The 71,915-nt window shown below is 46.1% G+C and overlaps 2 long non-coding RNA genes and 1 pseudogene across 2 annotated transcripts; all 3 read right to left on the bottom strand.

Moving 5' to 3' along the window:
* The window catches only part of LOC136303612 (forkhead box protein J1-like), a 4,041-nt pseudogene extending 2,408 nt beyond the window's left edge, over nucleotides 1-1,633 (bottom strand).
* A 1,705-nt stretch (nucleotides 1,634-3,338) lies between these two features.
* LOC136303614 (uncharacterized) lies at nucleotides 3,339-6,018 on the bottom strand. Its single transcript, XR_010724265.1, has 3 exons — nucleotides 5,933-6,018; nucleotides 5,591-5,810; nucleotides 3,339-4,890 (listed from the first exon to the last, which is right to left on the bottom strand). It is a non-coding gene; the product is annotated as an uncharacterized lncRNA (long non-coding RNA).
* Nucleotides 6,019-39,994: 33,976 nt separating this feature from the next.
* LOC136303622 (uncharacterized) lies at nucleotides 39,995-60,425 on the bottom strand. Its single transcript, XR_010724270.1, has 4 exons — nucleotides 60,233-60,425; nucleotides 41,275-41,599; nucleotides 40,863-41,051; nucleotides 39,995-40,086 (listed from the first exon to the last, which is right to left on the bottom strand). It is a non-coding gene; the product is annotated as an uncharacterized lncRNA (long non-coding RNA).
* Between the last annotated feature and the right edge of the window lie 11,490 nt (nucleotides 60,426-71,915).

Here is a 71,915-nt window from a genome sequence, read left to right as displayed (position 1 = left end):
CTTCACAACTCCATTTCCGGCCATGTGGGCATGGTTTATTGACGCCGTGGGGGGAGCTTGATGCTGATTGGGCCGTAGGGGTGGGGCTGCTCCACTTGCAGCCAATGAGCGACACCGAGGTCTGGGGGAAAGGGGGCGGGGCTTCAGTGGGCAGAATGTAAGTGGGAAGTGAAGTGGGAGGAGCTTAAAGGGGTGGGGTTATAGCAGGGATAATGAAAGTGGGCAGGGCTTGTGTGAGCGGGGCTTAAAGTGGAAATAGGCGAGGCTTAAAGGTAAAGGGGTGGGGCTTAAATGGGTGTGGCCAAACGGGAGTGGGCGTAAAATCGGGTTGAGGAAAGTTGGCGGGGCTTCAGTGGGGGGGGGTTGAATGACAAGTGGGCGTGGCGTAAAGTGGGTGGGGGATAATGTGGAGGGAAATCAGGAGGTGGGGCTTAAAGCATGGTTGAAGGGGAAGTGGGCGTGGTTTAGGAGAAAGGGGCGTGGCCAAAGCCCACTCAAGCTCGGCCACCGGGGGCGTGGCCATCCCGGCTGAGGATGGCGCCAAGCTCCGCCCCTTCCGGGGGCTGGGCGTGGTCAAGGAGCAGCCTGGGAGGGGGAGGAGGAGAAATTTGGGGAAAAATTCCCAAAATTCCCCGAAAAATTGCGAAAGTTCCCAAAAAATTCCCCCCAAAATTAAAACATTGTAATTAAAAGATCAGGAAAATCAGGCAAAGTTTGGAGAAATTTTGGCCAAAATTTGGGAAAAATTTAATTCAAATTTCATTAAATTTCAATAATTTGTTTTTTAAAATTTGTTAAAAATTGATCCAAAGTTCTGACTCAAAAAATCGCGAAAACTTTCTCCAAAAACACCAGAACTGAACTTGACCAAAATCATCCCGAAAAAGTTTAACAAAACATTCCCTAAAATATTCCAGGAAAATCAGGAAAAAATTCCCGAACTTTTCCCCGAGTTTTCCCAAAGTTTTGATGGTTTTGGGATGAATTTTTGAAGAATTTTGATTCAATTTTTTTACCAAATTTCTACAAATTTTTTTCTTCACAATTTTTCCCCCAAATTTTCCCGATTTTTTCCCAAAATTTTGATGAATTTTGGACAAATTTTAAAACAATTTTGACAAAATTCCAACAAATTTTCACCGACCCCCCCAAAGGATCTCCAAAAAATCCCAAAATTCTCCCCCAAATCCCAAGAAACTTGGAACAATCCCCAAAAATCCCACAAATTTCCCCAAATTCCCAAATTTCGCCCTCAAAATTTCAGGATTTCACCTCGAGATCGAGCGTCGGTGGCTCCGGAACTTCCGGGACGACCTCGGGGGGCGGGGCCGGAAGGGGCGGGATGGTAATGAGGGAGAGAAGTCGTGACATCATCAGGACACGCCCCCTTGACATTCTCACCCTGAGCTCATTTTGTGTTTAAACGCTGTCATGTCCTTTTTAAACCACGCCCACGTCCAGTTTTCACGCCGCCAACTTCCTGTTGAAGCTCCTCCCACTCATTAGGGACAATTAAAATTGCCAGAATCTCAATGTCCGGATTTCTCCGCCCACTTCCAGTTCAAAGCCCCACCCATTTCCTGTTTACACGCACACACTTCCGGTTTAAGCTCCACTCGCTGTTGGCCGCCATGTTGGTTTTTTCACCGTTTTATTTTATACATTCTCTCCAGAATTTCTCAATAATTTTACGATTCCTTTGGGAATTTCGCCCCATCTTTGGTCTTGGCCTCGCCCCCGAGTCTCGTTTGGGGCTCTGGCTCCTCCCACTTCCGTTTTAGGCCCCGCCTCTACGTGGGCTCCTCCTCCAGCGGCTCCAGCGAAAGCTCTGAGGAGGAGGAGAGGCAGAATTAGCGAAAAATTCCCAAAAAATCCCAAAATTTCCCCAAAATTTTCTCAAAATCCCTCAAATTTCCAGACATTTTCCTGATTTTCCTGAAATCCCCCAAAATTTTCCCCCAAAATCCGCAAAAAACCCCCAAATCACCAAATTGCACCAAATTCCCAAAAATCTCCCAAAATCCATAAAAATTCTCCAAAATTTCCCCCAAATCCTCCAAATTTCCCTGGAAATTCCCGATTTTCCTGAAAATTTCCCAAAATCCCTCAAAATTGTTCCAAAATTTCCCCAAAATTCCCGAAATTTTCCAAAAAATCTCCAAAATTTCCCCAAAATGTCCCAATTCCCAAAAATTCCTCAAATAATCTCCCCAAATCTATTAAAATTCCCCCAAATCTTCCAAATTTCCCCAAAAATCCCCAATTTTCCCTAAAATTTCCCCAAATTACATAAAACCACCAAAATTCCCCCAAATTATCCCAAAATTCCCCAAATTTTCCCCAAAATTCCTGATTTTTCCCCAAATTTTTCCCTAAATTTTCTCAATTTTGGACCCAAATTTTCCCAAATTTTCTGAAATTTTTCCCAAATTTCACCAGTTTTGACCCAAGTTTCCCAAATTTCCACCAAAACTTCCCAAAAGCTCCCAAAATCCTTTAAAATTTCCCATGTCCCCCCAAATTTCCCAAATTTCCACCAAAATTTCCAGAATTTTTCAGAAATTTCCTAGTTTTTGGCCCAAATTTTTCAAAATTTACAATTTTCCCCCAAAATTTTTCCAAATTTCTCCATTTTTACCCCAATTTTTCCCAAAATTACCCCAAATCCTCTAAAATTTCCCATGTCCCCCCGAAATTTCCCAAATTTCCACCCAAATTTCTCCAATTTCCCCATTTTTTACCCAAATCTGAGGGATTTCCCCCCATTTCCTCACGTGGGGGGAGGGGCAGCTCCAGCTCCGGCGCCTCCTCTGCGGCAGGAGGGGAGGGGAGAGAAAAAGTCACAGAAATCGTCAAAATTGACCCAAAATTGACCCAAAATGAACCAAAATGTACCAAAAATGATGAAAAGACACAAAGTCGTTCAAAATTGACCCAAAATTGACCCAAAATGGCCGAAAAATGACCCAAAAATATTCAAAAATGAGTCAAAATTGTCCAAAATTGACCCAAAAGGAGCCAAAACCACCCAAAATGATAAAAAAGATCAAAAATGTCAAAAATGTCCAAAATTTGGCCCAAAAGGAGCCAAAAATAAGCCCAAAAAAAAAAGATCAAAAAATTGACCAAAATTGACCCAAAAAAATGAGGAAAATAAAGGTGAAATGCAATAGGCGAGCAGGGGCCGGCGGCCAGCACGGAGGGGCAGAACCCCGCAGCACCGCTCGGAGCCCCTGCCTACAGCAAGAGGCACTCGAGGGCAACAAGAAGAGTCTTGGTGGGGGCCAGAACAGTCTGCAGACAGTCCAGCTGCTTCTAGCCGAGTGTTCACACCCCTAAGTCACCCAGATGTCTGATCAATTATCCTTCTCTGTGCTGCCAAATTCAGGTCCCTTGTTTTGTGTACAACGCAAACAGTACCTGCAGTAAGACGGATTCTCCCCACACTCCCCTTTTTGATTAAAGTAGCTAAAGCATTGCTATTGTAAATGTACATTGACTCTTTTTTACATGGCAATAGGAAGTTCAAGTATTTAATAAAAACCTGAAGTATGTATTTACACGGTGATCTGATCAATTGATTTTGGTCAAAAGGTGATAGATACAGAAACTACACATTTACTGCTGGAATAAAGATATTTCAGATCCTGTACATTACTTATCCTGGAATTCAAATGTGAACATGATGTTGTGACTAAACCAAACCTTGTCACTCTTCCCCCATCACCCTCTCAGCCACTGAAGGACTAAGCAACAGTTTTCAGTTACTTTGACCAATTAATTCTTCACGACAGTAAAATCAAGGAGTCGCACAGATTTCTGTGCCACTTTCACAACAATAGATTAGAATCCCATTTAGATCTATTTCTTATTTCTTACCAATATTGTCGCTAGTTAGTCTAGTCACAGCTAATGAGAAAGTTTCATTAGCTTCCAGCTGTCTTTGAAAACAGATGTAATCATCATGTGTGCATATACTTACATAGATTTACAATGGGCAGCTTAAATTCCTTCAATGCTGTTAGTGATGCAGAAGCCCAGAGAACTTTATTAACCAATTATCTGGTATCAAACTTCTTTTGATCCGCATGTCTAAGGATCAAGGGTTTACAAGATTTGCTGAACTGCCATTGGTTTCAACTAAATGAACTCAAGAACTGAATCAGAACACTTTCAAATTCTCCTTAGTTTTACTGTTGTTTCACTCCTCTGGAATAAAGAAATTGACCAGTTGAATGTTAATCTAAAGCAAAAAATATGCAATATTATGGCCACCACTTAAAACCCAAACTTTTGTAATAAAGCATTATTCCATGCACATGTCAAAAATGCTTAATCAACCCAAAGATCAGAAATAATATGCAAGAAAGGAAATAAACATCTGAAAGCCTTTAAAGCTCAGTAACACTGGATATGTTCAATAGCAACTAAGACATAATTGGCTTTATTTTTTTTTCAAGCTCCATCATTAAGAGACTGATTAATTACACAGTGCAGAAATTAAAATCTCATGGCAACTCACTCCAAACAGTCTGCACTGCAAAGCATCTGTAATTCAAATAGAAGTTTCAGATAAATGTAGTGTGCAGTGAATTCCAGCAGTACCTCAGGCTCTGGGGTACTGGGTAGACGGAACCACACAGATGCCAAACCCTGCTGATCTCTCACACAAGTGAGCCTGTGTGGCCAAAGGCTTCTTTTGCAAAAACCCAGATGCTTGTGCTGGCAGGCAGAATGCAAAACACAGTGGTCTGTAGCACCTGCCTCTTCTGCATCTTCACATTGGTTAGTCCCCAGAAGTTTTAGTTATGTCTGCTTTATTCTCTGTTCCAGTTCATGCTTGTGTTTAATAAGCCGTTCTATTTCTGTTCCTAAAGTTTGCAGGTTTTCCTTCGTGGGAGGGAAAAAAATGATAAGTTATACAGGGAAATTAATCCATCAGCACAAAATACACTAATAAGTCAAAATTAGTGTTTATGTCAGCAGGTTGATACTTTCAAGTATCCAGAACAAATGCAAATTATCAGAGTCAGAAAAAAACCAAACTCATTTCAATAAAAAACTCAAAGCTCTTGGCAAGTCCTTTTTTGCAGTTACCAGTACTCCACAGGATGCCCAGAAGGTAGAATGCTAGTTCCCCTAAGCATTTAAGGGAAATGATGATTACAGGAAGAGATCTCCAGCTTGTGCACAACCCTGCAGCCCAGCTGGCAGCCTGCACACCATTTTCCAGCCTGCCAGCTCTCCGTGGCAGCAGAGGTGCTGCCCCAGCAGCTCAGGAGGGCCAGGCAGGCAGAGCCCATGCTCCTGGTTCCACATGCCCAGGGGAGAGCATGGAGAGACCCTGCCCTGCTGAAGGCACAGGCACTCCAGGTCTTACCTCAAGCAGCAGCCCATTAGTGCAGCATACTCTGAGGGTACCAAACTGGAGGAACATGGCATCATGTCACGTAACTCCCCGGTTAACCTCAATGCTATCAGTGGCACCAAATCACAATGAGCTGACTTCTGAAAAGCCTTTCACAGCATGCAGTGAAGGAAGCATCTAAGAACCACAAGAATGTGCACAAGAACTGGCACAGCTACTCACTTTCAATGTAATATTCTTCAGGAATGTATCTTCTAACACAGCCTGAAGCTTCCTGTTTATCTCTAAGGAGAGCTCCAAGGTGAGCCCACTGTCTGCAGGGTGAGATGTATACAGAGATGCCATAATCCCACCACGCCTGCTCAAGTGAACTTTGTTGAAGTCAGAGGCCTCTGATGAGAGGGTTCCAGCCTCTTCCCTCAAAATATAGCTCTGAATAATTCTGGAGGATAAAAAAATAAAAAAACCAACATCATAGCATTGCAAGGCAGAGAAGAGTCTGATGCTGAAATAACTTTAGATTCCTGACATGAGTAATTTTACTTTCAAGCAGTACTGTATTACCAAAAAAAAGCAGTAAAAGTTTACTCCTGCAATTTCTATGCCAGAGGAAAACCTGGGATACCAGTAGTGATACAGGAAATGCTGGCAAATCAAGAGACTACAATGTGCAGCATTGACTTATTTAAAAGTATTCTGAAAAGATACTGGGACAAGAAAGATCTTTCTGGTAAAAAGTCTACTTTTCTTTGCTGAAGGACTCCAGACACGGAATCTTAAGCTTTCTACACATGAGAAAAAAATTACAAAGTCACTTCTCAAGAGTTTAGGAGGGGCTGGTTCAGCTCAGCCTTGCTGATAAAGCAATTTGGGTTTTCCCTCATCAATCTGTTTCATTAACTACAAATGCAGAATTGGAGAAGTTGTTGGATATTTTTGCGTTTTTCTGCAGCTGGCGGCAGGAGACTTTGCTCAGACTGCGGGTTGGGGCTGTCCAGCCTGGAGAAGAGAAAGACCTGGGGAGATTTCACTGGGGCCTTCCAAGACCACAAGGGAGCCTGAAAGAGCTGCAGAGGGACCTTGGACAAGGACCTGGAGTGCCAGGACAAGGGGCAATGGCTTTAAACTACAGGAGGAGAGATTTAGATGGGATCTTGGGAAGGAATTCCTCCCTGGGAGGGTGGGGAGGGCTGGGCTGGAATTCCCAGAGCAGCTGTGGCTGCCCCTGGATCCCTGGGAGTGTCCAAGGCCAGGTTGGAGCCCCTGGGACAGTGGGAGGTGTCCCTGCCCGTGGCAGGGTGGGGCTTGAAGGTCCTTCCACCCCAAATTCCATGATTCCAACCCAAAGATAACCTGGATTGGAGGCAGCAGTGCCTGGGGGCTAAAGCACCTTCCCAGCTGTTATCAGAACAGGAGTTGCAGACATTTTATCCCTGGGTTTTCTTCATTGTCCCTCAGCTGGGAGGTGATGGGAACGACCAGAAGGAGCTTCCCCAGGACTTGGGAGTGGGACACTGGGAAGGGGACACTGGGAGTGGGACACTTTGGGAACGGGATACTTTGGGAGTGAGACACTGGGAATGGAACACTGGGAGTAGGAGACTGGGAATGGGACTCTTTGGGATACTGTGGGAATGGGACACTTTGGGAATGAGACACTGGGAATGGGACATTTTGGGACAGTTTGGGAAGGGGACTCTTTGGGAGTGGGACGCTTTGGGAGTGGCACTTTTACAACCACTATTGGCTTTGTGGTTTATCCTGAGACAACAGACCCAACCATAAATTGTCACTTCAGGGCCAGCATTTAGTGCCAGCTCAGGGAAATGCAGGGTGGTTGTGGCAGGTATTAAACACCCCCAATAAATCCTGGAGGAGGATCCCAGGGTAACAATGCCTGCTTGCCAAATCTGTTTGCAGAGCGCACAAAAGCAACGAGGAAAACATTGCAACAGCACAAAGGTTTTCTCACAGCTCCACCCAGGCTTCTGCCTCAGCAAAGCTGATTGTTGGTGCTTTTCTTCCAGCCCCAAACTGGGATTGAGCCAGGCCCTGCATCCATTGGGACTGGGATGCTGTGGCTGTAGGATAAACCCCCAGCCAAGCCCCGCAGGGAGCCATTTATCCTGTTTGGAGCCCGTTTATTTTTCCTCCTTCCCCTGAAGATGTGTGTGAGGAGCAGAGATTCAGCCAGGCCCTCTTCCCAGGCCCATGGGATGTGTGTTTCTTTCCCATTTCCTGGAAGCGCTCGGTGTTTGGGGAAGGTTGCTGGGCCACGAGGAGCTGCTGGACACCATCCACAGCCCCTCTCAGGCATTTTCTGCTGGGTGGGACTCCCTGAAAATCCCTTCAGCTTTGTAGGGAAAGCACTTTTCCTACGGGGCACACAGGGTGTGAGGCTGGCTCTGGGAAAGAAATATTCCCAGGGAAGAAAGGCTGGGAACGTGCTGACGGCAGCACTGCTCTTTCAGGTGTCACTGTAAGAAGCTTCTAAAAAGCTCCATTTCTGCTTGGTGGGCAGAAAGTGCAGGAAAAAGTGCTGGGAATGTCCACATGGACTTCAATTAGCATCAAGCAGCATCACAAGTGGTTTCGTCCAGGCAGGAGTCACAGTCACTGTGAGGTGATGAAAACGGAGATGGGATCTGCTTGAGGCGGATGGTGCAGCGGCTGCGCACCTGCGACGTGTATCCCTCAGGGTACCTATTTCTTTAGAACACTATGAAGACTAGAGGGAATCGAAAGTCCACTGCAGTTTAGGTTGTTCTTCACGAGATTGTTCAAGTCGAGCACAGCCATTCTGTTCAGCAGACACACGGGCAGGGGCTTCTTGGAGCGCTGCTCTGGCACCCATTCTTTGGAGGAGGGGATTGCAGGAAAGAAGAAAAGAAGCTCATCAACTACTGAAGAAGAAGAGTCACTGACAGGAAGCAGTGGGTTAAGAAATGTGAGGGGGAAAAAGGCAGAAAACATGAGGTGACAAGTGTGAGAAATGGGAGAGGAAAAAGGAGGGAAGTGTGAGGGAAAAAAGGGAAGGAAACCTGAGTGGGAAAGGCTGAGAAAACTGAGGGGAAAATGGTGAAGACGTGAGTGAAAGTAGGAGAGGAAGGTGAGAGGAGGAAAAGGCAGGAAATATGATGGGAAAATTCTAAGAAACATGATCAGGGAAGGCTGAAAAACATAGAGGAAAAAATGGAGGGAAATGTGAGGGGAAGAGAGGGAGAAAATTACTGGCAGAGAGAGAGAAACAGGCAGCAAATGTGAGGGGAACATTGTGAGAATCCTGAGGGGAAAAGAGGGAGAAACCAGAGGGCAGAAAAAGGCAGAAAACATTAGGGGGAAAAAAGGGTGGGAAGTTGGATGGGAAAAGTGGCAGAAAACAGGAGTGAAAAAAGGGCACAAAATGCTAGAGGAAAAGTAGAAGCAACATGAATGGGAAAGAATGATAAACGTGAGGGGGAAAGTGGGAGAAATGTAAGAGGGAAAGCCTGGGAAACATGAGGGCAAAAGTGAGAAACATGAGGAGACAACTTGGAGAAAAATGACTGAGGAAAGGAGAAAAGCATGAGGGGAGAAAAGGGCAGGATAAGTGAGGGGAAAATTGTGAGAATCGTGAGAGAACAAAAAAGCAAGAAAAAGCGGGAAGTTGGGGAAATGTGAGAGGCAAAGTGTGAGGAAAGGGAGCTGAAAAGGGTGCAGAAAATAAGTAAAACTTGGGAGGCAAACATGAGAGGAAAACTGTGAGACTCGAGAGGGGGAAGGGGTGGAAATGTGAGAGGGAAAAGAACAGGAAACGTGAAGGGAGAAAAGGAGAGAAGGCAGGATTGGCATGACAGCTGAAATGATTCCTAACACATTCCCCCATGCATTTGCCCATTTATTGCACTAGCCCAGGGCTTCTCTGTATGTCCGTCTCCCCCTGTGCCTTGATTCCTGTTTGGAAGCAGTAGAAGTGCAGGATGTGCCCACCAGCAGGAGCTGCTCCAAGCTGGGAAGGGGCCAGGTGGTGCTGATTTCCAGAGGCTTCTGTGTCCCAGGTGAGGCCAGGGCAGGAGTGGGTTGAAAGGTGCTGCTGCTGCTCCTCTGTGCCAGAGAGCCCTGGCCGGGCAGGGCACGGCGCCCACTGCACTGCGGGCTCTTTCTCCTGCCACAGCTGGGCACACCTGGCAACAAATCATGACGACTTGTGGGGAAACCAAGGGCTTTGTGGAGGCTGCCTTGCTCTGCACACACCCGGGCCACCTGCAGCACAGAGCTTTGGCCCCCAGAAAGGCAAACCCGAGGGGAACAGCTGGAAAAGGTTTCATTTTCACCTGTCAAAAGATGACTTTATTTCAGTGCTGGGTGCGTGGGGAATCACTTTCCTAACACGTGCTCAGCCAGAAATCCCACCTACTCATTAATAACCATGGAAATAAGACCGACTCATTACTGTGCTGAAACTCACAGGCTAAACATTCCCTCAAATTAGTTGACATATTTAAATCACTTCTCAGAAGTTACTGGCAGGAGAGTAGGGCTCTCTTGAGAGTCTCGGCTGGTCATTTGGGGAACATCCCATTCCTGCAATTCTCCTCTGATGCTCAAGAGCCTCCTACAACCACTCTTTTCCCCTTGAATGCATTCCAGCTACATTCTTAGGAAGACTACTCTATTCTCAAGGCTAAGGTAGTCACTTGCACACATCAATCACTGCTCTGGAGGAATAGAGGGCTCAACAGTCTGTTAATGCAAAGGGAATTCACAATTTGTTACAGTTCAATATTTTCTCAAAACCTGCCTTCTCTGGGCATTGCTCACAAGCATTTCTTTAATTCACCTTGAAAATGTTTTTGCTGACTGAAGCCACATTGTGTCTTTCCTTCAGCAATTCAGAAGAAAAACACAAACTGCCTGCTGAAACCCTTCTGCTCCCTTCCAAATCAGTTCACTGCTCAAGCACGAGCCACAGGCTCCTGCCCGATTCCCTCTGTGAGATAGGAGGTAATATTTTGCTGCAGCTGCAGGGTTATGAGAAGAAAGAACGAAAGCTGTTGGTTCTTGGGGTTGTTATTTAGGGTTTGGGTTTGTTCTAGTTGATTTGTTGGGTGTTGCTGTGAGCTGGGAGAGGGGCCAGCGTGAAGACCAAACCAAAAGGGAAGTAGGAGAAGAGGGGAGGGGACAGAAAAGGAGGCGGTGGGGACAGAATACAAGTTTCCTATTTCCCGGCCAAAGGGAAAGGGGACACGGTTCGCCCTGGGCTGGGAAAGGCAATAAAAAGCAGCATTTTCTGTGTGTGTGTTGTGTGTGTGTTTGGCTCTTGGGAGAGGGAGATACACACCCAGCTCAGGTGAATCCATCCTAAAAAACAGTTCTCTTTGGCTTTGATGACGTTGTCACCCCATTAAATTTCATCTCAGAGTTGGTTCCTCTCTAACACCTCTCTATCTCCCAGCAGCTCAGGGCTGCATTGCACAGTGCTTGCTGTGTGCCAGAGAGCTCAAAGCAGGCTGGCCTGGCGCCCCGGAATATTTCTGCAGAACACTCTGCATTTCACTCTTTTGCTCTGGCTCAGTGCACAACTCCAGCACTGCAGGCGCTTCCTCCCAGAGCCGTGTGAGGCCCCGGCTCCTGCAGATGTGAGCTGACAAGCTGTCCCTGCCTGCCGCTGGCCTCGCTTCCCCCGGCAGAAGTGCCGTGCCTGAAGGAGGCTGCCCTGTGCCGGAGCCTGCGGAGCAGCCCGGCTCCCTCCCCTGTGCCCAGAGCGCTGCACACACTGCTCACCTTGGCCAGGAGTTAGAGGGCAGCCGGCACAAGGGTGGCAATCCTCAGCCAGGCCTGCAGCCCTCGCCTGTGGTTTGCCTTTCTCTGCTCCTGTGCACGCTCCGGACGGCCGATGCCACCGGTCTGTGCTGCGCCCAGCACGGCCACGCTTCCCCTCGGGAGAGCCTTCCCCACTTTCCAACTGTACCAAAGAAGCCATCAATGTCACTCTCCACCTCTAAGAAAAAACTGACACTTCAGAAGAAAATGTTGAGCTTTGTCAGAGGCTCAGAAGGAGGGGAATCTTTGAAAGGAGTTGAGGTTTCACAAACTTTATTTCCAATCCTATGCTACTATCCTACTCCACTGTCCTAGCTGCAATCCTACTCTACAGTCCTATTCTACAATCCTTCTCTATACTGGTGTTGGAGAAAACAGTTGTCTGATTCCTGTCTCCTCCTTCCACTCTTTCACTGAAGTGATCAGTGGCACCAGGCTGGACACAGGCTTGGCTGATGTTACAAATGGATGCTGCAGAAAGAAAAAAAAAAAAAACAAGAATGAACCATTACTTTGCAAGCTAAGAGCCTCAAAGGCAGGGCAATATTTTTCAAAGGAAAAGGAGATTGAATCAGAGTACGTCTAAGGAGCAACAGTGGGGCCACATTGGCACAGCTTGCTGCAAGAGCTGCTATGTGCCCCAGGCCTGGAAATATCTCCGGTCTGAGCATCCTGATCTCTTGAAAGAGGTCCCTGGTCATATTGCAGGGCACTTGGAGCAGATGACCCTTACAGGCCCTTGCCAGCCCAGCCCAGTCTAGGATTCCTGACTGTTCTCATTTGAACAGCACCAAGAGTGGAGGTGAGGAGGAGGAGGCTCCCCTGATGCCTGGCACTTCAGTGCAGGAGGAGCCCGTCCCTGGGACACTGTTTCCCCTGCAGCCCCTTGGCATTTTACCTGCAGCAGCTCCTTGGCAGACCAGCGCCGCGCCTCGTCTCTCTGCAGGCAGCAGCTCAGGAAGTCACACAGCAAAGGGGAGAGGAGCTTGGGCTGCTGCAGCTTTGGGATCCCTTTGGTGGCTTTCAGGAGTTGAGCCTGGAGAAAAAGGAAACACGAGTTTCTCACCCGCTTCTTTCACGTCTGGAACTGCTCTCCCAGATCCCATTGTTTCAGGTGCACTCTGCAGTGGCACTTTCTGCCGTGGCACAGAGGCAGAGATGACTTTCCTGACCAACAAAACACCCAAAGCCCGATGCAGCCACAGCTTTCCCAGCATCCAGCAGCTCTTGCCTTGGCAGTTGATTTCATTGACTGGCCTTGTTAGTGGAAACAATAGCAGCAAAAGCAGGTTTCCTTCTCTGAGGATTCACCTGAGCAGCTTGACAGGCTATTTGGAAGAGGGACTTTGCTCTACTAACTCACTCTACTATTTCCAAAGATAATTACATGAAAAGCATCTCTGCAGCTCTTGTTGGTCCCTTAAGCACAGCTGCCATCAAACCAAAGCCATCAAGCTTTTTCCTTGGTTCTTGAAAACAATGGGAATTGCAAGCAAAGAAAGGAAATCCCTCAGTTATTCCTCAGGTAAGGAAACAAACATTTGGAATCTCATCTTCCACACAGACACATGAAGATGCATGCACAAATGTCTTGGGACGAAAATGCCTCTTTGGGCACACAGGAAACACCTGCACCTCCGTCTCTCATCAGACTGCAAATTTCAGCTTCCCTTAGGCAGCAAAAGGAAAATTTTGGTGGTCAAAGCAGAAGAGGGAGAAACGCCATCCATGTGGTAGCCCTCTGCTCATTTGGACACTCAAGTCAATGCATTAATGGCATGGCCATCCTAGAAAGTGCCTGGAAACAAAGGGGTGGGTTTGGCCGGCTCTCCACATGGCCAGGCTTCATCTTAGTGACATGGAGGTGGCGGCTTGGGTTAGGAAAGAAAGACGGTCACTGAGTGTTTCAGCAGCACCGCACAAGAAGCACAAGAGACTCTGTGGCCTTCACACCCTCTTGTCAAGGTTTCAGGCAAATTTCCTTGTGAGAAGAATGGGGGTGCACTTCTTCTCTCCAAACCACTGTTTTATAAACATCCTCGGGTTTGGGTTACTTTCCTTCATTTCAGGAAAGATAACACCACTTCTAAGATGCTTGTTTGCTGCTATTAGGGCTGTCTACAAAGCCAAAAGAGCTGGAACGACTTCTAAGCCAAAGCCCAGTGTTGCCTGAGAAGGGAGATTGTTTGCCTGGGCTAAGGCTTGAGTTCCCCCACGGATGCAACCAAAACCCCAGCAGATGCTGATGTGCTGCCGGGACATTTTCAGAAAGGGACTGTGGTGGAAGTAGTTCCAGCGGATGGCAATGGCATTTTGTCCAGTGGCACACACAAAGTGGGATGGGGGAGAAAGACAGCGGGATCAGAGAGTATTTACACCTTACCATGGCAGAATTTTCCTCCCAGTCAGGAGCTTCTCCTTCCACCATTTCAATGACCACGATTCCCAAAGACCATATGTCCACTTTGGGGCCATAGGGTTCACCGTTCACTTCAGGTGCCATCCACTGAAGAGTCCCGACCACCGATCTCCGTCTACTCTGCTCAGGGGTGAGTTGAGCAGAGAGGCCAAAATCAGCTGGGGAGAGAGCAAAAGACCGTTTTTATTTGAATCCTGTGCAATTAGGAAAGCACGCAAAAGAATTTCCCGGTAGAAGTTTGAGAATGTGCTCTTGAATCTCCTGGACAACTGTCCCTGCTCTGTTTCCTCAGGACTTTAGCCAAGGAAATATGGTGCTGGCTGCTTCAGAAATCCCCACATTTTTTACACTGCCTCCAGCAGGGGCTTTTCAAACTTTAGACATCTAGCTCCCTCCCTCTGGAAGGGACACGCACAGAGCAATGCCACTGTGGACTGCTCGAGCCTTGCCATAGGTCTGTGCACGTTGCCACCGCGTGGTCAGCTCACAACAGGCTCCCTGCACTGCCACCAGCGCCATTTTGGGGGGGCTGGCACTCACTCAAAAGCAGCCCCACAGCCCACATATCCCTGGAACGCTGCACCTGCCCAAGAATATAGTGACCCAGCTTGACAGAGCCATCCGTTTTGAGAAGGATGTTGAGGCTTTTCAAATCTCTGTGCATCACATGGTTGGCGTGGAGAAAATGCAGTCCTTGCAGGCACTGAGAGAGAAACCAGAAACAGGAGGGCAAAAATCAGTGATGTGATTTCATCACACAAGAAAGGAAACAGCTCTCCAAGATTCCCTCTCCAGGGGAATGAGGAGTAATGGCAGAACACAGTGCCACTGAGGGGAAGAGCTCGCTGCTCCAACACAGGCAGAGCAGCACCTTTCTAAAGAAAGGCATGTCAGCTTGCCAAAGAGCAACAGCAACTGCTGGTGTAGACTCTGCCCTGCAAACCAGCCAGGATGACTGCTGCTGCAGTGGATGTGCTCAGAAGCACACAGCACTCTGGCTGCACTGCTAACCTTTCCAGCTGAGGACTCAGAGAAATGAGTCTCTCTTTTTTCTTTGCTGTTCCTTTCAAATGCTCCCACCATCACCACCTTTGCTTTTACAGGCAAGGAATGCAGTGCCAACAGACCAAAGTTTAGAGAGGCAAGATGGAGAAGAGCAAATACAAGAGCCAGAGTGAAAATGCAACAGCAGGAGACAAGAGGACAAGAACAGAGTCCAGTGAGTGCAGGGGCACTGGCAGGCAGTTCATTTGAGAGGCTCTTGCTTGCCCAGAGCATATCAGCCACACAGAAACAAAGCCTGGCTCATGGTATCGCCCCTGTTCTGAGCCCCTTTCCCAGACAATCCTGCCCAAGCTCTGGGAAGCACAGCTGGGATCCCCGACTGACCTCCCGACTGATGATGGCAATCTCGTCTTCTGTCAGGCGAGTCTTTTGGATTGTGTCGTAAAGACTGCCTCCATCCATGTACTCCATCACCAGCCACAGTTCTTCATGCACAAGGTAGCTGAAAGAAGGGAACAAGGCCATGCAGATGAACATGCATTCGTTGGCTCCTTTGCTTGATTCTTGTTTCCGGGTTGCTTTGTGACAAGGACAGAATTAAAAGAATTAAAGACATTCCCTCCGGGCTGTGGGTTGTTTGCAGTCTGTGCAGTCTCAAGGAGAACAGCACATCTGTCAAAAGGAGATGTCTCTGATGGCCAGCAATCAAAAAGTGCAGTTTAGTAACAGCCAAGATGAAAAACCTGTCCCGCGTGGTATTTCTGGAAAGAAGCACCTAGTGTTCCTGGCATGGACAGCCCTGGAAAAGAGGGGCAACAATCCAAGGGAAATCCTCCCTAGCATGCTTCATCAGCATTGAAGAAACCTTAAAAAATCCATCCTGAGACAACATGGAGGCAGCCAACTTACAGGGTACTGACTTCTTATGGTAGAGTTGATGCAGGTTTTTGAACAATTTTTCAACTATGTGTTGGAAAGCCAGGGATGACTCACGGAGACAAACTGCACTCTCTTCCCATCCATTGGAGATGAGTAGAGAAATAATAATGAAGCAATAATTAACAGCTTTCTTTTCTGCTAGTGTCCAAAGTGGGGTTTTAACCTTGCATACTTTTACTATGTAAACAAACCTTCATGGGATGAGACCATGACCACTCACCCGTCTAAATAATGGACAAGATGGGGACTCATATTCCTCTTCATGACCGTGATTTCAGTAACAATATCCTCCATCTCGCTCGGTCCCCGAAGATAGATTTTCTTGATAGCCACCTAGAATGACATTGAAAATCAGTAACTTTAGAAGTTGGAGGAATGAGACCAAAACACACATGGGGAGAGAGATTTTGCAATGACACCGCCAAGCCGTGCCAAAGTGCCTTGTAATTAGACAAAGGAGTAATTAGGAAGTGACATTCCTACAGCCCATTTCTCTGCTCCTTTGGGGGCCAGATCCAGGACACGTGGCCACTGACCACATTTTGCCTTGTCCACTTGTTAGCAATGGTGTGTCAACTCTCACCCCCCCAAAGCTCTGAGCACACTCTCTGTCTGTCTGTACTTGAGAAGAAGTAATGCGTGACTTGGTACTCTGTGGATACATCTCGGGCTATAGGCAGGGCTTGGGGCTTTTAGGGACACCTTGCAGATCTCTCCCTACGTGCAGTTCCCAAGTGCAGCACTGCAGGTGGCTAAGGAACTGCCAGGAACATTCAGATGTATTTGCTGGCAGCCAGAAAGGAGAATTCAGGACTCTGAAGCCGTAGCCCCAGAGAGCAGTGAGATGCTCCTTTGTTGGAGCAATTGAGAGCCAGGGAGAGCATCCTTCTCTGAAAGGAACCGCTGCCCTCCTTGCCTTCCTTCTGGCAGCTGAGCAGGACAAAGACTGCCCCAAATGCAGCTGGCAGGCTGGCACCAGTCTGTGCTTCTTGTGCCTTTGCAGCACAGCTCTAGCCACAGCTGCAGCCGCAGCTGACACGAGACAGGAAAGCCCTGGAGAGCAGCAGAATCTGCAGGGGCTCTTGACATTTACCTCTCCGCCCGTGGCAGTGTCGATGGCTCTGCAAACCTCTCCAAAAGCCCTAGAAACAAAACAGCAGCAAAGAAAGGAGAAGCCATTTAGACCTTGGAGTGAAAGCCAGCCCAGACAGGAGATGTCTGCTGGAAATGCCTCCAACCTGCAGCATGCAGGAGGGCACTGCCAGAAGGCAGATGATGCATGTTCCTCTCCAGTGCATGGGCACCGGGCCTGTTTCTGAAGCATTGGGGTTTAGTGCCTCAGCTCCAAAGGCCAGGTGATTCTTTCATCGTGGATTTCAGTTTCTAAACTGGGCGGTTTTTATCCTCACCACAGACTATTTCCTTCAGCAAACTCTTGGGAAGAAATGCTCCTGAGAAGTGTTATCTGACTGCTATGATAGGGGGTAGGTTGCTGTTTCTGGCAATGAAATAGAAGTGTCTTTGATAATGCCTTCTGACCACACTTCCAAATTCTGGCCGGTACTGAGAGATGGGGCAGACTAACCCGCGTGTCTGAATATGTTTGCAGCTTGCCTGACTTCACACTTGACAGATATTCCAGCAGCAAATCAGCTGCCCCATGACTGTGTAGAAGCAACTGTGGTTGGACTCACCCTCTGCCAACAATTTCCTTTTCGGTGTATTTCCTCCGGGGATTTTCTGTGCTCACCATTTGCCCTGAGGGAAACAAAATGCAAAATGCTCACTTGAAAGCAGACATCCCACTATCCAAGAGATACAAAAGGCAGCCCTGCTGGGGCTCTACAGTCTGGCCTTCTGAGTCCTTTGTGGCCAGCTGGGTAACAACAACAACAACAACAACAATTGCAACAAGACAGGCAGCTCTGCAGTACAAGCAGGTCAGCACAGAGAATGATTTTCTACAGTCCTTTGAAGAGATGCCTTGGCAGAAAACAAAGCACAGGGAGATGCATTCCCAGGAGAGGAGGGCATCTTCCCCACCTTGCAGCAGTTTCCCAAAGGAATGCCTTTCCCTTTGTAAACCCAAGCAGCTCATGCTCTAACCAACCCCAAGGGGCCTTCAGCAGCAGGACCCTCACCCTTGATGAGCAGGCTGAGCTGGAAGACGCCCTTGCCCGTGGCCCACGTGAAGAACCACACTGCTTCTCCTCCCCCTGACAGCAGGGATCAGTCCCTGCCATTGCACTCGCCCTCTCAGCCCCGCACACGTGCCCACCTTCCCGCAGCGGGCAAGGGCAGCAAGGACAGCAGTGCTCCTCAGGTGCCGGCGGGACACGGACAGCTGCCCAGAGGAGATGCTGACCCTCTGTGAGCCCAGCCCAGGCCGTGCAGGAGCCGGCCCAGAGCAGGGGCTGCTGCCTCGGGGCAGCTCCGCGCTGCAGCGGCCGGCCGGCAGCGGCACTCTCCCAGCTAAGGAAGGCTCCAGCCTCGGCGCTCACACCAGCCCTCAGGGCCAGGGCAGCCACCGCCACAAAGCTGCCAAAGCCCAGGCACCAGCACTGACAAGCAATGGCAAGAAGGCACGGCCACACCCAGCCCCTTCCAAGCCAGTGCCCCCACTGAGGACACAGCAGGATTGGCTTGGAGAGCAGACACACCCAGGTGCACGTCAGTGCCCTTTTGTGCCAACAGGTGATGGGAGGCAGAGAGTCCGCTGGGCTCTCTTCTCAGCCCCACCAGGTCTTATCTGAGGGCACAGGACGGGCAGCTGCTCTGGGCAAGAAGCAGCTTCAATGACTTGTGCTGTACAATCACAAAGGGCACTGAGATGAGGAGGATCAATGGGTCCAGCTATGCTGACACGTGCTCACAATACACTGTCCCTCAGAGAAGAAAGACACAAGACGTACTCATGAACCCCAGGAAGTCATCCTCATCATACTCCATCTCCTGTTGCTGAGCAGCAGCTTTGTCAGTGCTGGAGATGAAGGAACTGCCCAGGCTCCACTGCTCAGCTGGGGCAGGCCAGGCCCCTTCAGGTGACACTGCTGCTCCTGCTGCTGCAGCTTCAATAGAAGAGCCTGTGGAGATCTGAGACAACAAAAGAGTTTGTGTCAGAAAAGTGGCTGGCAGAGATTAGCCCCAGATCCCATTTTAAATGCAAGCCCTTAGGAAGGTGCTGTCAGCCAGTGACTGGGAGCTGCTGTCAAGCTCAGCTTTTTCACCTTTCTGCCCACAATTCACATTAATTCAGCCACTTCTTTCTGCTTCCCTGCCCACCTCTGCTTCCATTTTACCAAAAGAACAACCTGGCAACCAAGGCACCAAAATCCCTGACTTGAAGCAGAAACTCCACGTCCCCAGTGTGTCTCTGAAATGCTCCCAGGTAAGCACAGCCAAGAAGCTCGTGGGGACAAACCGCCCCAAAAAGCTTGTGTTGTCACATCAATACTTTTTGTGCCTGTGGGTACTTGGCGAGTCTGTGGAGGGGGACAGGTGTCCCCAGACCACAGCGTCCCCTACGTATCCACCAAGGCTGAGCACAGTGCCTTTGACATGCTCCCTCCTCTGCAGACAGGGAGCCTTCCTGCTCCAGGCTGGCCTCTATCAGAATCCCAGCAAGCTGGGGCCTAAACATGGCAGCTCAAAGCCCATTTTCCAGCTGTCACTGGCTGAGGGGAATGGCTAGGTCTGGCAGGACTGCAGCACTCGGCATCCTCAGCCACCAACAGCAAGAGCTGGCTGCTCAGAAACTTGCAGCTCTGCCTCGCACTAAAGACAGCGCCCTCCAGAAGTGGCACTTACCGTCTTGGAAAGTTGCGGCTGTGGTGTGACCACAGCTGGAGCCTTGTGGTCATTTGGCTCCTCTTTGCCTTCTCGTCCAGGAGCAGAGGAAGCCAGAGGAGAGTCTGCTCTTGGTTCTGGGATCTGTGGACAGACAGGAGCGTTAGACACAGGCCATGACCTATCATTTAGAACCTTCTTTCTCTTCAGCTCTAGAACCAGCTCTACTAAGCACAAATCATCAACTTGCAGAGCAAGGGGATTCTAAGTCCCTCAGACTAAATTCTAATGGGCTGATTCAACTGGACACTGCAAATTGCTCCAAATTACATATTCCCCCCTGACTACTATCAGGAAGCACATTCTCTCTGCAAAACTTATCTTTTAGTTCTTTTAAAGCTCTGAAATGGAAAATTAGGAAATAGGCAGTGATGCCTTTGCTCTTGCTGCTGTAGACATGGAAATGGATTTTCTTGCAGCCTACTCAGCTGGCCCTCTACATTCTACTGCCACAGGCCAAGCTCACAGCTTGCTGCACAATTCTTAAACGCCAAGAACATCAAATGTTCTTTCCTTACTCACCTTGGGATCAGCACCTCTGAATACCCGGCTCAGGTGACCTGCAGTGGGCAAGGGAAAATGAAGCAGATGCTTTGAGAAAACTGGAGACAACCAGAGCATTTTTAGAAGACCTTCCAAGGCCTCCCAGTCTACATTTTCAAAGTTGTCCTGCTTGACCCAGCAAGGGAGGAATTGGCAAACTCTGCTGCCACAGACTCTCCAACAGAGGGAACGCAACCCCTGCAGGCTCCCTTGCAAATGCTGCCCGCACGGCCGTGGCTACACACACCCCCTTTGGAGCTGAACATGTTGACAGGAGCTTTACCCAAGCGGCATCTGGATGGCCTTTCTGTTTCCAAATGAACTCAGTCACTAAGAAAGAGCAGGAAGACACAAAAACCAGGTTAGGTGACACTCAGGGAAAACCTCTACTTACCTGCCAGGTTAGTTAGGAAATAGCAGGAATAGGCAACTCCATAAACAGTGAAAACTGCAGCGGCGAGTTGCCCAATCATTGTGGCAACTGCTGTGCAAGTTTGCAGACTGCGCTCTAACGCTAGCTAAAAGAAGTCTCCTGTCAGTCAGCAGCTGCCCCCTGACAAAAGCCTCAAGCACAGGACCAAGTTCCTGCACTGAGCAAGGCCAAGAGCTGCTCTGACACCCCTGAGGCCTTCCGTGCACCAAGGCAACCTTGTGATGTCACCACGACCACGTGACAACCGTGCCCTGACATCACAAAGCAAACGCTCTGCCTTGATCTGGATGGATGGAGGAGGGCACGTGGACTCGACTACTGAGGACTCATTGCAGATTCTAGAATTAAGGGCTGTCCTTTGGATCATTATGAATTGGCCTGATCAGGGTGTAAATATTGTCACAGACTCATGATACGTAGTAGGGGTGGTGCTGCGGATTGAGGATGCATTGATAAAGGATATAAAGAATGACAGGTTATGGGAACTTTTGAGGCAGCTGAGGCAAGCTGTTCGGCTGCGCTCAGCTCCTTTTGCGATTTTGCATATTCGAAGCCACAAATGGTCAGAAGGTTTGGGTCAGGGTAATGCCATAGCTGATCAGTTGGTTTCTGTTGCAGTACCACAAGACGGATTTCAGCAGGCACGTATTGCTCATGAGACTTTTCACCAGAATGCGCGAGGCCTAAAGAAACAGTTTCGCATATCTCTGAATGATGCCCGTGGTATTGTCAGATCCTGTCCTCTCTGTAGTCAGCATGGGCCTGGACTAGGGATGGGAGTAAACCCACGGGGCCTTGGACCCAATCAGATCTGGCAAATGGATGTAACTCACGTATCCTCCTTTGGTAGATTGAAATATGTGCATGTTACAATTGATACTTTCAGTAAATTTATTTGGGCTTCAGCGCAGCCGGGAGAGAAAGCTCTCCACGTGGTACGACACCTAACTACTTGCTTTGCGGTGATGGGGGTGCCAGAACAGATTAAGACAGATAATGGCCCTGCATATGTGAGCAGCAGGATCCAAAGGTTCTTACAGAAGTGGGGTGTGACACACATCACAGGTATCCCACATTCACCAACAGGTCAGGCGATTGTGGAGCGAGCCCACCAAACACTCAAGGATTATCTGTTAAAATATAAGGAGGAGGTGGATGTGCAGACCATGCTATCAAAAACACTATTTGTATTAAACTATCTGTGTGTAATGGGGGACCACTCGGAGCCCCCTGCGGTCATCCACTCAGGCGGAGTAAAGGAGGAAGCAACTAAGCCATTGTTTAAAGTCATGTACCGAGATCCCAAAACTGGAGTATGGGAAGGTCCCGCAGAGGTTCAGTACATGGGTAGAGGTTATGTTTGTGTTCTTACCCCCACAGGGCCCCAATGGATACCTAGTAAATGGATCCGTCCTGCTAATGACCCTGCAAGAGCGACATCGATACTGGACAGCCAGGGTTAGAGGGGGTACACTTAATTGAAGACTTAAGGGCAAGAGAAAACCTACAACTGCTCTGGCAGTTTGACAAGGTAGTACAGAGAGATCACTCCATGACAATTCATACCCAAATAGCTAAGTTGTAAGAACTCACTAGTCATTTGCAGCAAGACACAGGCTTGGCTTTAACAGATTGGCTATGATCTTTCGGGCTAGGGCCTTGGATAACCTCCCTACTGCAACATGTAATCAATATTGTGATTGTTATTATACTGCTTGTACTTTTTGTATCTTGCTTTTTTTGCTGCTTGCAACAGATGATGTATCGCATAGCAGAAACAGTAACTACTCGACACGCTGCGTTTGCTACACAAAATAAAAAAGAGGGAATTGTTGAAGAATGGTTAGCAGAGCAAGGCCACGGATCATTAGAGGCCTCATGGCCCGATACCAAGTGCTGGCAGCCTACGCGCTGCTAAGATAAGCTGTCCTTGGGACAGCAGTAAGCACGGATACAGGCCAAAGATAAAAGAACTTGTGCTTAATAGAGCGTAGCAGTAAGCACGTATACAAAGTTTTCAGCATGCCAAGAGGAGGAACCTTCTCACGCTTGATATAGCCAATCAAGTATAGATGAGTAGTGTATGCTAACCAATTATAATTTGACAAGTATGCTGAATGCTTGGGGCAAAAGTATAAGAACGGATGTTATGAGCAATAAAGTTGAACAATGCTTTACCAATCATATTGATTGATTGCATTCTTCCCTCGCCGAAATCCTCCGCAGTGCAGCACATCCTGCGTAGGAGATGGTCCTGGTGTCCCAGAGGGAATTGTGCATGGCTTTGGGGACAGTGGTGCAGATGGAGCCCAGGTCGCTGAGGGCCAGGTTGAGCAGGAAGAAGAACATGGGGCTGTGCAGGTGGTGGCCGCAGGCTACGGCGCTGGTGACGAGGCCGTGGCCCAGGAGGGCAGCCAGGGAGATGCCCAGGAAGAGGCAGAAGCGCAGGAGCTGCAGCTGCCGCGTGTCTGCCAACGCCAGCGGGAGGAAGTGGCTGATGGAGCTGCTGTTGGACATTTGCTGTGGCTGCATATGGGGACGTGTTCATGGATAAAGGACAGTGACAAGTCAGGGCTGGCTGCTTTGAGCCAAACCCGTGCCATTCCCTGTAGCCTGTCCTGCCGGTGTTGGTGTCTTTGGGGCGGACCCTGACTGCCGACAAAACAGCAACACATTCGCTTAAGAGCTGGACTAGGTCAGTGCAAAAGATGGCGGCCAGGGCTGAGGGAGCCACACACAAGATGGCGGCCAGGGCTGGAGAGCCACACACAAGATGGCGGCTGGGGCTGGGCTGCCAGGGCGGCTGATCTCACTAGGAGGCGCAGCCTCAGCCCTCTGGCTGCCATCCTGTGTGGGGCAGGCAGAGCCCCCCTTCAGTGCCTGTTGAAATGGACATTAACGGACACCCGGGAAAAGGACACGGTCTGGCACCTTTGCTCTGTGCACACAAACATAGACCAGCCAGTTTGGAACGCCAACTGGCAGTACTTTGATGTCAAGGCAATTCAAATAGGTGAAAATACGAAACTCCAGGCATTGAACGTTTTAAAATAAAAAATTTTTTTTCTTTTTTTTTTTTTGAAAGAGGGCTAAAAGCACTCCTTGTGCACATGGACTCCAATTAGCATCAAGCAGCATCACAAGTGGTTTCGTCCAGGCAGGAGTCACAGTCACTGTGAGGTGATGAAAACGGAGATGGGATCTGCTTGAGGCGGATGGTGCAGCGGCTGCGCACCTGCGACGTGTATCCCTCAGGGTACCTATTTCTTTAGAACACTATGAAGACTAGAGGGAATTGAAAGTCCACTGCAGTTTAGGTTGTTCTTCACGAGATTGTTCAAGTCGAGCACAGCCATTCTGTTCAGCAGACACACGGGCAGGGACTTCTTGGAGCGCTGCTCTGGCACCCATTCTTTGGAGGAGGGGATTGCAGGAAAGAAGAAAAGAAGCTCATCAACTACTGAAGAGGAAGAGTCACTGACAGGAAGCAGTGGGTTAAGAAATGTGAGGGGAAAAAAGGCAGAAAACATGAGGTGACAAGTGTGAGAAATGGGAGAGGAAAAAGGAGGGAAGTGTGAGGGAAAAAAGGGAAGGAAACCTGAGTGGGAAAGGCTGAGAAAACTGAGGGGAAAATGGTGAAGACGTGAGTGAAAGTAGGAGAGGAAGGTGAGAGGAGGAAAAGGCGGGAAATATGATGGGAAAATTCTAAGAAACATGATCAGGGAAGGCTGAAAAACATAGAGGAAAAAATGGAGGGAAATGTGAGGGGAAGAGAGGAAGAAAATTACTGGCAGAGAGAGAGAAACAGGCAGCAAATGTGAGGGGAACATTGTGAGAATCCTGAGGGGAAAAGAGGGAGAAACCAGAGGGCAGAAAAAGGCAGGAAACATTAGGGGGGAAAAAAGGGTGGGAAGTTGGATGGGAAAAGTGGCAGAAAACAGGAGTGAAAAAAGGGCAGAAAATGCTAGAGGAAAAGTAGAAGCAACATGAGGGGGAAAGAATGATAAACGTGAGGGGAAAAGTGGGAGAAATGTAAGAGGGAAAGCCTGGGAAACATGAGGGCAAAAGTGAGAAACATGAGGAGATAACTTGGAGAAAAATGACTGAGGAAAGGAGAAAAGCATGAGGGGAGAAAAGGGCAGGATAAGTGAGGGGAAAATTGTGAGAATCGTGGGAGAACAAAAAAGCAGGAAAAAGCGGGAAGTTGGGGAAATGTGAGAGGCAAAGCGTGAGGAAAGGGAGCTGAAAAGGGTGGGGAAAATGAGTAAAACTTGGGAGGCAAACATGAGAGGAAAACTGTGAGACTCGAGAGGGGGAAGGGGTGGAAATGTGAGAGGGAAAAGAACAGGAAATGTGAAGGGAGAAAAGGAGAGAAGGCAGGATTGGCATGACAGCTGAAATGATTCCTAACACATTCCCCCATGCATTTGCCCATTTATTGCACTAGCCCAGGGCTTCTCTGTATGTCCTTCTCCCCCTGTGCCTTGATTCCTGTTTGGAAGCAGTAGAAGTGCAGGATGTGCCCACCAGCAGGAGCTGCTCCAAGCTGGGAAGGGGCCAGGTGGTGCTGATTTCCAGAGGCTTCTGTGTCCCAGGTGAGGCCAGGGCAGGAGTGGGTTGAAAGGTGCTGCTGCTGCTCCTCTGTGCCAGAGAGCCCTGGCCGGGCAGGGCACGGCGCCCACTGCACTGCGGGCTCTTTCTCCTGCCACAGCTGGGCACACCTGGCAACAAATCATGACGACTTGTGGGGAAACCAAGGGCTTTGTGGAGGCTGCATTGCTCTGCACACACCCGGGCCACCTGCAGCACAGAGCTTTGGCCCCCAGAAAGGTAAACCCGAGGGGAACAGCTGGAAAAGGTTTCATTTTCACCTGTCAATAGATGACTTTATTTCAGTGCTGGGTGCGTGGGGAATCACTTTCCTAACATGTGCTCAGCCAGAAATCCCACCTACTCATTTGTAACCATGGAAATAAGACCTACTCATTACTTTGCTGAAACTCACAGGCTAAACATTCCCTCAAATTAGTTGACATATTTAAATCACTTCTCAGAAGTTACTGACAGGAGAGTAGGGCTCTCTTGAGAGTCTCGGCTGGTCATTTGGGGAACATCCCATTCCTGCAATTCTCCTCTGATGCTCAAGAGCCTCCCACAACCACTCTTTTCCCCCTGAATGCATTCCAGCTACCTTCTTAGGAAGACTACTCTATTCTCAAGGCTAAGGAAGCCACTTGCACACATCAATCACTGCACTGGGGGAATAGAGGGTTCAACACTGTTAATGGGAAGGGAATCCATGATTTTTTACAGTTCAACATTTTCTCAACACTTTCTTTCTCTGGGCATTGCTCACAAGCATTTCCTCAATGCACCTTGAAAAAGTTTTTCCTGATTGAAGCCACATTGTGTCTTTCCTTCAGCAATTCAAAAAGAAAAACACAAATTGCCTACTGAAACCTTTCTACTCCCAAATCAGTTCACTGCTCAAGCACAAGCCTCAGGCTCCTGCCCGATTCCCTCTGTGAGATAGGAGGTAATATTTTGCTTCAGCTGAAGGGTTATTAGAAGAAAGAAGGAAAGTGGTTGGTTCTAGGTGTTGTTAATAAGGGTTTGGATTTGTTCTAGTTAATTCGTTGGGTGTTGCTGTGAGCTGGGAGAGGGGCCAGCGTGAAGACCAAACTAAAAGGGAAGTAGGAGAAGAGGGGAGGGGACAGAAAAGGAGGCGGTGGGGACAGAATACAAGTTTCCTATTTCCCGGCCAAAGGGAAAGGGGACACGGTTCACCCTGGGCTGGGAAAGGCAATAAAAAGCAGCATTTTCTGTGTGTGTTGTGTGTGTGTTTGGCTCTTGGGAGAGGGAGATACACACCCAGCTCAGGTGAATCCTTCCTAAGAAACAGTTCTCTTTGGCTTTGATGACGTTGTCACCCCATTAAATTTCATCTGACAGTTGGCTCCTCTCTAACACCTCTCTATCTCCCAGCAGCTCAGGGCTGCATTGCACAGTGCTTGCTGTGTGCCAGAGAGCTCAAAGCAGGCTGGCCTGGCGCCCCGGAATATTTCTGCAGAACACTCTGCATTTCACTCTTTTGCTCTGGCTCAGTGCACAACTCCAGCACTGCAGGCGCTTCCTCCCAGAGCCGTGTGAGGCCCCGGCTCCTGCAGATGTGAGCTGACAAGCTGTCCCTGCCTGCCGCTGGCCTCGCTTCCCCCAGCAGAAGCGCCGTGCCTGAAGGAGGCTGCCCTGTGCCGGAGCCTGCGGAGCAGCCCGGCTCCCTCCCCTGTGCCCAGAGCGCTGCACACACTGCTCACCTTGGCCAGGAGTTAGAGGGCAGCCGGCACAAGGGTGGCAATCCTCAGCCAGGCCTGCAGCCCTCGCCTGTGGTTTGCCTTTCTCTGCTCCTGTGCACGCTCCGGACGGCCGATGCCACCGGTCTGTGCTGTGCCCAGCACGGCCACGCTTCCCCTCGGGAGAGCCTTCCCCACTTTCCAACCGTACCAAAGAAGCCATCAATGTCACTCTCCACCTCTAAGAAAAAACTGACACTTCAGAAGAAAATGTTGAGCTTTCTCAGAGGCTCAGAAGGAGGGGAATCTTTGAAAGGAGTTGAGGTTTCACAAACTTTATTTCCAATCCTATGCTACTATCCTACTCCACTGTCCTAGCTGCAATCCTACTCTACAGTCCTATTCTACAATCCTTCTCTATACTGGTGTTGGAGAAAACAGTTGTCTGATTCCTGTCTCCTCCTTCCACTCTTTCACTGAAGTGATCAGTGGCACCAGGCTGGACACAGGCTTGGCTGATGTTACAAATGGATGCTGCACAAAGAAAAAAAAAAAAAAAACAAGAATGAACCATTACTTTGCAAGCTAAGAGCCTCAAAGGCAGGGCAATATTTTTCAAAGGAAAAGGAGATTGAATCAGAGTACGTCTAAGGAGCAACAGTGGGGCCACATTGGCACAGCTTGCTGCAAGAGCTGCTATGTGCCCCAGGCCTGGAAATATCTCCGGTCTGAGCATCCTGATCTCTTGAAAGAGGTCCCTGGTCATATTGCAGGGCACTTGGAGCAGATGACCCTTACAGGCCCTTGCCAGCCCAGCCCAGTCTAGGATTCCTGACTGTTCTCATTTGAACAGCACCAAGAGTGGAGGTGAGGAGGAGGAGGCTCCCCTGATGCCTTGCACTTCAGTGCAGGAGGAGCCCGTCCCTGGGACACTGTTTCCCCTGCAGCCCCTTGGCATTTTACCTGCAGCAGCTCCTTGGCAGACCAGCGCCACGCCTCGTCTCTCTGCAGGCAGCAGCTCAGGAAGTCACGCAGAAAAGGGGAGCGGAGCTTGGGCTGCTGCAGCTTTGGGATCCCTTTGGTGGCTTTCAGGAGTTGAGCCTGAAGAGAAAGGAAACACGAGTTTCTCACCCGCTTCTTTCACGTCTGGAACTGCTCTCCCAGATCCCATTGTTTCAGGTGCACTCTGCAGTGGCACTTTCTGCCGTGGCACAGAGGCATAGATGACTTTCCTGGACCAACAAAACACCCAAAGCCCAATGCAACCACAGCTTTTCCAGCATCCAGCAGCTCTTGCCTTGGCAGTTGATTTCATTGACTGGCCTTGTTAGTGGAAACAATAGCAGCAAAAGCAGGTTTCCTTCTCTGAGGGTTCACCTGAGCAGCTTGACAGGCTATTTGGAAGAGGCACTTTGCTCTACTAATTCACTCTACTATTTCCAAAGATAATTACATGAAAAGCATCTCTGCAGCGCTTGTTGGTCCCTTAAGCACAGCTGCCATCAAACCAAAGTCATCAGGCTTTTTCCTTGGTTCTTGAAAACAATGGGAATTGCAAGCAAAGAAAGGAAATCCCTCAGTTATTCCTCAGGTAAGGAAACAAACATTTGGAATCTCATCTTCCACACAGACACATGAAGATGCATGCACAAATGTCTTGGGACGAAAATGCCTCTTTGGGCACACAGGAAACACCTGCACCTCCGTCTCTCATCAGACTGCAAATTTCAGCTTCCCTTAGGCAGCAAAAGGAAAATTTTGGTGGTCAAAGCAGAAGAGGGAGAAACGCCATCCATGTGGTAGCCCTCTGCTCATTTGGACACTCAAGTCAATGCATTAATGGCATGGCCATCCTAGAAAGTGCCTGGAAACAAAGGGGTGGGTTTGGCCGGCTCTCCACATGGCCAGGCTTCATCTTAGTGACATGGAGGTGACGGCTTGGGTTAGGAAAGAAAGACGGTCACTGAGTGTTTCAGCAGCACCGCACAAGAAGCACAAGAGACTCTGTGGCCTTCACACCCTCTTGTTAAGGTTTCAGGCAAATTTCCTTGTGAGAAGAATGGGGGTGCACTTCTTCTCTCCAAACCACTGTTTTATAAACATCCTCGGGTTTGGGTTACTTTCCTTCATTTCAGGAAAGATAACACCACTTCTAAGATGCTTGTTTGCTGCTATTAGGGCTGTCTACAAAGCCAAAAGAGCTGGAACGACTTCTAAGCCAAAGCCCAGTGTTGCCTGAGAAGGGAGATTGTTTGCCTGGGCTAAGGCTTGAGTTCCCCCACGGATGCAACCAAAACCCCAGCAGATGCTGATGTGCTGCCGGGACATTTTCAGAAAGGGACTGTGGTGGAAGTAGTTCCAGCGGATGGCAATGGCATTTTGTCCAGTGGCACACACAAAGTGGGATGGGGGAGAAAGACAGCGGGATCAGAGAGTATTTACACCTTACCATGGCAGAATTTTCCTCCCAGTCAGGAGCTTCTCCTTCCACCATTTCAATGACCACGATTCCCAAAGACCATATGTCCACTTTGGGGCCATAGGGTTCACCGTTCACTTCAGGTGCCATCCACTGAAGAGTCCCGACCACCGATCTCCGTCTACTCTGCTCAGGGGTGAGTTGAGCAGAGAGGCCAAAATCAGCTGGGGAGAGAGCAAAAGACCGTTTTTATTTGAATCCTGTGCAATTAGGAAAGCACGCAAAAGAATTTCCCGGTAGAAGTTTGAGAATGTGCTCTTGAATCTCCTGGACAACCGTCCCTGCCTTGTTTCCTCAGGACTTTAGCCAAGGAAATATGGTGCTGGCTGCTTCAGAAATCCCCACATTTTTTACACTGCCTCCAGCAGGGGCTTTTCAAACTTTAGACATGTAGCTCCCTCCCTCTGGAAGGGACACGCACAGAGCAATGCCACTGTGGACTGCTCGAGCCTTGCCATAGGTCTGTGCACGTTGCAACCGCGTGGTCAGCTCACAACAGGCTCCCTGCACTGCCACCAGCGCCATTTTGGGGGGCTGGCACTCACTCAAAAGCAGCCCCACAGCCCACATATCCCTGGAACGCTGCACCTGCCCAAGAATATACTGACCCAGCTTGACAGAGCCATCCGTTTTGAGAAGGATGTTGAGGCTTTTCAAATCTCTGTGCATCACATGGTTGGCGTGGAGAAAATGCAGTCCTTGCAGGCACTGAGAGAGAAACCAGAAACAGGAGGGCAAATATCAGTGATGTGATTTCATCACACAAGAAAGGAAACAGCTCTCCAAGATTCCCTCTGCAGGGGAATGAGGAGTAATGGCAGAACACAGTGCCACTGAGGGGAAGAGCTCGCTGCTCCAACACAGGCTGAGCAGCACCTTTCTAAAGAAAGGCATGTCAGCTTGCCAAAGAGCAACAGCAACTGCTGGTGTAGACTCTGCCCTGCAAACCAGCCAGGATGACTGCTGCTGCAGTGGATGTGCTCAGAAGCACACAGCACTCTGGCTGCACTGCTAACCTTTCCAGCTGAGGACTCAGAGAAATGAGTCTCTCTTTCTTCTTTGCTGTTCCTTTCAAATGCTCCCACCATCACCACCTTTGCTTTTACAGGCAAGGAATGCAGTGCCAACAGACCAAAGTTTAGAGAGGCAAGATGGAGAAGAGCAAATACAAGAGCCAAAGTGAGAATGCAACAGCAGGAGACAAGAGGACAAGAACAGAGTCCAGTGAGTGCAGGGGCACTGGCAGGCAGTTCATTTGAGAGGCTCTTGCTTGCCCAGAGCATATCAGCCACACAGAAACAAAGCCTGGCTCACGGAATCGCTCCTGCTCTGAGCCCCTTTCCCAGACAATCCTGCCCAAGCTCTGGGAAGCACAGCTGGGATCCCCGACTGACCTCCCGACTGATGATGGCAATCTCGTCTTCTGTCAGGCGAGTCTTTTGGATTGTGTCGTAAAGACTGCCTCCATCCATGTACTCCATCACCAGCCACAGTTCTTCATGCACAAGGTAGCTGAAAGAAGGGAACAAGGCCATGCAGATGAACATGCATTCGTTGGCTCCTTTGCTTGATTCTTGTTTCCGGGTCGCTTTGTGACAAGGACAGAATTAAAAGAATTAAAGACATTCCCTCCGGGCTGTGGGTTGTTTGCAGTCTGTGCAGTCTCAAGGAGAACAGCACATCTGTCAAAAGGAGATGTCTCTGATGGCCAGCAATCAAAAAGTGCAGTTTAGTAACAGCCAAGATGAAAAACCTGTCCCGCGTGGTATTTCTGGAAAGAAGCACCTAGTGTTCCTGGCATGGCCAGCCCTGGAAAAGAGGGGCAACAATCCAAGGGAAATCCTCCCTAGCATGCTTCATCAGCATTGAAGAAACCTTAAAAAATCCATCCTGAGACAACATGGAGGCAGCCAACTTACAGGGTACTGACTTCTTATGGTAGAGTTGATGCAGGTTTTTGAACAATTTTTCAACTATGTGTTGGAAAGCCAGGGATGACTCACGGAGATAAACTGCACTCTCTTCCCATCCATTGGAGATGAGTAGAGAAATAATAATGAAGCAATAATTAACAGCTTTCTTTTCTGCTAGTGTCCAAAGTGGGGTTTTAACCTTGCATACTTTTACTATGTAAACAAACCTTCATGGGATGAGACCATGACCACTCACCCGTCTAAATAATGGACAAGATGGGGACTCATATTCCTCTTCATGACCGTGATTTCAGTAACAATATCCTCCATCTCGCTCGGTCCCCGAAGATAGATTTTCTTGATAGCCACCTAGAATGACATTGAAAATCAGTAACTTTAGAAGTTGGAGGAATGAGACCAAAACACACATGGGGAGAGAGATTTTGCAATGACACCGCCAAGCCGTGCCAAAGTGCCTTGTAATTAGACAAAGGAGTAATTAGGAAGTGACATTCCTACAGCCCATTTCTCTGCTCCTTTGGGGGCCAGATCCAGGACACGTGGCCACTGACCACATTTTGCCTTGTCCACTTGTTAGCAATGGTGTGTCAACTCTCACCCCCCCAAAGCTCTGAGCACACTCTCTGTCTGTCTGTACTTGAGAAGAAGTAATGCGTGACTTGGTACTCTGTGGATACATCTCGGGCTATAGGCAGGGCTTAGGGCTTTTAGGGACACCTTGCAGATCTCTCCCTACGTGCAGTTCCCAAGTGCAGCACTGCAGGTGGCTAAGGAACTGCCAGGAACATTCAGATGTATTTGCTGGCAGCCAGAAATGAGAATTCAGGACTCTGAAGCCGTAGCCCCAGAGAGCAGTGAGATGCTCCTTTGTTGGAGCATCTGAGAGCCAGGGAGAGCATCCTTCTCTGAAAGGAACCGCTGCCCTCCTTGCCTTCCTTCTGGCAGCTGAGCAGGACAAAGACTGCCCCAAATGCAGTTGGCAGGCTGGCACCAGTCTGTGCTTCTTGTGCCTTTGCAGCACAGCTCTAGCCACAGCTGCAGCCGCAGCTGACACGAGACAGGAAAGCCCTGGAGAGCAGCAGAATCTGCAGGGGCTCTTGACATTTACCTCTCCGCCTGTGGCAGTGTCGATGGCTCTGCAAACCTCTCCAAAAGCCCTAGAAACAAAACAGCAGCAAAGAAAGGAGAAGCCATTTAGACCTTGGAGTGAAAGCCAGCCCAGACAGGAGATGTCTGCTGGAAATGCCTCCAACCTGCAGCATGCAGGAGGGCACTGCCAGAAGGCAGATGATGCATGTTCCTCTCCAGTGCATGGGCACTGGGCCTGTTTCTGAAGCATTGGGGTTTAGTGCCTCAGCTCCAAAGGCCAGGTGATTCTTTCATCGTGGATTTCAGTTTCTAAACTGGGCGGTTTTTATCCTCACCACAGACTATTTCCTTCAGCAAACTCTTGGGAAGAAATGCTCCTGAGAAGTGTTATCTGACTGCTATGATAGGGGGTAGGTTGCTGTTTCTGGCAATGAAATAGAAGTGTCTTTGATAATGCCTTCTGACCACACTTCCAAATTCTGGCCGGTACTGAGAGATGGGGCAGACTAACCCGCGTGTCTGAATATGTTTGCAGCTTGCCTGACTTCACACTTGACAGATATTCCAGCAGCAAATCAGCTGCCCCATGACTGTGTAGAAGCAACTGTGGTTGGACTCACCCTCTGCCAACAATTTCCTTTTCGGTGTATTTCCTCCGGGGATTTTCTGTGCTCACCATTTGCCCTGAGGGAAACAAAATGCAAAATGCTCACTTGAAAGCAGACATCCCACTATCCAAGAGATACAAAAGGCAGCCCTGCTGGGGCTCTACAGTCTGGCCTTCTGAGTCCTTTGTGGCCAGCTGGGTAACAACAACAACAACAACAACAATTGCAACAAGACAGGCAGCTCTGCAGTACAAGCAGGTCAGCACAGAGAATGATTTTCTACAGTCCTTTGAAGAGATGCCTTGGCAGAAAACAAAGCACAGGGAGATGCATTCCCAGGAGAGGAGGGCATCTTCCCCACCTTGCAGCAGTTTCCCAAAGGAATGCCTTTCCCTTTGTAAACCCAAGCAGCTCATGCTCTAACCAACCCCAAGGGGCCTTCAGCAGCAGGACCCTCACCCTTGATGAGCAGGCTGAGCTGGAAGACGCCCTTGCCCGTGGCCCACGTGAAGAACCACACTGCTTCTCCTCCCCCTGACAGCAGGGATCAGTCCCTGCCATTGCACTCGCCCTCTCAGCCCCGCACACGTGCCCACCTTCCCGCAGCGGGCAAGGGCAGCAAGGACAGCAGTGCTCCTCAGGTGCCGGCGGGACACGGACAGCTGCCCAGAGGAGATGCTGACCCTCTGTGAGCCCAGCCCAGGCCGTGCAGGAGCCGGCCCAGAGCAGGGGCTGCTGCCTCGGGGCAGCTCCGCGCTGCAGCGGCCGGCCGGCAGCGGCACTCTCCCAGCTAAGGAAGGCTCCAGCCTCGGCGCTCACACCAGCCCTCAGGGCCAGGGCAGCCACCGCCACAAAGCTGCCAAAGCCCAGGCACCAGCACTGACAAGCAATGGCAAGAAGGCACGGCCACACCCAGCCCCTTCCAAGCTGCTGCCCCCACTGAGGACACAGCAGGATTGGCTTGGAGAGCAGACACACCCAGGTGCACGTCAGTGCCCTTTTGTGCCAACAGGTGATGGGAGGCAGAGAGTCAGCTGGGCTCTCTTCTCAGCCCCACCAGGTCTTATCTGAGGGCACAGGACGGGCAGCTGCTCTGGGCAAGAAGCAGCTTCAATGACTTGTGCTGTACAATCACAAAGGGCACTGAGATGAGGAGGATCATTGGGTCCAGCTATGCTGACACGTGCTCACAATACACTGTCCCTCAGAGAAGAAAGACACAAGACGTACTCATGAACCCCAGGAAGTCATCCTCATCATACTCCATCTCCTGTTGCTGAGCAGCAGCTTTGTCAGTGCTGGAGATGAAGGAACTGCCCAGGCTCCACTGCTCAGCTGGGGCAGGCCAGGCCCCTTCAGGTGACACTGCTGCTCCTGCTGCTGCAGCTTCAATAGAAGAGCCTGTGGAGATCTGAGACAACAAAAGAGTTTGTGTCAGAAAAGTGGCTGGCAGAGATTAGCCCCAGATCCCATTTTAAATGCAAGCCCTTAGGAAGGTGCTGTCAGCCAGTGACTGGGAGCTGCTGTCAGGCTCAGCTTTTTCACCTTTCTGCCCACAATTCACATTAATTCAGCCACTTCTTTCTGCTTCCCTGCCCACCTCTGCTTCCATTTTACCAAAAGAACAACCTGGCAACCAAGGCACCAAAATCCCTGACTTGAAGCAGAAACTCCACGTCCCCAGTGTGTCTCTGAAATGCTCCCAGGTAAGCACAGCCAAGAAGCTCGTGGGGACAAACCGCCCCAAAAAGCTTGTGTTGTCACATCAATACTTTTTGTGCCTGTGGGTACTTGGCGAGTCTGTGGAGGGGGACAGGTGTCCCCAGACCACAGCGTCCCCTACGTATCCACCAAGGCTGAGCGCAGTGCCTTTGACATGCTCCCTCCTCTGCAGACAGGGAACCTTCCTGCTCCAGGCTGGCCTCTATCAGAATCCCAGCAAGCTGGGGCCTAAACATGGCAGCTCAAAGCCCATTTTCCAGCTGTCACTGGCTGAGGGGAATGGCTAGGTCTGGCAGGACTGCAGCACTCGGCATCCTCAGCCACCAACAGCAAGAGCTGGCTGCTCAGAAACTTGCAGCTCTGCCTCGCACTAAAGACAGCGCCCTCCAGAAGTGGCACTTACCGTCTTGGAAAGTTGCGGCTGTGGTGTGACCACAGCTGGAGCCCTGTGGTCATTTGGCTCCTCGTTGGCTTCTTGTCCAGGAGCAGAGGAAGCCGGAGGGGAGTCTGTTCTTCCTTCAGTGATCTGTGGACAGACAGGAGCGTGAGATACAGGCTCATTTAGAACCTTCCTTCTCTTCAGCTCTAGAACCAGCTCTACTAAGCACAAATCATCAACTTGGAGAGCAAGGATATTCTAAGTCCCTCAGACTAAATTCTAATGGGCTGATTCAACTGGACTTGGCAAATTGCTCTGAATTAGATATTCCCCCCTGGCTACTATCAGGAAGCAACGTTCTCTCAGCAAAACTGGACTTTTAGTTCTTTTAAAGCTCTGGAATGGAAAATTAGGAAATAGCCGGTGATGCCTTTGCTCTTGCTGCTGTAGACATGGAAATGGATTTTCTTGCAGCCTACTCAGCTGGCCCTCTACACTCTACTGCCACAGGCCAAGCTCACAGCTTGCTGCACAATTTTAAACACCAGGAACATCAAATGTGCCTTTCTTACTCACCTCAGCATCAGCACCTCTGAATACCCGGCTCAGGTGACCTGCAGTGGGCAAGGGAAAATTAAGCAGATGCTTTGAGAAAACTGGAGACAACCAGAGCATTTTTAGAAGATCTTCCAAGAAGGCCTCCCAGTCTACATTTTCAGAGTTGTCCTGCTTGACCCAGCAAATGGAGGAAATGACAGACTCTGCTGCCACAGACTCTCCCATGGAGGGAACGCAACCCCTGCAGGTTCCCTTGCAAATGCTGCCCGCACGGCCGTGGCTACAGACAGCCCGTTTTGAGCTGAACGTGTTGACAGCACCTTTACCCAAGTGGCATCCAAAAGGTCTTTCTGTTTCCAAATCAACTCAATGCCCAAGAAAGAGCAGGAAGACATACAAAAGGCAAGTTAGGTGACACCCAGGGAAAACCTCTACTTACGTGCCAGGTGAGTCAGGAAATAGGTGGAATATCCAACTCCATAAACGGAGCAAACTACAGCAGCCAGTTGCCCAATCATTGTGGCAACTGCTGTGCAAGTTTGCCAACTGTTCTCTAACACTATCAAAAAGCAAGTCTCCTGTCAGTGTTCACGTGCCCACTGACAGTCGCCTCAAGTTGCAAGACGCTCCTGCACTGAGCAAGCTCAAGAGCTGCTCTGACACCCCTGAGGCCTTCCATGCAGCAAGGCAACCTTGTGATGTCACCACGTCCACGTGGCAACCGTGCCCTGACATCACAAAGCAAACGCTCTGCCTTGGTCTGTGAGTTGATACAGATGGAGAGACTGATGTTTGTGTAGGCCTAGGCTGCATTTTTACCTCTTTCCCCGCTCAGCTGCCTGTTTCAGCTCTTGTTTCTCCCCCTGTGCCCCCTGTGTCCCCTGTCGCTGTGCTGGGTCCGAGCTGGCGGCCGGGCCGGGCGGAGCAGCAGTTCCAGCCCCGGGTGTCCCTGGAGCGCTGGGAGCTGCCGGTGGCCCCAGGCACTGTCCCCTGAGCCAGTGCCATCTGCTGTCCTTGTCCAGGGGTGCTGCTCTGCAGGGGGGAAAGCAAGGATGGAGTGAAAGGTTTTGAAGATGGGGCGGCTGGAATCCCTCTGCTTAGAGTTCTTTTTAAAGATATATGGACTTGAACATAGAGAGGGATAATTATATGGATATTTATACATGTGGGTATGTGCTATTTGTATGGGAATATTTCTATCTATATGTTGTTATATTTATAAATGTATGCTATGTATTTTTGTGTCTGTATATATGCATACGTCTTTGTAATAACATATGTATATATGGATGTAAGTATATGTATATGTAAGTACACTGTTCTATGTGTGTTTAATTCTATTTCCTATGAATACAGTGGTGTAGGTATTTCTATTTATGCAGTTGGAGTTATATGGCTCTTTAAATAGGTATATTGGTATTCCTAGAAGTAAATATGTTGAGGAATGGCTACATGACCAAGGCCACGTAGACATGAGAGAGCTTTGCTGAAATCACTTGCACAGAAGCCTGCGAGGTCAGCATGACCCTGAATGCAGCTGTGTTACCATAACAAAGCCTTGGAGTTGAGAAGTTTGAGGGAGAAGCTTAGTGATAACAAGTATATAGTTTTCTTTTACTGTAACCAATCAAATGTTAACAAGTGTGCATAATAAGAAGTAGCCTCAATATAATGTGTGCCTTTTGATCAAGAAAGTGAGGCTTGCTTATAAATCATATTGATTATGTGCGATCTTCCCACGTACGAGAAAGAGCAATATAAATATATCTAGCTTTATATTTACACATGTGCATTTACTTCTGTATTTTGAGGTGGGTGTATCTGGGTGTATCTTTTTATTTCAGCAGGTATGGAGATGTATAGTTGCATCATTGTATCGATTGAGATCTTCCTAGAGGACTGTTTAGATAGAAATACTGATATTTTTGTATTCCTAGATGGGCTTTAGGCTTGCAGTAATATGTAATAAATTAAGTTGCTAAACACCTAATTGATCTTTGTGTCTAAGTGAGTTGTTGTAGATGTTGGCAATAAATTAAGGTTTTCTTAACTGAAGTGGATATTTGTATATTTTTACATAGCATTGTTGTAAAAATCTAATAAATCCCTTTTTTAACTTAAATTGAGATATATAGTTAAATTAAATATATCGTTGTATATTGTCAGCACAGTAGAAGCAATTTGTAATAAATGACATTTTTCATGTGAAATCAATTCTTGTGCATTTGTCGATCAGCAGTGCAGCTGTAGGAATCTGCAAGAAATTACAATTGTCAACTGCGATGGGTGTTTTGTGATTTGTGCTGTCCAGAGCAATGAGCAGTTGTAAATATTGGAGGATTTTGGCTGTGAAAATCTCCATCCATGCCCAGCACATGCCCCACTTTCACTCAGGCTGGGCAGGGCAGCTGCAGATTTGGGATGGCAGCAGAGCCACACCTTGGCTGAGAACTCGCTGCAAAGGCAGCTGAGAAAACTCCGGGATTCCACGGAGCATCCAGCTCCAACCAGAGCCACCCAGGGAGGACAAATCCACCCGCCATGCCACAGGCAGCTCTTCAGGAAGCGCTCCAAGTGTCCCTCTGAAGGTCATCCTGGAGCCCAGGAGCCAACAGGGATCCTGAGCCAGCTCCGCTGCCTTTGGCAGCACTTGGCAAATGAGCTGCAGCAAGGGGGAGGCCGCAGGGCTGTGAGTGCTGCAGGCTGGGGATGAAGGAAGGGCCATGGACACCTGTGCTGACATGACCCAGAATCCACAAGGATTCTGGGGGAGAACTGGCAAGCAACAAGTTCCCACAGCCACGACAGTGATGGAAGCCCTTGCTGTGAAGTTCCCTGGAGGAACTCCCAGGGGAGTTGCTGCTATAAGAACTAGTACCAGAAGGCACAAATGTAGTAACACTAGGAGATGGCCTCTAGGACCCACAGGCAATAGCTTAGGAAAAGATCAACTATATATTTGATATATTCTTTTGATTATGGCATATCAGAATATATAATATGCAGCATTATATTTGATAAATTGCATATATGATACAAATAAATATGTACCATTGAGTGCATTTTCATAAATATTTTCATTTCATATAGATTTGATATATTCTTCCCACTTGGGGGAGTGAAGATGTACTGCTGTTGAGAACCTTCTGCCCACACAGCAGTCAGGCCACAGGGCTGTGCATGCACACCCACCCACCGTCCTTGTTCTTCTCGGCATCTTGGGGCTGCTGTTGGCACAGAACTGGGATGAATTGAACTCGACACACCTGTCCATGTCCAGCCTGTCATCAACGCTGATGTGACAGGGCACAACACACAGCTCTCAAATCACTCACATTATCACACATGCTTTCATTCCTGCTGGGGAATGGGGAACTTAGAAACACCAAAGACACAGAAAAGAGGTGGAAAAAGTTGGGATCTTTGGTACACTGCTGCTACCCTCATGGAGGAACATTTGTTGGGTTTTTTAAGGTCATAACTTTCCAAAAACTAGCAAAGCGGCTCAGCATCGGTCACCCAGTTGTGAACAGTTTTCTTGACTTGGCAAAACTGCAGTGCTAACTGCGGACTCCGTCCTTGGTTCAAACCACCTGCCCTGACCTGCAGACAAAAGCACCAGCACCAGCAGAAACTACATCAGCCACTTTTCTCAAAAAGCTCTCTTCAATATGTGAGAGGAAAGGAAAACATGTCAGACAGTGTGGATTAATGACAAGACTCTGAGCAACAGTTAAAAAGCAAAGGGCCGCAGCTTCTCTGGGACACCCCTCGTGCTCCAAGGCAGCCAGGCCGCCCTGGCTGCCCGGGACCCTGCGCTCCACGGGCTCTGCAGAGCTGCACAGCGGGGAGGCAGCCTCGGGCACCTCAGGCCCTGGGCACCAGTGGCCTTCTTGATCTGGACGGCTGCCTCTGGGCAAATGCAGCCTGCTGGCCCTCTGCTCTCGGCCCTAGCCTGGCCTTGCAGGGCTAATCCTGCTCCCGGTCTGAAACGTGCTCAAGGGGGATTTGTTTGTTTCCAGCTTTCCAGGGCATTGATTTGCACCACAACATACTGAAGGACTAAGGCCTGAACAACAGGTCCTGAGCTAAATCTGCCCTCTGGATGACCCTTCCAACCAAATGTTCAATGGATCTGCTCCTTAACCAAGTCTTACTATCAATAGGATCGATGCATTCATTCATTGGTGAAACACATCTTTATCTTTCAGCATGAAGAAATCAGACAAGGCTACATCTGGCCTTGCTTCCTCCTTGAGCCCTGGACAGGCTCAGGGAGAAAATAAGAGGAGAAGGAAATCAGATCTCCTGCCCCAGAAGGTCTGTCAGATTGCTCGTTCACCACTGTCAAAGCTGGGCTACTCTCACAGTGCAGTCAGAAGCCTGGTGGCCAAGAAAGGGGGAGGCAGTGTAGGATTTCCTAGTTCCTCGCAGTGACTTTCCCGAGCTTTGCTGGGACAGCTTTCCCCACCTGATGAGTGGATCTGGATGAAGGATAAATAAAAAGGGTGTCTGCTGATGTATCTTTCTTAACCACTAGAGGCAACCTTTTGTACCAGTGATAAGGTGCATTGCTTACCTTCTTCTTTTCTGATTTGCCTTTGCACTCCTGCATGATAGTAAATTACACTGTTGCTTCAGCTGGTGTCTGTGTCTGTGTCTGTGACTCTCCCTGTTGCAGACAAGTAAAAAATGTTATTAAAGAAAGGTCTTATGGAATATGGATGAGGCCATGCTACTTCAGCTAAGCAGCTAGCAATAGCCTGCAAGCTCCCAGTTGAAAACTGTTTAGAGAAAGAGAAGTTTGTTCACACAACAACCTATTCTTAGGGAGAAAAACAAGTGCATCTGCATAAATATTAGCTCTGTTCCATCAGAACCCACCAAGGAAAAATGTAAACAACCTGAAACTTAGCACATACACACAAATGACCTTCTGACCAATAAACGAGGCAGTAAGAAAACTACCAGTCAATGGGTGCTGCACATGAGGTCCCTGAAAACTGGATAAAATAAGTGATGTGAATAAAGAATTGGCTTTATCGGCATGAAGGATATGGAGTCTCGGCTGATTCATTACAACATCTCCCCACCACCAAAACAAACACACAGCCAGTTGAGCACAAGACCTGCCTCTCTGCCAGCCCATTTCTCGGAAAACACCCCTGATTGCCATCTCTGCAAGTGCAATCCCCACTTTCCAACTACCTTTTCTGCAGCCAGGTGAGAAAAGTCGTCGCTCCCAGCTCCGGACACCTCCAGAAACCAACTGCTTTCAGCAGTCACAAGCCTGAAATATCAACTTCCTTACTGAACCAGCCCACTGGGAGCTCACACAGGGAGGCCTTTTGTCCAAGGATACCCACACAAGAGCTCGAGGCTGGAGCAGTTTGAAATGCAACTCCTCCCGATGTTAAACCACCCTTTATCAAATGAGCACATACCAACCTGCCCCAAAGGGAAAGCCGGCAGGAAAGAGAAGCTCTTCTCCTGCAATAGCAAGCTCTGTGCTTCTTTCTGTTCCAGCTGGAGAGTGGAGGCCATGGGCTACTCCTCACTTTGGGAAGGAACCCTGGGAAACGGCCGGATCTGGGAGACCAGCAGAGGGAAGTTCCCCAAAAGGTACAAAAAGGTTCTCTGCAGAGGGGGAAAAAAAAAAAAATTAAAAAAAAAATTATATATATATATATATATATAAATGAAGCATTTCAAAAAGTTCTCAGACAGAAATTTCTGCCCCAACATGACAACCCCAAAGTCTCTGTGGTCTTTCAGGACACATCATTTTTGTCAGTCCCCCAAAGCACAATCAGCTCCCCAACAAGACTTCAAGACTAAAGGACAAACCTTGCCCCCTCACCTCTCCACACCAGCCGAGGGAGTCTCTGTCCATTGCAAGATCTTTGTCAGTCTGCATTGGCAGGAGCTGGCTGCAGGAGGCATTTGCATTGGAAATCTCCCCAGATGGGGGGAAAAACAGAAGAAGCGATTCCTGAGGAAAGAAAATGGCAACATCCTTTGGGAAGACACCGGTGTGAGCTCCCTACAAGTGAAGGCCTTTCATCCCTTGCATCAAGCAACATCCATCCATGGGGCAGCACTAGCGTTTTGATGACAATGCTGACAAAATCACTGCCCCTTCCTGCTGCTGTTGCTGACTCCAAATCATGAGAGATGTTCCAACTCTGCAAAAAACAGGCAGAGATGGCGAGAAAAAAACAGCTAGTCTGCTGAAAAGGTGACCAAAAGAATGCTTTCTCATGTCCCCTTTTCATCCTTTCCCCAGGCAAGACAAAGCAATGTCCTTTTCCTCCGTCACCGACGGTGACTCAGGTACAGGATGCAGCGTGGGGACAGAGTCCATCACTGCTCCCAGAGCCCGCCCTGGCCACGGGCTTCCCGTGCCCTACCGTGCCGAGCCGAGCTGTGCTGAGCCGAGCCGAGCCGCGGCCATTGCCCTCCGGCCGTTGTGGCCACAGTCGGCGATGGACGCCATGGCGGAGCGGCCGCTGCCCGCCGGGCTCAGCGCCGGCACCTTCCCCGCCAAGCTGTGGCGCCTGGCGAACAGCCCCTGCGTCCGCTCCGTGCGCTGGGACAGCCAGGCGCGGGGGCTGCTCATTGAGCGCTCCCTCTTGGAGCGGGAGCCGCTCGGCCCGGGCGGCTCCCAGGGGCCGGCCCCGCACACCTTCCGGGCCACGCGGTTGCGCAGCTTCCTGCGCCAGCTCAACCGCTACGGCTGCCGCTAGGTGCCGGGCCGGCCTGGCGATGCCGGCGCCTGGCGCCACTACACCAACCCCTGGTTTCGCCGCGACCGCCCCGACCTCCTGCTCCGCATCAGGCGCCGGAGCGCGGCCAACAGGCAGCGGCCGGCGGCGGGGCGGGAGGGGCGCAGGCGCCCGCCCTGCGGCTCCCAGCAGCTCCCCAGGGCGCGGCCGCTGCCGGACGGGCGGGACGGGCGCGCTGGCTTCAAGCCGCTGCCCCGGTTTTTAGGTGTCCACTCCACTTCCTGTGGGCACTGCAGTCCCAGGGAGTTCTCTGGTTTGCGTGTCGCCGTCAGGGCTGTGAGGGGAGCAGCGGAAGCACAGCCCCACGGGAAGGAGACAGTTTCAAAATGGACACCGCTACAAAATGGGGGGTGAGGGAGAGCGGTAAAGGTATACAAATGAACTTATTCACATGCAAACTGGGAACAATAACGGATACAAATGAATAAGTCTTTAAATATGTCTTTAACCTAGTAAACGTGGAACAGTAACTTATGCCCCTACGGAATGGGGCATGAGCAGCTACGAGCATTAACAAGGGTACAGGTGTGACGTAGCATTAACAATTGATACAAACATTTACAACACGGAACACTGTGATTACTTAAGTAGACACTTTATATGAACCTTCTGTTTTGAGATTTTATTCCCCATAAAACCCTAACAAGCTCAAGGTCCATTTATAATAAAAAAAAAGGGTAGTCAAGCTTCCAGGACTGCAGACACATGGAGGTGAGACCACCCCCAAACAGGCTGAAGGTCCATTTGTAGGAGAAAAATGGGTAGTTAAGCTTCCAGGACTGCAGACACATTGAAGTGAGATCCCCAACAAGAAGCTCAAGGTCCATTTGTAGGAGAAAAACGGGGAGCAAAACTTCCAAGGTGTTCTCACTTTGATGTCTCTGCAGTTCAGGAGGTTTGACTATCCTTGTTTTTCTCCAAAAATTGGACCTTGAGCTTGTTTGGGGTGGTCTCACTTCCATGTGTCTGCAATCCTAAAACCTGACTACTTGATGTTTTCCTACAATAAGCCTTAAACTTGTTTAGGAGGGGGTCTCCCTTCCATATGTCTGCAGTCCTGGAAGCTTGACTACCCTTTTTTCTCCAAAAATTGGACCTTGAGCTTGTTTGGGGTGGTCTCACCTCCATGTGTCTGCAGTCCTGGAAGCTTGACTACCCTTTTTTCTCATACAAATGGACCTTGAGCTTTTTTTGGGGGGTGTCACTTTTCTCTGTCTGCAGTCCTGGAAGCTTGACTACCATTTTTTCATTTGTAAATTGACCATAAGCTTGTTGACAGCAGACACATGAAAGTGCCACCCCTCTAAAAAGCTGCAGGTGCAATTTTTAGAGAAAAAAGGGTGGTCAAGCTTCCAGGACTGCAGACAAATGGAAGTTAGACTGCCAAAAAGAAGCTCAAGGTCCATTTGTAGGAGATAAAAGGGTAGTCAAACCTTCAGGACTGCAGACACGTGGAAGTGAGACCACCCCCAAACAAGCTCAAGGTGTATTCATAGGAGAAAAAAGGGTACTCAAGCTTCCAGGACTGCAGACACATCCAAGTGGGTTGCTGCATGGGCCAGTGTTTTTTTGTTTGCTTGTTTTTCTTTTTTTTTCCTCCTCTTTTTTTTTTCTTTTTATTTTTCCTTTTTCTTTTTTTTTTTTTTTTTCCCCAACAACCTCCTGGAGTACTACAGGAAAAGGGCAGAATTGCTGGACAGTGCCCAGTCAAAAAGGGACCTGGGGGTGCTTGTTACAGCAGCTGAACATGATCCAGCATTGTGCCCTTGTGGCTACAAAGGCCAACAGACTTTTGCAAATATTAAGAATATGCTAAATTTTATTCAGAAAACATTTCCTTCCAAGTCAATATCAATTAAAATATAACAGTGTTAAGCAACTTTTGAAAAGCTGTAACTAAAGCTCCCACGGTTTTATTACTTTTTATTACTGAGCTTTTAACAGAGCTGTTCCAACATTCCATAAGTTTTTGCCCGAGATTTTATCTTGCCCTCATTCACATGGAATGAAATTCAGGAGGATCAGAAGTTGTTCCACGAGTCACAGAAAGGCCACTATTCCCAAAGGAGTGCAGAGTTTTTAGGTTGCTTCTCATGTACCCCCAGGAAATATGCAAGAGTCTGGTTTAATAAGCCAGAGCATTAACTAGAAGCATGACATGTAAGATTTGATCTCTTCCCCTTTCCCTCCTCCTACATTTGACAGTCTGGAACGGGGAGAGTGGCAGGGTTGCCCTCTTTAAAGTTTCACTGAAATGAAGTCTACAAAACAAGCTCCCATTTTTATGAAATCACATTTCCCCACTCCAGATAAATCCTATTTCACCAGAAAACCTCTGCCCAGCTCCTTTTGTACATCCATTCTATGGGATATCTGCTTTCTGGTCCAGAAGCACTCTGGACTGATGAGGTAAAACAGGTAAGAGAAGAGATCACAAAGACTTAGTAAAGGAAGACCTTCCTAACCCATTTGAAGAGTTAGACATAACTAACAGCATCTCCCACGTGAGCATCAATTAAGAAGTGACAAAGGGACAACACCTGAAAAAAAGCCTTCAGCAGACTTTGCCTGTCAGCCCCATCAGCCTCACTAACATCATTTTTATAAGGAGGACAATCTGTGTTCAAGGTTGCTTCCTGAACTCACTTCTCCAAACTGTCTGACCTGCAAAGGTGATGGCTTTGTTGTCACTGACCGCACCAACTGTCCTGATGGATCACTAAGCTCTCCAGCAGCTTCTCAGTATTTTTTAATAGGCACAGAAATGGGAAAGCAAAGAAGCTACAATAAAAAATTTAAAACACACAAACAAAAAAAACACAAACAAACCGTGGAGAGTCTTTGAACTTCAAAAAAAAGAAGGCAAATTGTTGTTAAAAAACCATAGCAAGCACCCAGTGCCAACCAAAGTAATGCTTAGGAAAGCTTACAGAGTCTAAAACACAGTATTATTCTGGCTTCCTAATTTAGTGATACAGAGTCAAAGTTTCTATTTGACATATCCCACATAATTGCACTCAATTGTAGCACTGCCATTCAACAGAAGCCAAGGATCCAGAAATGGAAAGAATTGCCCAATGTGGTATATTCAAGAATCTCTCCTTAATATCGAACCAGATCCATGGCCTATGTTCTCATCACTTATGCCATGTGTTATACAATGCACTTAGGCTTAGGAAGTATTATCAGAATAGCTCTAAAAGTAGTATTTCTGAAAAGAAAGGGAAGAAGATTAAGACAAAAAGAACGTCTCTTCCAGGTGTTCCCAAACAGGGCCCAACTCTTCTGACAGACGCTTCAGTTGGCTGCCTTTACCTTGGTTTGGCTTTTAAGCAGAGATACTCATTCCAAGCTCTTCACTTCCCTCTAGCTCCAAATAATTTTTTCATTAGTGAACGGGACATTATTTTTTATGCAAATCAAAGGCCCAAAGGAGTTTATTTTATCACCAATACTTCTATCTGTACAACAGCTATTAAGAGAGCAGTACATCCACTCTAAACCTATCATCAAGGTATCCTGCTGTGCTGCTGATCAATGATACTCTCTCCAGTTCTGCCCCTCAAACAACACAGGGAAGAGTATTCCCAACAAGCTGAACTTTTTCAGGAGTAAAGTTGTCCTATTCCTTCCAATAATGAACTCTGGATCCCTGGTGAGTAACTCACATTTAACCGGCAGCATTCTGGGCTGCTCCTATTAACTGCAACAGCCTGGACAGCTTGAACCTCAACAAAACGTGCAGTAAGCAACTGAGCTAATTTAACCTCATTGATCCTCAAACCAGTAGAATAATTTGATGTCCACACAGCAGCTTGTGCACCGCCTCCAACATAAACGTGGCCCTATAGGAAATCCACACCAAAAATGTGCTGCAGCCCAGCTGCCAGAGCTATCAGGCTGGGAGAATCACTGCACAGTCTCCGAGCCCCCTCGCCAGCTGCACGGCATGAGTCACACGCTTTGTTTGTTCTTGTTAACAGTCAAGGGCTTGTTTCCAAACTGGATGTATCCTGACATCTCCCCAGTGCCGCAGTTTTATGGAGGAGGCTCCATTTTTTCTGTAAACTGTTTACCTCCAGTTTCGACATGATCACAAAAAGCATTGCTAGGAGAGGCAAACACAGAAAACCACGCAGCACTGGCACTTCTCAGGCAGGTACTGAGCTGGATTTAAGCTCCCTATTAATCATTAATTACAGCAGCATTTCAAAAATTTAGGTTTGGAAATAATTTCAGCACTACTTAATCACAAAGGATGTAAGGTCTCCCTGAATATTTAGGAACATCTACTTTCAGGGAGGCATTTTAAGAAATGTTCTTTGTATATAAACTATTTGTTATTTAAATTATTGCTGAAAGCCAGATGCTTTATTTTGTTCAATACAACACATTTAAAACAATAACATGAGATTTTAATAGCAAAATCACCTAGCCCACAAAACACCATTCTATGTTGACTAGGGTGGCAAAACAAGGGTAGTTTCTAAACACAGAAAAATAAATTTAAAAAAAGGATTTTTTCTAAGCATGTAAATGCAGGTCTTGGTACCACATACCAAGAACTTCACTTGCAAAGGAACTTGGTCTTGCTAGAGTTTTAAGTACGGTGGTTTTTTATCAGACCTGGCCTCATTCATGCTTTATGCCACTTGTAAAATGGAACAGGGCATTTTAGGAAAGAAGTACCTCCCTTCAACTCCTAAAAGCTGTGACTGAAGCCTGTTAAGTTTCAGTAGCATTTCAAATATACCAGGGCATCCTCAGCTTTACCTTCTTTATAGGACAAGGTACAGAAACCCACTGGTAGTTAGAGGAGCCACATAATCAGTGTTCAGCATTTCTACCAATCAAATTATCCCTGATAAATAGATACGACCTAGCATGAGAATTCACTTTTACTTCAGCATATTAAAAGTTATTTATTTTAAGGATAAATATATATCTCTTTCACAACTACACTGCAACACAGACATGAGTCCAACAGCGAAACAGCATAACAAAAATACATCCCCCTAATAGAGCATATCCACTGCTTTTTCTTCATCAGCCATACAATATTGATGGAAACAGGAGAGATTTCTCTTTCCTTCTAACACAGCAGGTTAAGCGTCTTGAGAGAAGTCAGATGTCACTATTAACTGCAAGCACACAAGAAAACAAACTCATGCCAAAACAAGGGATAATAAAATTGAAGTCTAAATGGAAGTTGAGAGAAAAAAAAGTCCTGCTCCAACAGGTTAATCTCTAGCTAATTCCTCTTGTGACAAGTAGCTTTAAATAGTCATTTCACTCAAATTCTCCTACAACAAGTTTTCCTTGGAAATGAAACAATTTCTAGAACAAGCATAACTATCTTTGACCACACAAAACAGCATTTCATCTTGAACTACTCTAGCAAAAAGTCAACCTTTTAAAAAAGATTGACTAAGAAGACAATTGGAAAAGTAACTTCAGTCAGAAGTGATAGAATCAGCTGTAAATACTGGATGGGAAATTCCTGAAGAGACAAGTTTTCCCTTAGAGAGAGATGAAATACAGCAATTTACATTTCCCAACAACAATACTGCCTTTCTTTCCAAGTTCACCCAGAAAACTCACAGTATAAATCAATAGCACAGATTTGGCTCTTACACGCACCCAACTCCCAGGACATTTTGTCATGCTCATCGTGCTGCATTCACTGCCTCTCCCAAATATTAATTGCCTTCACTTCTATCTTCAATATCTACTCGTGACTTGGGGGATTTTGCTTCAGGTTTTAATGCTTGGGATTTTTTTACATAGGACTATACACCTCAATAATTGTATCCAGGAAAGACTGGGTTTGATGCCATTTTTACAGTAGAACCCAAATTTTCAGTACTTTCTACCTACTTGTCCATTAACTGTTCATAGAACAGAAGGACAACAAAAGCCATAAACCTCTTACTTTAGTAGCCTTCTGGAGGTGTAATTCAATAACTTCTTGCAAAATAAAACAGCAGCTTACAAAAATTAAAAAAAGAGTCTTCACCACAGTAATCATTACAGCAGGGCAGATGCAACAACTATGCATTTGTTTAGTCCATCTAGACGTGGAAAAGGATTAAAACATGTAGACAGTAGCACAAGTCACCATCACTTATTATTTAAGCCATAAACCTAAGCATACTTCTGTGGGAAAATTAATTACAGACATGGGGGAAATCAGATCAGTCACTAATCAGGCAAAGTGAGCAGGAAAATACAGCTATGTTGTCCACTCCTGATTGAGTCGCAGGATCAAACAGCACTAAGTGCAAGTGGACTGAGGGGGAATTATTATTACGCCTTTTCATCACTGGAATCATGCTGCCCCAGACAACCCCGACTTCTGTGTCTGGGCTAATTACAGCCTGTTAAACGTCACAAGGAGACTGCAGCACAGCAGCACCTCAGAGGAGGGAGAAAGACAGTTTAAGGAGGGAACAAGCCAACGAGAAAATTCTGTCCTACAGCTGAAGGAGAAGGAAACAGCCAAGCTAACAGGACACCTGCAAAACAAACAAGGGTCCACACCAGGCTGTGTGCACACACCCACACGCACAGCCACACCAGCACTGCCTACTGGAAACACCTTCCCCTGTGATAAAATATCAATGCCAAAGGCCAAAGGCTTTGAGAAAAAAAATATAAATTCGGTGATAAGGCAACTTTTCTAAATCCATTTCACAAATACTTGTTATTTCAAGCCTCAAATCACTCGTGGTAGGATAATACAGCACACTTGGAGATATAGATTTATGCAATTTGCAGTTACTTAAGAAAAGGGCTTATTTATACCTGTGTATTTTCACCAAACCCAACAACTGCAGGTGTCATTAGGCTACACTAAAAACTGCTCCCCCTTCAGTTCAATCACAGCCATGTCCTACAACTCATGCAGTCTGTTCTACCTCTAGGTCCACTAAGGATTGATTTCCAAACTGTGTCACAACTTCAGGATGACACAGCATCCAAGTATTACCAATAAATAAATAACAAAAGCTCTGTTTTTGAAGATGAGACACTAATTTACCAGCACATAATTGTAACTGAGCTGTTTCATACTCCAGCTGAAACACTCCTGGTTTGGTGTTGGTAGAAGACATTCACTGCATACGAAGCTTTACGCATCACATTGAACTAATTTAACTGTAGGTGAGCAATTCTCTCAAGTTCCTGACTGAACTGCCCTATTGATCAGTTATTTCTCCTTAAAAAATATACACCTGAATTTTACTCTCCCTCCCAACTCCCATAAAGAGAAGTGGACTAAAACTGGTTATAAAATGTTAGTAAGTGTGCCAGCCAGCAAGTATCCGAGTGGCTTAATCATTAAAGCTGCCGTTCATTTCCACTAACCACGTGGATGCTTTCAAATGTCTCAGTCCCAACCAGAAACTGTAATATTTTTACAGACCATAGGAAAGCAAGATGGAAAATAACCTGCTGTACACTATGTTTATGCACGTGAACATGGATGCCATTGGGCATAACAACGGCAATTCTGGAGTTGGATGTCCTTTCTGCTTGTTCAGTGTACTCTATACAGCTGCCTTACAAACATGTCAATGTAGGGTAGCAGTTAGGTTTAAAATCAGTTGCAACATGGCTTAAGGAACGAGTTATTTTTGTAATCCAAACTCACTAGGATCCACATCTGCAAGAATTTCACAGAAAACCAGACAAGTGTATCTGCACATCAGCAGCTCCACAGCACAAACTGTGAGGAACAAAGGCCAGTGGCTGCTCAGGGACCCTTCCCATGAGGCAGCTGATGCACAGGAGCTGCTCTGTGTAGAGTGTGATGATTTACCCAGCCAGTGTTTAAAACGCCCATATTACCCGATATCTGCGCCCATTTTAAGAAGGGGAAGTACTGGGATCAAAGTCCCTCATGGATTCCATGCAGAATTACAAATTCCTCTGTTTGGGTGCAGAAAACTGTTTTTGCTAAGGTGACTAACTTAAATTTTTCCACATTTAATTTCACTGTTCCTCCTACATCCAGTATACTGACAGAATGAGAGAAAACTGCATTCTACCCTAAGTGCCATTGCTACGTCAAACAATTCTTTCAAATGCTGGTTTTGTTGAGCATCCTAGTAATTGTCCCATCTCAAAGACCGGCTTAATCCTTTCTGAAAACAGCTTCTCCTTTATGCTTTTAGAATTACTAAATTTTTTAAGTAATTAACATTTTCCCTCTGACTAGTTCTGTTGGCGGACATCAGCAATTTGAGGCTGTCCCCACAATTCACTTGCTTTGTTCTCTGCATTATCCCAGACTGACATTTAGGTTTAGTTTGCAGGAGGTTTAAATCCATCACTCACCACGAAACCCAAATCAGTGATTTCAATAATGCCTGAAACACCAAGGAATTGGGGAAAGGACAGGAAGGCACTCCCACACTTTAAGGGACCGGAGAGAAAGCTTTAAGCAGTTTCTCAAGTGTTCCCCCCTTTCTGACCACTGACATTTGGTCTTGCTTGCTCTATGCTGGGTGTTTCTCCTTGGCATTTCTGTAGGAATGGGCACTGCTCCAGTGAGAATAAATGCACAGTTGAGTGTCATTAATATACTGATCTGTAAACATCTAAAGCAGGTATTGAACCACCGTCTGACTGGAGAAAAACAGCCTGTGGATCAGAAATAGCAATTCATTACCAAGACTTTTTTTGCTGAATTGTGCATACAAAAAAAAAACCCTGAAAGATTCAATCAAATTCATTTTACTATAAGCCTTTCAAAGATGAACGAAAAGCCTCTTGGTCCATTTGAAAACATAGGGATAACTGTGCTTTCTTTTAGAGTATCACAAATTTACAAAAGTTGCCAGAGGAAGTAAGAAAACAGTAACAAAACCCACCACAGATAAAACTTCACAAATCTCAATTCCAAGACACTGACAGAAATGGTTTATATCCAGCTCTGCTACTAAAGGCTCATTTGCAAAAATTGTGACCACAAAATGCATCACAAATTGGTTTTCTACCTCATGACTGCTGATTACTAGGTAATAGAATATTAATGGTGCTTTTTCAACATCTACTTTTTCTCAAGGTGCATAAATCTCTGTAAAATTGCTTTATCTTACTTTCCAAACAGTTGAAAGGCTGGTCTTCAGATGTTTGAACAGCAATCTTTCCACTACAGGGCAGCACACTTCCTTTTCACACAAGTAACACACTCATCAGATTATTTCCACCTCCTGATACAAAATCAGATGCACTCTCCAAAGAGGGAAGTGATTCTCCAGCTTCTACGCCTGAAGTATATTTACAAATTATTTATGAGCGTGACCAGATTGTACCATGTCCCTTCCTAAGAGCTTCTAAAACATACAGTGAATCCAAAGGAAGCAAAACAAGATTTCTAAAGCAGCTGAGTCAACTTTCATAGAAGCTCTTTCTTTATCCAGAAATACAAATACTTTTTAGAAACCAGCAAGGGTATTGATGTTACCAACACAGGGCACATGGTTTGGTGTGACTTTTATGAATTTACAGCCTAAACTACTACTACCACTTGGGCATCTGGCTGAAATACTTCTCTCCACTAAACATTACTGTCTACAAAGAGATAAAAGTTAAACAGACTGTTTCCTTGAGGTTCTCAAGAAACCTTACTTCAAAAGGATAAGAAACTGAAGTTATTTTGTCAGCAGCAGCTCCCTCAGAAGTACCCATTTTCCTGAGCAGGGGATATTTGTCAAGAAAGCAAACTGCACAGCCAGAGCAGGGAGTAGTTCAGTCACACAATCAATAGTTTAATGATGAGAGACCCAGTGCTTTGGTACCAAAGCCCATCAGCCCAGTGAGAATCTGCATGAAGCACAACTGTCAGTGCTGACCGGGACATGAACTGAACAGGGCTGCCTTTCACTGTTCTTTCCTTACCATAGTTATTATACCTGGAAGTGAAAGGTTTTACACATTGTACAACCTACCCAAAAGAGTACCTCCCTGCAATGAAGCAAAACATGAAAAACTGTTCTCACAGTAGTACTCCAAGGGAGGAGAAACACATCCCTAAGAGCTCTCTCTGACCTCCTTTTTTTGCAAGCTTATATTGGGATGGGGTAGGGACAATACCTAATCAAATGCTATGAAGGATCTTTTCAGACAAAAAGGCAAACTTTGTCAATACCAGATAGAGAAGTTCAGACAGACCTTTTGAGCAAGAAGTAGGAATTTAACGGTAAATACCACCACTACATCTACTTTCAGATGAGGGTATTCATTGAGAATTTAACAGAAAAATAGATTTCAAAGACAATAAACCATAATCCTTAGCTCTAGACAAACTCCCCACAGTACCAAGACATGGCTCAATTCAAGTGATTTTGAGTGAAAAGCTCCTTTGAATGAGGCACATGAAAGGTTTGACCTCAATTTTGCATTTCACAAGGCAGGTTATTTTTCAGAACATCAAATAACCAACCAAAATACGGGTCAGTTGTTTGACCAGACTATGTTTTGTGAACGAAATCCAACAGCTCAATTACAACTTAGCAAACTCAAGCCATTTAATTCCAAAATCCTCAATCATGCTGGACATCTATGAATTGCAAAACTGCACAAGGTCAGGACCTCTCTTCTGATCCTTGGCCACTTGGAAGAAGGGAATTGCAGAAAACACCTACTGAACAGTACAAAATTTGAGCACTGTTTTCTTTTGCAAGCACACCATTCTCTCTCTTGTCTCACTGATGGCAACGAGCTTATTTCAATCAACATGTTTTCTGAAACACTTAAAAGATGAAGAAAAAACCTTATTGCTCGTGCTCTGAAGATACTACCATTCACTGCCACAAGACAGCCTGAACTCCAATAGAGTCATTAACAAAGTGGCCAACTTGCACGGAGAGTCAGTTTTAGAAAAGTGGAAGGACTGAAACCAGAAACAGGACTTGAAGTGCTGCCTAATCTGCCCCTAGAGCTAGAGAAAAGCAGACAGTATTTGAGCCTGAATGCTCTCACTGTGTCATTCGTGGCTTCAGGCAGTCCACACAAATTTGAGATTTGAATTTGGGAGTCAGTAAACAGGATTCAAGGCTTTGTAGCTACAGGTGGTCTCAGAGCTCTGAGATTTGACTTTCTTTGAAAGATATTCAAGAACTAAAAAGACGCAACAAAACTCAACTTATAACAACTTTCAAAGTTTTACTTTACCCTATATTTGCCTGGTCATTAAACCTGGAAGAGGATTTAAATTTATTTCCGCTCTTTTAGAACTATAAATGCTTACGCCAGCCAGGTTATTGTCCAATTTCTATTCCTAGCATTCTGAATGATAGTGATGACTTTCTTTTTACATTTATTATAATACTTACATGGACAGAAGTAGTGGTGATGCATAATTTTGGCTTTCTTAATTCGGCCGAGACTGTCTTATGGATTTAATTAAAATTCTGCTACCAAAGCTCTAAGTTTTTGACGTATTGGCAATGCAGAACTATCACCTTTTATTCATTTAATTGTGTAACCACCTCAACCCAAAAGTATCTTTACCCACAATCTGCTTGGTCATTCCATCACAACTATTAAGGACAACTGAGTAACCTGTTCCCATAAAGCACAAAGATTAACAAATGTTTGGTTGGGGTTTTCTTTTACCCGCCACACAAAAAAAGTGCACATTTTCAACACATCTTTTGGGCAGAATGACAATTATACACACAGCATATGCTGTTTCCCTCTGTAAGTTGTAGCCAACATTTCTATTCTTTCCTCTAACAATAAATTTGAAGTGTGTGCTACATTCATATAAGAAGAATATATAACCCAAGAGTGCCGGCTGCAGCCCCACAAAGCCACCAAAAGTTTATTTTGTCTCGCAAAAGAAGGCAAGCACCTTTCAGAGGCACCACCATTTCCTTCTCTCCTGGATACAGATCCCTTCAGGCAGATTTGGCACACACGCTTGCAGTAAGAGGACAAGATGGAGCAGTTCTGTCAGTGCAGCAGATTAAAAAAACCTGCCACCAAGAGGCTTTATTCCAAAGGCAATTCTCTGATTCACAAAAGGTCTGCCTACCATACAGCCAAGCAGAGGCTCCCAGATGGTGCTGGCAAAGCAATCTCCACTTTTTCCCAACAGCACAGCAGCATGTTGATGTCTAGTAAAAAATATTTCTAGTCCTGATCCCTTTGCTGTCAGTTCTGTAACATGCACTGCCCTGATTAAATAAATAAAAGCCTATCAACCACCAGCAGTTTCAAGACTTACATGAAGCTCTCCTACTCTTAGGGGAAAAAAAAAAAAACCCATGAAGTCAGCATTTAAAACCAAGAGAAAGTGCTTGGAATTACATCTCTTTCTTAATGACAGTCCCACTATTCCCTAAAGTTTGGGGAAGTTCTTTAAAGCAGCAAAATATTTTTGGCCAGGTGATCAATAGCTTGCTCCAGTACGAGACAGGACGAACACTGGACAGGTACCTCTAAAGTCACCAGAAACCAGCAGATTGCAGTTGGCTTCTCTCACAGACACACCTCTAAGCGATCTTGGCTCCCAATTCCAGTCTCCTCCACCCTGGCATCCACACATGAACAAGTGGACTAAGCAGCATTGTTCAAATCCCGCTGCACTTGCTTAACCTCCATAAGATCTCCCAAGAGAGCTTTACTTTGTGTCACTTCTGCTCTCCTTCAATCCTGCAGCTCTTCTGCAAGCTTCTGCTCAAGACTTAGCACTGACTACTCAAAAAATCAGAACACAGGAACTCAGAAATATTTCAACAATTAAGCTTTCTTCTGGAGTAGAACCAACCATAGAAATCATACAATTAGAATATTTCCCTGATTTTTATTTTAAACTTCAAAAAAAAATCCACACTAATAAAAGGACCTTAATACATTGATAAAGTATTCACCAGGTCAATGAATAAAAAGGTTGAAGTTTCTCTCAAAGGAAAAAAAAAAAAACCACCAACCAAACAAGTCTAGGTGGGAGATAACAGGCACAGCACCCTGTGTCACATTTTCTGTCTTGAAGAAAAAATAATGGGGATGTTTGGACAAGTATTTATCAGAACAAAGCCTACAGTGGCCCCTGAGGATAAAGTCAAATTTTTCCAATGCCAGCTAGTCAGTAACTCATTGAGACTGTTAAAAAACTGAACTCAAGGACACCGGCAAAAGCAAGACTGGAGAACTGTAAATACACTATCAAATTTCTATCATGTGAAACCTATTTTGATGGCCACAACCAGCAAGACACATTCCCTAATGCACACATTTGTCATACTCAGGTTTGTTACACTGGGTGATTTAAAGTGACCCTGCAGAAAAACTGGTTTGCAAAGACAGCAGACAAGAAAAACTTAGAGGCCACAAAGAGTACAAGAGGAAAAACTGAACTTGCTAATGATAGTTCAGTTCATGCACTTGTGTATGCAGACCCAGCCAAGCCACCAGAAGGTGAATGAAAAATCTGAAAGCACAACTGAGCAAACCTTCAAAAAATACCTATCACTTAAGAGACCAATTTCATATGCACGTGATGCTGAAAATTTAGAAGAATCAAAAGAATTGAATACTTAAGCAGGAGGATAAGAGTCCATACCATTGACACGAGATCATTTTTTCCTCTTAAAACAATGGGAGAAATGTCTTGTATTAAAACAATTGTTTTCTTTAGGACTTCTGAATTGCACTAAATATTAACCTTCCTAAAACTGCAATGGCAACCCCAAATTAAAAAAAAAAAAAAACTTGGGACAAGAAAAAACAGTGATATATATGAATACAGTTCAACAGATCTCCATAGACACTCTTACGTTTCAGAATTGAGTTCATATTGACTATCATACACATTAATTTGAAATCCCAGCTTCAGTCTTTCATACAAGTTCTACTTCTCAGCATTTTTAATGAGGAACTAAGATCTTAATAAAGCCATTCATTTCATTGTATCAGAAAGTCCTTTGCCTGCTGTACATTTTCTCTGCAGCTGTAGGCATGCATGAGTATGCCTAGCATGTGCATCTGCGTATTTCTATTTACACTAGGAGTACTTCAATATTCATCTGCAGTTATGTATTTATGTACACAGCTAAAACCCCATAGCTAGGTTAGACATGAAGTGATGTATTTTAATGGGGGTCAAATCTTCAATCCAGGCTGGGATTTTCTGCTATTTAAGAGAAACAGGCTGTGGAGCATTTGACCTTTTTCTCCAAGAGCAAGATAAAATGTCCCAGATGTGCCAAATTCTCGAATGCATTGTTTGTATCTCTTGTAAGAACAAGTCTCCAGGCACCTGAGCAAAGATAACCCACCTTACATGGATACCTCACAGACCGGCAGCAAAGTGCTGTCATCTTACCAAACAATATTAAAAGCAGGCTACTGCATGAGGCTGCCAGAGAGCTTTAGGCAGCGCTGTTACATCTCACATTTCACACTTGGTTTGCTACAAGAAGCAGCAAAAAATAGTATTTTTGGCTCACCAATATCAACAGGAAAAGACCAAGTGCTTTCCGTAAAGAAGGATTCTCACCTGACACCAGGAGCCCCCTGGAATCTTGGATACAATCAAGCTCTATCAAACACACTGCTGATATACCTTACAGATAAGACAGAATTTTACACCAATCTCAGTTTCCCATCTTAATATATTCTCTTTGCTGTGACAGGTAATTATGCAGAGCAGGACAGCCCTCTCAATTCCTGTCTTGTGAAACAAAGATCGCCTGAATTAACATAACCAGTACAACAAAACACTTTCTAAACTTCCACTCAAGAGAAAAGATTCCCTTCACAAAGACGGCCGCTTAAGGGCATTGAGAGGATTTTTTGGACTTGGGGGACAGGGACAGAGCAACATTACTTGTTTGTTTTCAGTTTTGTGCAGCTCCTCATCTGCTTCACCAGCTAGTGAGAACTGACAGAAATGCCACCTATCTTATCGAAACAGTTCTTATCTGACCTTTTTTGCCTTCTCTTGAGACAGACAGCAGGACTCTGGTACTGCTAAAGGAAAAAGTACTGCCTGGGATCTCTAAAAACACAGATTCTCAGAAAGAAAACAGTTTAATGCATCAAACAAGAACACTTTCTTCCCTCAATACTGCTTACATATTTTCACCTTTTCAAAGTCTCCAAATAAAGCTTAGAAATTAAACGCATCAATGCTACATTCAAATATTTCTCTCTTCTAACCTAAGCCAGAAAAAAAAGAAAACCAAATCAGGAAAAGAAATCCTTATTTTTACTGCAAGAAGTCTCGGTTTTCCACATGAGAAGCCACATTCTCAACAAACAGATGCCAGAAGAGTCAACATTATTGAAGAGGGTTGAAGTGAGCTGTCAAATTACCTTCTGTCCTCTGAGGATGTGCACTACACTTCCAGCATGTTTCCAGCTCTCACATTCAGAGTGTGAGAGCCAGGACTAAAACATCTGCTGGGCCTAACGAGGTCCCTGTCACATCTTTGTGATAACACATTGCTCATGTCTATCATGTAACACAGGCAGAACATATTCTCCTGGTTTTAGTCCCTTAGATTCCTCGGTCTAGGCAAGAAATTGGCAGCCTGCCAGGCTTCCTATGGACCATTCTGGGGTGGGACCACCAGGTAAATCTCCCCGAGTCCGGCCATGATATCCTAAAGAGAGACACTGCCCTCCTTCCCCATGGATAAATGGCATGATGAGCAGTGCAGCAGGAGCAGGAAGCTCTGCTAAGTTTCCACCACTGCCATGCATTTTCTCTTCACTAAACACCCATTTACTTGCAGGAAGAAAGGCTCCCCTAATAGAACCTGTTCTTTTTATTGCAACCAAGAGGGAAATGGGCAAAAAATAGCTTGAAACTATACCAGTGTCAAGCTATTATTAACTAGCAGGCATACACTGACAGTAGGAGAGATGAGGGGGCAAGAGGACTTTCAATAGCCCAAGAGCCCTTTCATCATCTGACCAGCTTCATCTATTGTATTCAAATAAGTGTTAAAATACAGAGAAATCACACATATCTAGTGCCTTTACAATGAGTATCCAGTTGCAGATTTCTTTCTGCATGTGACTAAATTTAATGCATCCTTGCCGTGTACAAAAAAAAAAAAGCCTTGTGAAATGAGAGGTGCTTACATTTTCTAACAAATGGGATGACATTACAGAACAGGATCCTTTTTGTTACTCAGGAAAGCAACATGCTCTTGGTGCAATTGATTTCACACATAAACGGCAACAGTTTCAAAGCCCAACATCACTATTTTGGGCCAGTTAGTAGAAACCCATTTCTAAAGCTGAGAGCAGCTCTGACAATTAATTACAAGCTCAAGATCAAGCAGGTCAAATCCTTGTGAAATCCCTAGACATCAATCAGAATGACTCCTGAGGGCCTCCATAGAGTTCAGAGCAAGTATTCCCTCTGTTTGCAGATCATCTTTCAGTGCCTCTGAGCTGCACAGATTATCAGCATGAAGATTTTATGGAATAAGATCAAGGTAAATAGGGCCAGGAGGTGTACAATTTCCTGAGTTTAGGTACAACAGACTTGCCACAGGTAAATAACTGCTCACTTAGGCACTTATGCATCTTACAGCCAGGTGAGGGGTGAGGAAACACTCCCAAAGGAGACTAAAACACACTGCAGGGCAAACTGGAATTCCACCAATCCACACCTGCAAAACTCACTGACCACAACCGTGCTCAGCACTCCACAAAGACTCCTAATGAATTTATGCAGCAGCAGTACAAGTTGACAAATACATTAAAAACATTTTTAAAAAATAACTATTATGTCATGATGTTCCTCATGCTGATCTAAGTCAGGGTAAGAGCTGAAGGGCATTTCCTTGTGAGCTGACAGGCCCACAGAAATAACCCAGCCATGACTGTCCCCAAGGACTACAAATGGGGCAGACCCCACTCTTCCAACAGGCTGAGCTAATCAACAGATCTGCACAGCTACTGCAGAATCTGCAGAAGAAATCGATTGAAACCATGTGTTGTTATGGATTCATTTTGCCAAAAAATTAACTGTGACGGGCTGGCACGGTAATGACTTGAACTTTTCCACAATACCATGAAGTACTGATGCTTCTGGAAAAACAAAGCAGATTCTGATGTACCATTTAGCCTTCCTAGAAAGAAACCACGCCAACAAGATGAGATAATCTTGAAATTGCCATCTCCAAGCTTCCTAAAACTGGAGAGAAGCTTTGAAATCTATTCGGACTCTGATTAAACTCAGCAAGCAACACGGTAAAAAATATATTAAATAGAGCTTTTAAATAGACAAACTGCAACAGTATTTACTTATTTTCTTCTATTTCTCCTCCCTGGAATCAAGCACTCAGGCAAACTTCTCACTTCTACAACAGCATATTGACTTTTTGACACTATGATCATTAAAGTCAACGTGGAAAATACATGCCCAAACAGAAAATCTAGATGCTGAAAGGAATATCAACCAAGTCAAATCCAACTTCTAAAAATAAAATCCTCAAGAAGTGAGTCACCCACCCCCAAAACTGTACCACTTATAGCTACTTTATAACAGAAATGCAGGAAATATCAAAGGCCTTTTTCCACTTTGGAGGTTTATGCACAAAGCTGAAGTCCAGCACACGTTTGTTTGTTAATGGTTGAGACCTCAAGCAGAAAAAAACCCCACAAATAATCCCCAGCCAACAGTATAAATCAACCTAAAGAAAGCTCATCATTTACTGAGTATCATGGCCATAAAGCTGCCCAACAAAGAGAGGGCAAGACAAACTTCATACTTGTATAGCAATCTAAACTGAAAAGCATCCAAACATACCACGTGGAATCACTAGTGCGACAACCAAGACAAAAAAAAATCTCTGCTATCAATCTTCAGCAGCCAGCTCACACTTTTTTACCCTCTTTTATAAGCCATTTCTTCTTACAGAGTCACTTCCAGGCCCTCACTTTGAGTCTACCATGTTTGACAGATCAGCTACAACATTTTTCTTCTGTAAAACAACAGAACTTAGACCAGATTTTACTCAGCCACAGACTCTGCAAGCTCAGGTGTCGTTGCTTTACACTCACTGTTTCAGGTTCTCCTTCCACCAAGCCTGAAGGTGCCACAGTGAAGGAGCTCTGGAACTTGCTGCTCTGATGAAGGCACTTGGTCCAACTGCAGTGTTTCCACTCTGTCTAACTGCAACCTTGATTGATGCCAGCTGCACCTCATTTGTTCCATCACCAGGTTTTCCTGAAGAGTAGCACTCACCCTCCAAATTTTAACCCTGTAGGGGACAAAATTAAATTATATAAAAATATACAATAAACATCTATATTATTTATAAACTGGAATATTTATGATTTATTTAATGAAACTGGAAAGTTTAGCCCTCTAGGGGCTAAAATTAAGGGGACAACAAGTAGAAAGACAAGAGAAGCACGGTCTGTCCAAGAAGTAAAAATCACTCAAGGCCCATCAGGAGTTTCAAAGTTTCCCTCAAATAGTAAAGATCACACAAGCAAAACAGAAGTCTCCAAAGTATCTAACAGAATCATTTTGTATAGATTACATCACTACATCCACCATTTAGTTAATTCATTAACAAGTGCTAAAACCCCTCCTTTATCTGTACAAAGACCAATCGTGCACAGAAAAGAGGAACATATGGGAAAGAAATATAGTCTTGCAACATGCAGGCACGTGGGAGACAGACCTTTTGGGGATCCCGAAGGTGGCAGCACAATTACTAAATTACCTAAGCAAGAGTCAGCCGCCAAAAACTCCTGGGGAAGCACCACGGCCAACAGCTGCCCCTGCCAGTGTCATATGGGACAGCTGCAGCTTGTTTGGAGGAATACCTAAAGGTGATCCACCCAGAAGGAAAGTGATCCTGCTTTAAGATAAGTCTCTAGTTCTTAAAGGATTGCTGAAAGTAAGAGTACATTTATTTGTATGTTTTACACTTAACACTTGCTTGAATACCCCTCCAGAAATGTTGTTAATCTGATAACTAAGAACATGCCATTAAAAAAAATGGCATGTTTTTGTCTCTTTCTTTCAAAAGTAAAATATTCCTTGTTGTTTAATGGAAAAGCAGGCTCCTCTCCAAACACATCCTGTGAGGCCTTTTCCAGTGAAGCAGTGTGCATAATGATAAATGAAAAAGGGAAAGGTTCTTGCAAGTATTTTTATCTGTGTTATGCAGAGGTTGATCTGTTACACCCCAAAATTATTTTCAACTTCAACAATTCACCTTTGCCAAATCCCTAACTCACTGTAAAACTCTAATAGGTACACACAACATTTCTTGTGAATAAGTTTGCAACAAATCCTACAAGTTCACCCTCAGGAAAGGTGGCAAACACCCCGAGGGAGTATACAACACACAATATACACTCCTTGGAAGTGGAGGGAGCGAGATTTGTCCTTCCTCCTCCTACTTTTTTTGCCAAGAGTGAGGGAGTCCCAAGGAACCATTTCAACACTTCAAGGAATGGCTCACATGCCAGGAAAGGCTCTGACACACTGACTGAAAACACTGGGAGGAGGGAGGACACACAACACATCAGCCAATGCAGATTTTCGGCTGCCTTGGACATTATCCCTTCAGAACAGCCACAATCTTTTTCCATAGACATTCTCCCCAGGTAAAAAATCCAGGCGTGATGGTGAAGGGGCTAATTCTTTACCCCATTTAGAATTAGTCAGAGATCTTCACTGTGTTTGTGACTCGTGCTCTCTTCACTTGAAACAGCTCCCACAAGACCTTGAGGGACAACTTGCTTCAACTGCCAGGAGGTCAAACTTGATAAAATCTTCAATATTGTCCTTTCCGGTGTATTTCCTTATCCTCCTGCCCTTATGAGATCTGCCTATACTGCAGGACCAGCTATCTGCTCTAAAAACATGGTTCTTGTATGAAAAATACAAGCCAACATAGAAAATCTAGATGCTGAAAGGAATATCAACCAAGTCAAATCCAACTTTAAAAAAAAAATCCTCAAGAAATGAGTCACCCACCCCAAAACAAATGCAGCAGGAGAGGCAACTTATTCATCTCACAGAGATCATTCTCCTATCTCTCCATGCTCTGCTCCAAAGTGTGTTCAAATCAAAGGATCTCATTTTTTTCCTCTTCCCCTCAATTGTATTTAATTAGGCTTTTTTTTTTTTTTTTCCTTTGAAGTCAAGGGAAAGAGGCCTATTTATTGCAAGGAATATTTAGCCTGGCCTTTTCCTTCCAGTGGTCTACCTCACTGCATCTTCAAACCCATTGTTCCATGGGGACAGGGAGGCATCCAAATAAAGATTAAGAAAAAGGCAATTCCTGTGGTGTTATCAATTGAAGAAACAGGATCACTTTTCCCAGTGTCAATCAACTTCAATACACTAATAAAATTAACAAATATCAAAGTGGTTTGGGTCTGAAATAGAAACATTTCCACTAAACCTGAGTAGCTTTTCCAAATACTGGGCAAATAGTTTGATACACTTTGAAATACTAAAATATCTCCAGTGCTCCAAGATGAAGCTGAGCAAATTTCACTGAGTGAAATGAGAGTAGACATTGTTTGCACCTTCGAAGCATGCATCATATTTTCATCTTGGTGTTTAAAACAAGGCCACTACAAGGAGAATTTCCACTGGCCCAGCTGTCAGTAACTGGTTTTGTGACTTACCTGCTGGGGAATTACTCACTTCCCATTGCAAATCTGAAATCACTGTTCATATGGACAAATTGCTCCTGACTGCACCCTGATGATGTGTCCTCAGTCCAGCTCATGGCACTGGCAAGATAAATGTGTAGAATGAGATTAGGGGCAAAACACTAACAAAATTTGCTTAGATCAAAGAGATGCACTCACACCCTGTCAGTACTACCTGACATCTTCCTGACAATATTATGAGGCAATTAATGTCTGTATGTATTGGCTGATGGAGGTGAATTATGGTAAGTTCTAGGAGGCAACTCTCTAAAGCAGGGGAAGCTGATTAATTACCCAGCAATAATTCATTATTGAGACATTTAGGTCGACTTGTGCACCACAAAGTCAGAGGGAGCAGGAAACAATCAAACCGATGAATACTGTTCAGACTAAACTCTTTGCAGCTATAGCCATAGAGGCACATTTACAGAGAAAATGACACCATCTCAGAGAAATTAGGTGCCTGGAAGCAAATCCTCAAACCAAGTGGGCAGTCTCCATCCCATACAAGGGATGTATCAGCACATGCAGCAGGAGCCCCTGTGCTGGCATTCTCACTGTTTCTCAGGTCTACCTGTTCCCTGCCTCAAACAATGATCACACACCCAGGGCACAAAGGAGGAGCCAGTCTGCAAAGCCTTGGGCTTTCATCTCACACTGCTACACTGAAGCAAATGCACAGGAAAATAGAAGAAGCCTGAATACACCTCTGCTGATAAAGATCTGTATGTTAATACCATTAACATTGACTACATCTAATTTAAAGCCGATATCTGCCTGCATATCACATCCAAGTCTCTTTTCAGGTGTACAAAAAATGTGTCTATTTCACAGCATTTCTTCCTTTACTTCTCCACCTGGATCATACAGAAAATACACTTCTTGGCCACCAGCAAATCATTACCCCTTATGGGGACTGTTCCCCAAAGAGTTTAAGTACCAGAACAATGGACTACTGCACAGCACCAAATTTCAATTGTGACTTAACTATTCCACAAAGGGGATTTACTGTAGTGACACCTCTCAGGAAGACACAATTATTGCAAATTTCACTGACATTTTCCACTAACAAAACACCACTTCTACTTTAGCAGTGATTCTAAGATGCAAACTTTCCATAAAGCCTTTTCTTTCCTCTGGGTGTCAGAGTTGTCCTCAAAGTCCTTCTGTGTTAAAAATTAATTGTCTGGTTTGGTCTAACACACCCAATGTATTAGTTAGGGAGTACATGCGCAGTAATATTTCAGAAAGGTTACAACCCTCCTCCCCAAGATCTTGGATGGCAATTCTGGGTTACTCTGAACCTCTCTCCAGCTTTGGCTTCTGAACTTTTCCTTTAATCTACTTTTCAATTCACTTCATGTACACCGATACAGTAGTTTTCCTCTTTTTGTAACCTGGTGTCCAAATACCAGAACGACCGCTTGACCATTTCCATAAGCAAACCATCCTCTGTAAAAGCCTTCAGTCAGAATCTTATTATTAAAGCAAGTTTTTCCAAACAGTTTCTGCTGCAGAGTCAAAGGGCCCTCTGCTCAGAATCCTTTTCCTTAAAAGCATGGGGATATGGATGATTTCTGTGCCTCGCAAAGGTCCAGTGCCGTTCACCTCTGGATACCAACCTGTTCTTCCATCTGACTGGGGATGTAGTCACGGAAGATGAGAGGATTTCTCTCTAGCAATGATATCCTGCCCCTTCTGCAGATATCAGGCAGTTTAAATCAAATTTCAGGTTTAGCTCACAACACTCAGGATGCTGACACATGCTGGAAGCACTGTCACAGCAGCTCTAGCTTGACTTTCTGTCTAAACTACCGCACATCTTAAATCACTTCTGAACAGGATCACTAGAAATGGGCAGCCATCCCTAAATCATCCATGAAAACACAATGGCATCCAACAGGTGTTTGCTTGAGTTATCCCCCTAAGGGAAGGCAGTACTTCAACAGGCATATAGAGGATAAAAGGAATAATTCTGTTCCTAAGAGCTGCCTCCTTCCCCTGTCTCCTCATTTCACATCAACATCTAAGAGGTCAACATTCAAGAGCTTTTCCTACAGTCTCTTCTTGAACCCCTCGGACTTGTTCTCATCTCAGGATATCCAGGTAACTCAGTTTAGAGTTAGTATATCTAGGTAACTCCATTTAGAGTTACTGGAGATCTGTTCATCACCTTTATTATCTTCCAAGCTACTAGGCAAACCAAGTGGGCTATCCTGTCTTATAAATTCCAGCTCTGCCCGACCAATGTATGACGGACATTCACTCCAGGAAATACTGCCAAAAAGAAGACATTTGCCTGATCTTCTGGCTAGAGTGGACACCACGTAAAGGTACTAGAGTAGAGCCATGAAAACCAGAGCATGGCAAACAATGCCTGGCCTAAAATTGTCTCTCTCACACAGAAAAAAAGTCAGAACAATTAGGAGGAAGTCCAAGATTATTTAGAAGATAACCATGCGTCCACCAAAACACTGCACTGGGGAAATGGATGGAGTCTAGAGAATTAGAGCAGCTGCCAACATGAGACTGAAGTTTGTAAACACACTTTTCACTGCAACTCTCCACAAAAAACATTGGGGCCTTTCACTACTCTCCCCAGAGGTTTTGGCCTTGTTATTAGTTTGCTTGGTGCCAGTTTGAGTGCCACTGAACCCACCTTCTAATTTCTCTTCAGAATATTTAATTAGATCAATTTTGTGCTATATTATCATGCTTGGGTTTAACTTTTTGCCTTATTGACCATTATAAAGTCGAGAAAGGATAGGGCCTATCATTGTTTACTTCATATTAGGCACAATTTCTGCATTCTCTGAATACTTCCTCATGAGCCTTTCTCTGCTTGCTTAATTTATCCACTCCAAAAGACTGAATTCATAAACTACAATTACCATGCTTATTGTCATTGGAATATTTTTATGTACTTATAATTAATGTCTTTTAAACATACAGTCAAAGGTTATAGATTTGAAATCATGTGTAACCTTCTGTATTGATATCAAGATTTAGCTCAAGAATATGATTGATCATTTAAATATTTTCCTTTCTCAAGTCATGGAGCATAATTACATAATTACCAAAAAAAGATATACTGCCATATCATCCTATCATCATGCCTATTCTATTATTCCTGTGGATTATTTGAGTAATCCAGAATAATTAAAGTTCTAAAGAGCAAGAATTAAGAGAAAAGATACAGGATAGTTCCTCCCAGTTTTGATACCATGAGACCTGTAAGGTTGACTCTGAAGGCCTCCGACGGGGGTTCAGAATAATTCATTCTGTGTATGATATTCCTTATTTATAGCCAAAGCAGAGATTATGCTTCAGCTTCTAAACATTTACAATCTCTAATCCATTTTTTTCCAACAGGAGTAATTTACCTATCCAAGTCCAAACTGAATGAAAACTACCTTTTGATTTACTAAAATCTCATTATTCTTCTAATTGCAATAGGCACGAGATTGTACAGTAGTAAATCCCTCCAATTTCCACTAACTTCACTGAATACCACACCTTAACTTGATGGGGGATAAAGATATTGAAGGAATTCTATACCGTTTGACAGTTCTAAGATCACACTTTTGCCTTTGCAAACTCTATTCCAACTGCTCTTTTCAACATCACCTCATGCTACACAAAAATCACAATGCAACCTGCACAATGCCGGGCCCCAGCTTTTCCCGCTGGCCCCACTCACTCACCCGCTCGCCCCAGTGCCGGATGCGGGCCCGGGGCACGCATTTGATGGCCACCTGCGAGCAAAGGCCAGCAGCGGGCTCAGCTCGCCGCCTGCCCCGCCGCGCCCCGATCTTCTCCTCCTCCTCCTCCGCCCTCCTCCTCCTCCTCCTCCTCCGCCCGCCGCCAGCCCCGCCGCTCACCGGGGCGCCGTCCGAGAGCCGCGTCCCCGAGCAGACGCTGCCGAAGCCTCCGCGCCCCGGCAGCGAACCCAGCCGGGACCGGTCCTGCAGGGCCTCCCGCGCCTCCCCTGCGGGCGACACGCGGCCCTCAGCGCTCGGCCCGGGGCCAGACACGGCCCCCGACCGCCCCCCGAGCGCCCCGGGCCGGCCATCCCCACCCGCCCCGGGCCCCGGCGGCTCGAGGCCGGCGGCTGCGCTGCCGAGCGGCGGAGCTCGGGCCGGGCAAGCCGCGGCGGAGGCGGCGGGAGCGGCCGCGCCGCGTCGCGTGTGTCCTCCGCGGGGCCCGGGAGGAGCCGGGGCGGGGCCGGGGGCGGGGCCGGGGGCGAGGGCGGGGGCGGGGCTGGGGGCGGGGGCCGGGGGCGGGACGCCCGGGGCCGGGGGCGGGCCCGGGGCGTGGCCCAGCCCTGCGGGGGGAGAGGGAGAGGCCGGGACGGGGACGCCGAGAGGGGCCGGGGGGGTCGGGAAAGGGACACCGGGAGAGGCTGCGGGACACCGAGACAGAGTGCGGCACAGCGGGAGAGGGAGAGGAGGAACAAGAGAGGGACGGGGAGGGGTCGTAGACGCCGTAGACTCCGTAGACTCGCTGCTGCCGCTGCCGCCGCTGCAACTGGAGCCCTGGGGCCGTTTGTCCGCGTGTCCGTTCCACGCTCGAGCCCCGCGCTCCCCGGGGGCAGCCCCCGAGCCGCTCCAAACACGGCAACTTGGCCGTGCTGAGCCCAGATCCAGAGGCCTGACTCCTGCGCCGTGGCGGAGGAATTCCCTCGGTCGCTGCTGTGCATTGTCCCTGCTGAGGGTCAGACACTGTCAGGACACGTTCCCTGGTTGTAGGATTCGTGCCCGACCCAAGCACTACGCTTATGTCTCCAGCATTACTTTGCAACAAAAACAGGGGAAGGCAAACTCTGTGTACGGCCCACGGTATTTTCGAGTGTCTAAAACTCACTAACACCACTCGTGTTCCTCTGGCTGTCCAAATCCAGTCCCGTAATGTTGCTGTCTGTCCAGTGTGGGGCTCTGGTTCCATCTCTGAGGTGTGTGATGCATCCAGCTGGCAGTGCTGACTGACAGCTGGAGTCAGCAGAGGCATGGGTTAGTTACTCTCCATTCCATTGCAAAGGAATTCCTCTGCCGCAGCCAGGTGTCGGAGGCAATAACTGTCCTGTGCTGCTGATGCACTGCCTTCTCCAGCTTATTTAGTGATCTGTCAAAAAAAAAAGATCATTTCGCTGATTTGAAAAGCAACACGCTGAACAGATCATTCAAGGTAGGAGGCTATTTCACATTTGGGAGAATAAATGTTCTTTCAGTGTTGCAGTTCTGAGTCAACTAAATATAAACATGTTTTCTTCTAGCTAGAAGGAATGTCACTCTCTATGTTCATACAGTTGATAATAAGTTGGAAAGTAATGTAGTCTCCTAACGTTCAAGGAATGTCAGAAATATGGCAGGATTTTCTGTGGTTTTTATGCTCATTTCTAGTGTAACTTGAATGTATTCCAAAATTACATGTTGGTGGTACATTCAGGCCAACATTGAAATGACTGGATTGTGTTGGTGGGTCCATGTGTAGGTTTTCCATATATTTACATACACCTTTTTCAAGAAGGGAGTTGTATTTTGCATTTCCATATACCTTCTAAAAGAAGGGAGTTGTATTTTCTGTGACTCCCTGCATAAATTCATAAATCTGGAGATTCTGTAGGGCTTAAAGGACAGTCTGGGGAGCAAAGCCCTCTGAACCCTGTGTCTTAGACTAAATTGACCATTAATCCTCCTGGTGTCCACATCTGAGAGCCATACCCTCTGCTTGCTGCAGGTTTGTCACAGCTCTTTGGGGTCACGATGGCCTTCGTGATCTGAGTAATGCTGTACTGCTCATGCCTGCTCACCTCTGCTCAGAGAGGTTCAGTATTTACTAGCTCAACTCTTATGCAGAAATTTACCAAAAATTAATGTTAATTAACCCCTTCTGATGGGGTTAAATGGAACTATGGGCCTGATGGTACACTTGCATTCCTAATGAAAACTAATATTTGTTATCAATATCTTAAGTGTTAGTATTGTTTCTTTCATGTTGGCTATTGGGTTTGTGGGTTTTCTGTTGTTTAAATGACTTCTGCCTTTCAACATTATCAAGGTACATTAAGGTGTTTTCAAAATTTGTTCCCCCCATTCTTGTTTCTGTATCTTTGAGAGATATATATATATATATATACACACACATATATACATTATTGAAATACTACCTAGTTCCTTAAAAATGCAGCTGCTAATTTCCCATTTTCCCTAAGCAACTGTTAGGATTTCCTGAATACATTTGTGAAGCCTGCTTTATGTTAATATTTCCAATTTTTCTTTTTCTTAGTGTATTTTCGTTTTGATTTGTTTGCTGTGTCACCTAATTTACAAGAGCATTCACATTCAATATCCATAATTTTTGTGCCATTTTTTGTGTTTGTTTAATTGCACAGTTAACCTAAGAGAGAGAGAAAAATATTGCATGTAGGCCTGGCAGGCTAAGTTTTAGTTGTCCATTTGTATCCATGTGTTTGCCATAGTTTTTTTTTTTGCATTTGAAATATTCTGTCTATGCATTTAAATATTCTTTTAATGTGAGTTTAAAGGGATTGAATAGAAAGATGAAACTGAGATCACTACACAGTCATGATGCTGAAATCAGTCCTTTTTAGTCTAAATAATATAAGTGTGTAATATAAATGATACTTTCTTAGGAAGTTGTAGAAAAAAGCAGATAAATAATTCCTTTTAATGGTGGAGTTCTTCAAAACAGAATCAGAAATACTGCTTACTGTGTGCTTTCCTTAAAAGGTCTTTACATGAGGTAGCAGGAATAGGCATCAAGAATCCAAGCTTCTGGAATGTAAATTTCTTGAGTGTGTTTTGAAATATTTTATGGAGTGGGTTTCTGTTATCTTGCATCTATCTGGGAGCATATGAAAAGTCGTACACCCTTACTAATAGAAGGTAAAAAATAAAGGGTAGTTTTTTAGCGGCCCATCTCCATGGTGTTGTCACAAGGTGCAGCAGTCTGTACCTTAGCAATGTGCTGAGGAACAAAAATGTTCTATTTGAGCGTGTACAGTAATTTAAATGCTCTTCTCTCTGAATTGTCTCCTCAGCTGGTTAAGGTTATGTTGGAAACTGTTGGAAGGTGTTATTTTCTTTGTTGTACCCCGAAAGGAACACTTTATAGATCACTTGTGTTACCAAAACCACGTCTAACTGAAGGTATGTGTATCTCTATTCTCCAGCAAGCAGGAAAAACGGGCATTTTCTTTTCTCGTGCAACTGATGAGCAAAAAGAGTACGTGAAAAGGACTGAGGAGGGTGGTATTTGTTTGGCTCAGGTTTCTTCAGTGTGACATTAGGGGACACTTGCCAGCCTTGGGGTCTATGTATGAAATTTACTGCACTTAATTGATTTTGTCCAAGACAATAGTCTGCTTCAATTGAAAAGTTTTACATCTGAATACCAGTAGCTTTGCAGCTGATCTGATCCTAACATTAACTCTGGGGAGAAATTCGGTCTAGGGAGAGCATTTCTGTATTTTGGATGCTGTGCTTTGAAAGTTTGGATGTGTAATCTTAACAAAATGATGGAGAAAGAACATCAGAAAGTCTGCACTGCATAAGCCATTGAAATGTACTCTTAAATGTCAGTTCAGGGGTGAAATTCTCTGCTCTGTTTGGCATTTATCCTAGGCTACCTATGTCCTGTGCTATCAAGCTGTACTGAAGGGGCTGCCTCACAAGAATTTTTGATATTAGTTGTTTATATCCATCGTGGTAATGGCTGATGTGTTTTCCAGATCAGCCACTGGAAGGTGTGAAAATTGTAAACTGATGAGCACAGAGAGGGTCTGACAGTTTGTCCTGCAGAAGGCAGTGATACATCTGTCCTCAAGCAAATGCTGCATAATCCATACAATTTATTAGTGAATCATGCCTTGAGCTTGGGAATTTCACAGGAGCGGAGCTATTCAGGGGTCTGACATGTCCATCCAGTGTTTGTGGAGAGTCTCTTTGCATCCTCAGCAACCCCATCCATGCTTGTCCAGCCTCCTCCTTCCTCCAAAGCAGGGAAGAGATCTCTGAACCCATTGCTGCAGGAATTTACCCCGTTTGATTTATGATGGAAGCAAGCTCAGGTCTGTCAGAAGATCTACTTTCATCCCTAAAATGTGGGAGTGAGGGAAATGTGATTAGGAACATTACCTGCCCTCAGACAAAACTAATTGTGTCTAATGTTTGCTAATACTTAATGGCACTTTTCAGCAGTCAAACTTGAATGAGTTGATGATTGCTTAATGTACTTTGTGTAGAAAAGCTGTCAGTGGCCAGCGCAGGAGATGGGAATTACGTGGTCAAGGACTTGTACAGTTGGAATAGAACATGTGGAGAGTGTGATTGATAACTGGCTAGCTGCAAAAGGTCACGTAGACATGAGAGAGCTTTGCTGAGCACACAGGCACTCTCATGAGAACCAGCAAGGCAGCAAGCTTCGCATGTCCTTGAGCACAGCTGGGATACAATAACAAGACCTTGTAGCTGAAAGATATGAGGGAGAAGCACGGTAAAACAAAAACTTACTCAAACTATGTAACCACAAAGAAATGTAGAAAGAGGCGTAGCTGACTTTTAGTCTGAGCACCAATCCTGAGCTTAACTTTTGCAATATGCATGAGCTTATTAGTGTATTATTAAAAGCATTGTGTGAATTATCAATAAACGAGATTTGCCGATCACTCATATTGAGTGCCACATTTCTCCCGCTGCAGATTTCCCACAAGAACGGACTTTCCAGTTCTTAAAACCTTCTTAGTAGGAGGTGTGATGGTGCACTTTGACTCAATTGTGGTCAATTCTGTCTCCTAATAGCTGGCATCTTCAGATTCTACCAGCGGTGTTGGAAATGTCTTTTCAAGAGTTGAGAAGGAAAGTTTCTTTTAAGGATTCTGATCTTCCAGTGTGATGCGTGGATACCAGTCAAAGTGTAGACAGATGACAGGCACAGACAGTATTCTTGGCAATTGCTTAGAAAATAAACAAAACATCAGGCAGTAGAATAATCCTGACAACAAGGAGGATAACAGTAACTTTTCCAAGGGACAAATGTCAAT

The sequence above is a fragment of the Chamaea fasciata genome, unplaced genomic scaffold, assembly GCF_029207755.1.
Source record: "Chamaea fasciata isolate MVZ Bird 193981 ecotype frontalis unplaced genomic scaffold, bChaFas1.0.hap1 SCAF_39, whole genome shotgun sequence".
In the NCBI taxonomy this organism is placed as follows: Eukaryota; Metazoa; Chordata; class Aves; order Passeriformes; family Sylviidae; genus Chamaea; species Chamaea fasciata.
The sequence above is the reverse complement of the archived record's forward strand: the minus strand, read 5'-3'. Positions and strand labels throughout refer to the sequence as shown.